We start from the raw sequence: 72,089 nt of genomic DNA, 5'->3' as shown, positions 1-72,089 counted from the left end.
ATCGGGACTGGCGACTGCTGTTATGGCAACAGGAGACACAATGGTCTCCTGCTCTGCCATTACGGAAGCCGATTAGGCCCCGCCGGGAGGCGAAGCCTAGTCGGCTTGCTGTCAGTGAATGACTGACAGATCTAATACATTGCACTACATAGGTAGTGCAATGTATTAGAAAAAAAAAAATCTGACCGTTGGACCTTCAAGTCCCATAGTGGGACATGAAGAAAAGTGTAAAAAAAGTATAAAAAAGTGTAAAAAAAGTGCAAAAAATAAAAGTTTGAAAACAATAAAAGTTTCAAGTAATCAAATAAAACACAATCACCCTTTTACTCTTATCAAGTCCTTTATTATTGAAAAATAATAATAAACCATATGTATTTGGTATCGCCACGACCGTAATGACCTGAGGTATCAAAATATTATATTATTTATTGCACGCGGTGAACAGCGTAAAAAAAAAACGTAAAAAACTTTACCAGAGTTTCTGTTTTTTGGTCACTTTGCCCTACAAATATTAGAATTAAAAGTGATCAAAAAGTCGCACGTATCCAAAAATGGTACCTATAAAAACTATAGCTCGTCCCGCAAAAAACAAGCCCTCATACAGCTCCATCGACAAAAAAATTAAAACGATATGGTTCTCACAACTTGGCGACAGAAAAAATACATTATTTTTACAAAAGTAATTTTATTGTGCAAAAAGTTGTAAAACATAAAAAAGTTCTATATATTAGGTATCGCCGGATTCATACTGGCCAGCAGAATAAAGTTAACATGTAGTTTATAACGCATGGTGAATGCTGTATAAAAAAAAAAAACGAAAAAAGCTGTGCCAGAATTGCGTTTTTTTGTTTACCTGGCATCCCAAAAAATAGGATAAAAGGTGATCAAAAAGTCACATGTACCCCAAAATGGTACCAATAATAACTACAGCTCGTCCCGCAACAAACCAGCCCTCATACCGCTACGTCTATGAAAAATAAAATTAGTTATGGCTCCAATAAGTCAGGAAATAAAAAAATATGCAGTTGTGCCCGAGGGGAACATTTCTTCTGTTTGAAGAGGCGATTTATCAAGGACCTAAAATTAGGGAACCAGGAAAGGGAGGGCCCAAACATATCTGCTGGAAGCGACGGTGCCCGTATTATACCAGGACAACACTTCCCAGCAAAATTCCCCAAACTACAAAGGTGAGGAGTGTGGACCAAAAGGGGGATAAGAAATGACACCATTTATCAGTGCGACACTGGCCTGTGCGGAAAGGATTGCTTCACAGCGTAACACACATCTATGGATTATTATTATTTTTTTATACCACCTGACTATGCCCCTTATATACTCCGCCCCGCTTACATGTACCCCCACACTATAAATGGATACACCAGCAATACTCAAACAAATATAGTACCAAGCAAAATCCGCTCTCCAAAAGCCAAATGGTGCTCCCTCGGCTCTGAACCCTACAGCGTGCCCAAACAGCAGTTTCCTTCAACATATATGGCATCGTCATACCCGGGAGAACCCTTTTAATAATTTTTGGGGTGTGTGTCTCCAGCGTTATAAGCTTGGCATGACATATTTGCCACTGAATGGCATATCTAGGGAAAAATATAAATTTTTAATTTGCACCATCCGCAGCGCATTCATTTATGGAAAAGACCTGTGGGGTGAAAATGCTCACTACACCCTTTAATAAATGCCTTGAGGGGTGCAGTTTCCATAATGGGGTCTCTTCTCAGGGGTTTCTTTTTATTATTTCACATCTGAGCCTCTGCAGTTGTGAACCAATACTTTGTAAATCGCCAAATTAGGCCTCCACTCCGCATGGTACTCTTCACTCCTGAGCCCTGTCATATGTCCAGGCAAAAGATTAGGGCCACATGTAGGGTGTTTCTAAAACCGGGAAACACCGCATAATAATTAGAGAGCTGTCTTGTTATGGTGGCACAAGCCGGGCACCACATATTGGCATATCTATGGAAAAAAATCCCATTTTCACTCTGCAACATCGAGTGAACACTAATTTCTACAAAACACCTGCAGGGTTAAAATGCTTACTACACCCCTTGGTAAATGCATTGAGGGATGTAGTTTCCAAAATGGGGTCACTTCTGGGGGGTTTCCACTGTTTTGGGCCCACAGGCGCCCAGAAACCAATCCAGCAACATCTGCACTCCAAATGGCGGTCCTTCCCTTCTGAGCCCTGCCGTTTGCCCAAACAGCAGTTTATGACCACATATGGGGTATTGCCGTACTCGGGAGAAATTGCTTTACAAATGTTGGGTTCTTTTTTTCCTTTATTTGTTGAGAAAATGAAAAAATTTTCGCTAAAGCTACGTCTTATTGAAGAAAAAGGACTGTTTTTATTTTCACTGCCTAATTCTAATAAATTCTATGAAACATCTGTGGGGTCAAAATGCTCACTACACCCCTAGATGAATTCCTCAAGAGGTGTAGTTTCCTAAATGGAGTCCCTTTTTGGGCGTTTTCATTGTTTTGTCCCCTCAGGGGCTTTGCAAATGTGACATGGCCTCCGCAAACCATTCCTGCTAAATGTGATCTCAAAAAGCCAAATAGTGCTCTTTCCCTTCTAAGCCCTGCCGTGTGTCCAAACAGCCGTTTATTACCACATGTGGGGTATTGTTTTACTCGGGAGAAATTGCTTTACAAATTTTGTGGTGCTTTTTCTCCTTCAGTCCTTCTGGAAATGAGAAAAAATTAGCTAAACCTAGATTTTTTTTGAAAAAATGTTGATTATTATTTTCAGGGCCTACTTCCAATAATTTCTGCAAAAAAACTGTGGGGTCAAATCGCTCACTATACCCCTAGATAATTTCCTCAATGGGTGTAGTCTCCAAAATAGGGTCACTTGTGGGGGGTTTCCACTGTTTTGTCCCCTCAGGGGCTTCGTAAATGTGACATGGCCTCCGCAAACCATTCCTGCTAAATGTGGACTCCAAAAGATAAATGGCACTCCATCACTTCTAAGCCCTGCCGTGTGTCCAAACAGCCGTTTATTACCACATGTGGGGTATTGTTTTACTCGGGAGAAATTGCTTTACACATTTTACGGTGCTTTTTCTCCTTCAGTCCTTGTGGAAATGAGAAAAAATTAGCTAAACCTACATTTTCTTTGAAAAAATTTAGATTATCATTTTCGCAGCCTACTTCCAATAATTTATGCAAAAAACCTGTGGGGTCAAAACGCTCACTATACCCCTAGATAATTTCCTCAATGGGTGTAGTTTCCTAAATGGGATCACTTGTGGGGGGCTTCCACTGTTTTGTCCCCTCAGGGGCTTTGTAAATGTGACGGCCTCTCAAACCATTCCTGCTAAATTTGAGCTCCAAAAGCCAAATGGCGCTCTTTAGCTTCTAAGCCCTGCCGTGTGTCCAAATATCCATTTATTACCACATGTTGGGTATTGTTTTACTCGGGAGAAATTGCTTTACAAATTTTGCAGTGCTTTTTCTCCTTTAGTCCTTGTGGAAATGAGAAAAAAAATCGCTAAACCTACATTTTCTTTGAAGAAATGTTGATTTTAATTTTCACGGCCTACTTCCAATAATTTCTGTAAAAAACCTGTGCAGTCAAAATGCTCACTACACCCCTAGATAATTTCCTTAAGGTGTCTAGTTTCCCAGATGGGGTCACTTTTGGGGGATTTTTACTGTTTTGTCACTGCAAGAGCCGTTCAAACCTGACATGGTGCCTAAAATATATTCTAACAATAATAAGGCCCCAAAATCCACTAGGTGCTCCTTTGCTTCTGAGGCCGGTGCTTCAGTCCAGTAGCACGCTACGGCCACATGTGGGATATTTCCTAAAACTGCAGAAACTGGGCAAGAAATATTGAGTTGCATTTCTCTAGTAAAACCTTCTGTGTTATAAAAAAAATTGTATTAAAAATTTATTTCTGCAAAAAAATATGAAATTTGTAAATTTCACCTCTACTTTGCTTTAATTCCTGTGAAATGTGTAAAGGGTTAAGACATTTTCTAAATGCTGTTTTGAATACTTTGAGGGGTGAAGTTTTTAAAATGGGGTGACTTTTTGGGGGTTTCTAATATGTAAGGCCCTCAAAACCACTTCACAACTGAACTGGCCCCTGTAAAAATAGCCTTTTGAAATTTTCTTGAAAATGTGAGAAATTGCTGCTAAAGTTCTAAGCCTTGTGATGTCATAGAAAAATAAAAGGATGTTCAAAAAACGATGCCAATCTAAAGTAGACATATGGGTGATGTTAATTAGCAACAATTTTGTGTGTTATAACTGCCTGTCTTACAAGCAGATACATTTAAATTGAGAAAAATGCTAATTTTTGCAATTTTTCGCTAATTTTTGGTGTTTTTCACAATTAAATACTGAACATATCGAGCAAATTTTGCCAGTAACTTAAAGTGCAACGTGTCACGAGAAAACAATCTCAGAATCGCTTGGATAGGTGAAAGCATTCCGGAGTTATTACCACATAAATTGACACGTCAGATTTGAAAAATGAGGCTCTGTCAGGAAGGTCAAAAGTGGCTAAAGAGGGAAGGGGTTAAAGAGCTTAGTTCAGTTATTCCTGTCCCCCTATTCATAATATTTAGAGATTCTCTAGTGACTGATATAGTGCCATGGGACTGGCGTAGGGCAAATGTGGTGCCTATTTTGAAAAAGGAATCTAGGTCTTCCCCGGGTAAATATACACCAGTTAGCTAAAAATTCAATTGTGGGAAAAATGTTTGAGGGGTTATTGAGGGACTATATACAGGGTCATGTGACAAAAAAATTGTATTACAAGTGACAGCCAGCACGGATTTACTAAGACTACACACACTACAGTTAAAAAAATGGCCATTAAAAACTGATTAACTGTCAGTTTTTCATGACCATTTTGCATCAGTGTGTCTCTAAATTTTCATCCATTTATAGTCCGTCTGTCGGTTTTTAATGGCCGTTTGTCATCCGTTTGCCATCCGTTTTTCATGGCCGTTAAAAAAAAGGATGGATTTCATTTGTCAGATTTTTTTTTTTTATCCCAACCCCCTTAAAACACCACAGTGCCCATGTAGATAGTGCATCAATGTCCCTGTAGAAAGTGCCACAGTTACCACTGTAGATAATGCCCATGTAGGGCCAGTGCCCACATAGTACCACAGTGCCCACATAGTGCCACAGTGCCCACTGTAGAGAGTGCCACAGTGCCCACATATAAAGTGGCAGTGCCAACATAGTACTACAGTGCCCACTATAGATAGTTCCACAGTGCCCACATATAAAGTGACATAGTGCCCACTGTGACAACTTGGGGTAAGTTAACTCACAAGGTCGCCATCTCCAGGGTAGGATGGTTGGCACACTTTTGAATTTTCACTCCAACACATTGGATTCGGTTTGAAAATGTCCGCAACCAGCTTTATTGTCTTCATACATGAAAAGCAGTTTTAAAAAACAGTTCAAAGTAAACCCTAGGCCGCCCAGCCTCTAACTAAACATATAGCTTCCCTAGCTATCATGGTGAAAGGCCTCATGTCCAGCACATCACAACAAACATGTGTTCTTACCAGAACTTCTGACTCCCACAGGCTGGCAATGCCTGTCTTACTCAGACTGGATGCATTGTGTGAATAGATCACACCTTTCTTAAAGGAGCCTTCACAGCTGGCAGCTAATGAGACACCTAAGGCAGGCCAAACCCTGGACTGTCCTGAAGACGGAGTGAAACTTCTCTTCCATTCCAGCAACCCATGCGTTTTCCATGTTTCTTACATAATAAATAAGAAGAAAGAACACTTTCTCCAGTAAAAATCCTTTTCATTATTACATTCTGAGCCCAAATCCTGGCACTTAGTAGCTGCACTGCTACACCACATATAAAGTGCCAGTGTCCACATAGTGCCACGGTGCCCATTGTAGATAGTGCCGCATTGCCCACATTGTAACACAGTGCCCACATATAAAGTGACATAGTGCCCACATATAAAGTGCAAGTGCCCACATATAAAGTGCAAGTGCCCATTGTAGATAGTGCCATGGAGCCCGCATAGTGGCACAGTGCCCAAGTAGATTGCACGATTGCACCACAGTGTCCCCTGTAGATAGTGCCACAGTGTTCATGTAGATAGCGCCACAGTGTCCCCTGTAGATAGTGCCACACCCCCATATAGGACCACCTCACCTGTAGATGGCACCCCCTGTAGATAGCATGCCCCCATGTAGATAGCACCCCCTCCCCTGTAGATAGCGCCACTGTAGCTCACTGTAGGAGTGGAATCCCTCTGGCCGGGTATTCCTCATAGGTGGAGCCCCTGACGTCTGTTCATATATGTCCAAAAATAGAGTATGGGCAGCACAGCAGAACATAAACCTCTAGGCTATCAGGGTGCCTCCAGGGATCCGACTTGTATATCCCCAAATGTAGATGAAATAGAAATAAGATGCAGCACTCCAAAGTTCGTATCAAAATGGAAAAAGGTATTTATTCACCCATCAGGGCAAAAAGATAGCAACATTTCAGCTGCTCCATGCAGCCTTTGTCAAGCAATAACACAGCTAACATTTCAGTGCATTTAGACAACCCTCATTGGGAGGAGTCGACATCACAAATTAGCATATAGTAAAAAGATTCAAATTTAATAAAAGCATAATCAACTGATCATACCGGTGCATTGTGTCAAGAAAGTGTAGCAACATGTGCATATAAGAATATATCTAAAAATATAAGTGGAACAATGAAACATCCATAAGAATACCATCACTATCCTCCAAACCGTAATTAGAAACTTATGTGGAACAGCTGTAGATTTGCAGGTACATAGAAAACAGTGTATACATATGGTTAATCACTGTCACTCACCCAAAAGCACGGGGATACAACGCAGGTAGGTTTAGTGCGTCACAGTGTTCTACATCCATGGAGTACAACGGCGCATGCACAAATGAAATCACGTGACATACGTATCACATGATCGGCTGTCAGGTCCATGAGTCTCAGCGTCTAACAAGACAGCTGGTAACCATGGTCACAACAGACAGCGCGTGCGCACAGAAGAATCGCAAGGGATACATAAGAAACGAAGAAACAAAGGTATGTCTAAATCTAGCTATTAGTAAGAATACTTTGGCCCAACTCCAAATAGCTCATACAGAGCAAAGAGTCTAATGTATCCGCAAAATCTGGCCACGAAATATCGCACCACAGGATGCTACGTCATATAGGGCTTCGTCAATCCAGATATAAGCAGAGGAAAAATCCCAAAAAACAGACATATATATACACATAAAGAACCTAGCAGAAATGTATCCGGCAGCCTGGGTCAGCGTTCAGTGAGGGGGTCCAATTCAAAGACTGTAAGCAAACCTATAAAAACAAACAAAAAAAATAATATTATGTTTGTTTTTATAGGTTTGCTTACAGTCTTTGAGTTGGACCCCCTCACTGAACACTGACCCAGGCTGCGGGATACAATTGCACTAGGTTCTTTATGTGTATATATATATGTCTGTTTTTTGGGATTTTTCCTCTGCTTATATCTGGATTGATGGAGCCCTATATAACGTAGCATCCTGTGGTGCGATATTTCGTGGCCAGATTTTGTGGATACATTAGACTCTTTGCTCTGTATGAGCTATTTGGAGTTGGGCCAAAGTATTCCTACTAATATTCCTACTTTGTTTCTTCGGTTCTTATGTATCCCTTGCGATGCTTCTATGCGCATGCGCTGTCCGTTTTGACCATGGTTACCAGCTGTCTTGTTAGACGCTGAGACTCATGGACCTGACAGCCGATCATGTGATACGTATGTCACGTGATTTCATTTGTGCATGCGCCGTTGTACTCCATGGATGTAGAACACTGTGACGCACTGAACCTACCTGCGTTGTATCTCCGTGCTTTTGGGTGAGTGACAGTGATTAACCATATGTATACACTGTTTTCTATGTACCTGCAAACCTACAGCTGTTCCACATAAGTTTGTAATTACGGTTTGGAGGATAGTGATGGTATTCTTATGGATGTTTCATTGTTCCACTTATAGTTTTAGATATATTCTTATATGCACATGTTGCTACACTTTCTTGACACGATGCACTGGTATGATCAGTCGATTATGCTTTTATTAAATTGTAATCTTTTTACTATATGCTAAATTGTGATGTTGACTTTTCCCAATGTGGGTTGTATAAATGCACTGAAGTGTTAGTTGTATTATTGCTTGACAAAGGCTGCATGGAGCAGCTGAAACGTTGCTATCGTTTTGCAGTGATGGGTGAATAAATACCTTTTCAATTTTTATACAAACTTTGGATTGCTGCCTCTTCTTTCTATTTCTGTCCATATATGGACAGTGACGTCAGGAGAGCGGAATCCGCTGCCAGATTGGGCTGGGGATTCCGCTCATAGGCAGAGCCCCTGACGTTTCTGTCCATATATGGACAGTGACATCACGAGAGCAGAATCTCCTGCCAGAGCGGACTGGGATTCTGTTCCAGTAGTAACCCCATGGTCTAGCCGCCGGGGATTCCGCTCCTACAGGAAGCTAGAGTGGCGCTATCGACAGGGGATGGGGGGTTTGCTATCTTCAGGCAGGGGGGAGCTATCTACATGGAGGGGTGCTATCTACAAGACAGAAGTCCTCGGCCAGAGATCTTGTGATGCTCTGGCCGGGGATTCCATTGTTGAATGCCCGACATCACTGCCCTGCCAGCTTTCCTGGGCTCAGCATTCAACGTAGCACTGTGTCCGGGGAGTCTTCGGCCAGGATCAACCTGATTTGTTTTTATGAAGAGGTTAGTAGAAGCCTAGACAGTGGGGCCGCTGTGGATATAGTGTTTTTGGACTCTGCATTTGACACTGTCCCTCATAGACATCTAATGGGTAAATTTAAGACTATAGGTTTAAAAGGTATAGTTTGTAATTGGACTTAGAATTGGCTCAAGGACTATATCCAGAAAGTTGTGGTCAATGATTCCTGCTCTGAATGGTCCCCGGTTATAAGTGGTGTACCCCAGGGTTCCGTGCTGGGACCACTTTTATTCAACTTATTTATTAATTATATAGAGGATGGGATTAATAGCACCATTTCTATTTTTGCAGATGACACCAAGCCATGTAGTAATGTTCAATCTATGGAAGATGTTCATAAATTGCAAGCTAATCTGGACACACTAAGTGTTTGGGCATCCACTTGGCAAATGAGATTTAATGTAGATAAATGTAAAGTTATGCACCTGGGTACCAACAATCTGTATGCATCATATATCCTAGGGGGAGCTATACTGGGAGAGTCACTTGTTGAGAAGGATCTGGGTGTACTTGTAGATCATAGACTAAATAACAGCATGCAATGTCAATCACCGGCTTCTAAGACCAGAAAGATATTGTCGTGTATTAAAAGATGCATGGATTCGCGGGACAGGGACATAATATTACCACTTTACAAAATATTAGTGCGGCCTCATCTAGAATATGCAGTTCAGTTCTGGGCTCCAGTTCATTGAAAGGATGCCCTGGAGTTAGAAATAAATACAAAGAAGAGCAACAAAGCTAAAAGGGGCATGGAGAATCTAAGTTATGAGGAAAGATTAAAAGAACTAAACCTATTTAGCCTTGAAAAGAGACGACTAAGGGGGTACAAGAGTACAAGATTAACTTATATAAATAACTGAATGGCACATACAAAACCTGTTCCATGTAAAACGCCTTAAAAAAAAGGGGGCACATACTCTGTCTGGAGAAAAAAAGGTTCAATCTGCAGAGGCGACGAGCTATCTTTGTGTATCTATGGAATAGTCTACCGCAGGAGCTGGTCACAGTAGCTACAGTAGATGGCTTTAAAAAAGGCTTAGATAATTTCCTAGAACTAAAAAATCAGCTCCTTATGTCAATGTGTAGAAATTTTTCCCTTCTCTTTTCACATCCCTTGGTTGAACTTGCTGGATATCTGTCTTTTTTCAACCGTACTAACTATGTAACTATTTAACTATGTCAAGGGCTACATTTCAAACTACCACTGGCGTAGAGGGTTGAGAAAAAAGGGATTGGCTACGGCTCATCTCACATATTCTCTTCAGAGAATTTCTAGATATGGCTCCAAATGTTTAGAAGTCCTTCGTTTATAGGAGTCCAATATTAACTGATATCTTGTCTACCATGACCTTTGCACAATAACTACTTGTTAACACCATCATTAAGTAGCATAGGAATATACACTTAACCTTTTTTTTTTTTAACCTTATCTTCTATAATTTATGTTTATATGATGTTAGGAAAATACAAGATATACTGTAGTTATAGTGGCAATATTCATTATTTCTCATAAAGTGAGACCAAATCCAACTATACATTTAATCATAGTTTTACAAGAATATGACAATATTCAGAAATAAAATCACAGCAGTTTATTACTTAGCATTTAGTTACACAAAACGCATCATGGCCATGCCTTAGACATAAATTACTAACAGTTAGTAGATCAAGATTTCCCACCAGTGGTTCCCTCAATTTATGTTAAATAATAATATTAATATATGTTTAATTATGACAATTGGCCAGTGTATATTTGTGTTCTAGTTATGACTAAAATCCTTACAGCAGCTTTCAATACCAAAATGAGTTCATCACCTAAATTTAATATTATGATGTATAACATATTAAGAACCTTTAAAAATCACCATACAAAACAAGAAGAGACCAGTGGCACTTTCCTAATCCTAAAACGTTTAAGTTATTAAATGCCAATTTTTCAAATTTATATCACACATCTGGATAAGGCTGACCTTCACATGTGCCAGTTTTGTCAATGTATTTGCCGAAACTTTTTATGAAATAAAAAATAAATGAAAGTAAAATATTTACTGTAAAAATAACATAATAAACTGAGGCAAATACAAAGCAGAAACTCACAACAATAAAGGCATATGTGAATACAGCCCAATAGGGCACCTGTCCATGGAATAAAATTGGAATGTGGCTCATGGTTCTGGGAAACTGTTAGCTCAAAAATAACTCGGCTCGATTTTTTTTTTCTCTTATGACTTTATTGCCATGTTCAAACTACCATCAGCTTCCATTCAATTGGGTTCCTGTTGCATTTTGATGCCCATTATTTCCTATAGAAAAACAGAATTCTGATGGACCCATTTAAGATGATGAGATTCATTAAGATCCATTACACAATGAATCTGTCATAACTATCATGGCTCTGGTAGTAACGGAAGCTGTGATGCTAGTTTGAATAGAGTCTTGCACTTTACATTCTTGGTTTGGCAACCAAAATAATTTCTGATGTCCTAAAGCTAAATATTGCAATTTATGTAAACTAATCATGGGATGTCTTCCGCTGGCCAATCCCCAGCATATCTTCATTTGTATTATGTACACATTTTATGGCTAGCTTTGGTTTTTTGTAAATGTCTTGACTGAAGAATTGGCACATCCTTAGATTCAATGAAGAGCCACATTTGTGATGATTATTCTTGTGTCAACCATAGCGACTTGTTGCTTTAGTATAAATACTTTGCTTGTAATTGTTAGATCAGTTAAAAAGTAACATGTTAAGAAATTAAATGGATACATTCCTTGTTGTTCTCCATTTTCTATAACAATTTAACTTATTGTCTGTTTTCTGAGCTTATAAAAAAAATACAAAAAAAGTACCTACAGATGTGTCTGCCTATAGAATAGACATTTTGTGACAGAGTACCATGCAATATATATATATTTTTAAACCTGGTCATCTTGCACCACACATCTCAGGATATGTTGAGATATAAGGAAAGGTAAGGGGGGGACACCTCTGTATATGTGTGTTAATGTTCACTAGATGATGCCACCATAGATCATTATCTTACCCAGCTCTATACAACATCTCTGCTTTGATGCTGCCAGGGCATTCTGTGGGCGGGATTACCATGTAAAAAAACGACAGTTCCCTTGTTTCCTCCATCTTTTTCCACAGACATTGCCTATATTTACACTTGCGTGCATGCTTCTCTATTACAAGGTGTATGATAATGCTCTAATTACTCACTGTCTGCTATTGAAATGAAGCTCTGCACTATATGCTGCCCAGCATGTGAAACGATCCCTCAGAGACAGGAAGGGAGGGAAGATAGAGCAGGTTGTAGTGGCAACAGAAGGCATGTGACGTTCCATGTGTTTAGTGTATGGAGCGTTACACAAGCAGGAGATAAACACCCAGAGTGGTCATGTGACTGCATGTGAGACTCGCTTTCAGAGACATTTCAGCTACAGACAGTACATTAGTTAGTGACTTTTCCTACCGCAGTTAAAGCACATAATTTTTAAAGATTGGAAAAACGCTGTAAAGGATCTGACAGACACAGCTTCTGTGTCGACGCCCGTGGTTAATCAGTCTGCATCTGCTCCTAGGTCTGATAGAGTGACTCGATCTGCTACCACTCAGGCTGGTAGGCTGAGGAGTGAGAGAACCTATCACAGCCTGGCCATACGGAGCTAGCTCCCGCCCTCAGTCTATTTATACCTTCATTTCCTGCTATTCCTTTGCCTGTGATTCTGTCTGGTCTCCTGGCTCTGCTGTTCCTGCTAGTACTATTGACCTCTGCTTCAAATTGACCCTGGCTTTACTGACTACTCTCCTGCTCTGCGTTTGGTACCTCGTACACTCCTGGTTTGACTCGGCTCATTCACTACTCTTGTTGCTCACGGTGTTGCCGTGGGCAGCTGCCCCATTTCCCTTAGCTTCTGTGTACCCTTGTCTGTTTGTCTGTCGTGCACTTATTGAGCGTAGGGACCGTCAACCAAGTTTTACGCCGTCGTCTAGGACGGGTCGTGCAAGTAGGCAGGGACTGAGTGGCGGGTAGATTAGGGCTCACCTGTCTGTCTCCCTACCCCGACATTACAACCGCTTTAACTATAGTATATTATGAAATATATAATATGAAATGTTGTTTAATACATATTAAGGCTCAAAATAAGCATGTTCTTTACAATATGTATAATATTTCCTATGCACAGGCATTTAGAAATTGAGTTGATCTCATATGCATACTATTATAAGCTCTTACAGGCAGGCTCCTTTCTTCGTTTTATTGTTTGTTGACTTTTTTTTATTATTTTTTCTTTTCATATTGTATGTTTACTGCCTCCCTTGATTGTAAATCTTTGTGGAATATGTTGGTGTTATATAAATAAAAATTTTTTTTTAAATACTAAAAACTATATGCATATTTAATAAATGGTATTTCAAATACAAGTAAAAGAAAAATAAGGCATAATCATTTAATAACACAATTTGTTATGTGTCTAATTTTTTACAAGCTGATTTTAAACTAACTACCTGTCTTATACTACACCATCAATAACTGTACAGCACACAATGTGAAAGATTTAGAAATTTTTGAGCTGTGAATGCTGTAACTGGCATAAACCTGCAACCTAAAGATTCTTAAGGATTGGATTTTTAAGACAGACAAAAAGCTCTAGGCCAGGTCTGACTTGTTGGATATGTGCTCCTCTTTGAAAGACAAATTCCTTAGTCTTAAAGACAATGACTAATATATACCCCACCAATTTCACTAACAAGCCAAGCCCCAACTACTTCCCTGTAATGTCCCTTTTAAAAGATTTAATTCAGAAGTGTAAGACCTTGATGTTAGAATTTTAGACCTTCATAATCCATGTGCCCTAAATAGTGGAATTAAAGGTAACAGACTTTTTTGTTTAATACAATCCAGTAAAGCTATATTATATAGCTTGCTGGATTACAGGAATTCTTTCTCCAACAAAGTCCATCTATTTTATCAAAACTTATTCAGGTCCTTCAAGAGATGTATTTGCAGCCTTTGGCAGCAAATGTATTTTCTAGAAACATGTCCCTCCTTTAAGGAGTCATTCTGCTATCTGATTTATAAATAACTACATTTTCAAGTTTCATTTATTATTTGACATCTATTGAGTTTGAACATCCTAATCATGAATTGTTACACTATATTTTATTAGCACCTACATTGAGCCTAATATCAAACATCCCACGGAGCTGAAATGTAGGTGTATCGTTTTAGAAAATAAATTGAAGTTCTTTAAACATTGGGTTATTTATTCCCTGCATGAATGAAAATGTATAAAATAAACAGCCATGTTTTTTAGATAAACATATAAGCAACAATGCATCCTGTTGAGTACTAAACATTGCTGTTTAGAATTAGCGCATCTAAGACAGTGTCTACAAGAAGCAGCTGTGACCAGTGTCATCACATTCTCATCTATCATATGTCCTGAGATTTCACCTCACATTCCACCCTTTTACCACAGCTAGCAAAAAAGCTACTGGTAAAAGAAAGATTATCTTTCTTTTATTAGTTGTAACAGGGTGATATTTTGTCTGTGACTGGTGTCCTTTTTGGCATAATGTTATATTACCACTGTTCCACCATTAAATCAATCATTCTGTTGATACTTAAGTCTGGAGAGTCAAAAATGTCAGTAGAGAAAATACTAGAACCAACAGGACTATTAGGACCAAAATTGGAAGAAGATCCTGATGTTAGTGCTTCTAGCCAGTCTGCTGGATCAAAAGCAGCATTAGACGAAGAAGATGAAGATGATGATGGAGACATACTATTGTCCTGGTGATCTGGTGAAGATGGCATTTCAATTTGATCTGGAGAAAAGACAGCTGAAAGACTATCCTGACCAGATAGGAAATCGTAATTTTCAGACACAGGAAAGTCTAGCATTCCAGAACTGGATATAATTGAGGGTGGTTGAACATCCATGCAACACTGAATCTGTTTCACAAAATTACCATTTTGCGCTGCAGGTAATGAATTTTGATGATTGATGACAGAATGTATGTTTTCCATTGAGATGGTATCAACGTGCATTAATTCATCTACAAAATAAAAAAGAATTGTATGGGACATAAGATAAGGATTATACATGTACACATTTTTAGGATGTTAACCTCTTTAGCACATCTCAACATAAAAAGTTTTAACTCTTTAAATATATACTGTAGGTAATAACCTATTTAATTGATACCTCTTTATCAGGACATGTTCACATGTAGTAGATTCCTTTCGAAAATTTCCATGGCTGGAACCCCCTTAGCACATCTGAATGGGGTTGTTTCTGTAGCATGTGCATGGCATACTAGATGTGTATTAGGCTGGGTTCACACGTGGCGGAATTTCACTTAAATTCCGCTGCGGACACTCCGCAGCGTTAATCCGCAGCGGAGCCGTTTCTGCATTGACTTCCACTTCTATTTAGAAGTGTTCGTTTAGACGATGCGTAACATTCCGCTGCGGAGCATAGGCTGCGGAGCGGAATTTGGTGTCCGCAGCATGCTCTGTCTGTTGCGGAGCAGTGGCGGACTCATGGCGGAATTTCTCCATTGACTTCAATGGAGATTCTAAGTTCCGCAATGAAGTCCGCAGCTGTCATGCACATGTTATGTGTGCTGCGGATACGTCTTGCTTTTTTAACTTGACATTTCTTCATTCTGGCTGGACCTATGTATTTCTAGGTCTACAGCCAGACTGAGGAAGTCAATGGGGCTCCCGTAATGACGGGAGCGTTGCTAGGAGACGTCTGTAAATAGTCACTGTCCAGGGTGCTGAAAGAGTTAAGCGATCAGCAGTAACTGTTTCTGCACCCTGGATAGTGACTACCGATCCCAATATACAGCAACCTGTCAAAAAATATAAGTTCATACTTACCGAGAACTCCCTGCTTCTGTCTCCAGTCCGGCCTCCCAGGATGACGTTTCAGTCTAAGTGACGGCTGCAGCCAATCACAGGCCAAGCACAGGCTGCAGCGGTCACATGGACTGGCGCGTCAGCCAGGGAGGTCGGGCTGGATGCCGAAAGAGGGACGCGTCACCAAGACAACGGCCGGTAAGTATGAAATTCGTTTACTTTCACTAGGGAAAGTGCTGTCCCTTCTCTCTATCCTGCACTGAATAGGGAGAAGGGAAGCACTTTTCCCGCAGTCCGCAGCAGCTAGTCCGCATCAATTTACTGCACATTTTGTGCAGATCCGCAGCAGAATCTGCAACGCAGATTCTGTGCGGCATTGATGCGGACAGTTGCGGAGGAAATCCGCCACGTGTGGTCATGCCCTTATATTGCTGGAGACGGGTCGTTGATACAGAATTTGTTATTTATTTGTCATATTTTGCATCATGGAGGATGTCTTGCCTTTTGCAACATTACAGGATAAAAGGTTTAACTGGAAAGACTTGAGCTGCTTAAACATATTTGTTAAAATTGCTGATTTTCAACAGGATCAACAGGCAATCTAAAGTGTATGGGGGCCTCCCGATGGAGCATGTTAGGAGAAAGGAGGATCCGCATGTGGGATGACCATTTGTTCCCATGGGAGATAAGTTGGTGTCAGAGTTGTTTATTCCTGTTTGTTGGGTGAAACAGTTGTCGGGAAACAAATGTTTGGCTCACAGCTATTGCAAGTGTATATCATTATGTCAGCTTTAACTCTTTTTTAACTTTACTATTTCAGTGTTACTATGTAATTTTATAACAATTTTAACTTAAACTTTCAAAAGTGCAAATGTATTTATTGTTGTACACATGTGGCATTACAATTTTATATTGTAGATATACTGTATCATTGGATGGCAATGAGTTAATTCAGTGTTTGGACTATAAGGCTGGGTTCACACGGCCATGTTACGTCCGTAATGTACGGAACGTATTTCGGCCGGAAAACCCGGACCGAATACAGTGCAGGGAGCCGATTACAGTACGGGACAGTAGTTCCACGCAGAGGCAGGGACTCCTAGCATCGTACACCACTATGATGCTAGGAGCCCGGCTCCCTGCACTGTGTTCGGTCCGGGTCTTCCGGCCGAAATACGTTCCGTACCTTACGGACGTAACATGGTCGTGTGAACCCAGCCTCAGACGAAACATGAGTTTCTAATGAAGTACCACATGAACATCTCAAAAGAGATTTCCTTGCATTGATTTCTGCAAGGCAAAACTGCTAATCACTGATCTTCTGCATTCCTATATTCAAACTTTATGAATTGCCTGCATTCAATATAATTATACTTAAAGTGGTGTATAGCAAATGCCAAGAAATATGTTAAATGTTAAATTGCTTCATTTATTTTCTATATGTAATAATTATAAATACCAACCTGTGCGTAATAGTGTCTCGTCTTCTAATATGTCATCAATTGACTGAGAAACGGCCATCTAGAGACAAACAAATAATGTATTTCAAGTTTGTTACATAACTCTGGAATATTTCTGACTTACCTAAATGTACATTGATCAATATACCTGTGCTTTCTGTATGGCCTCTTGAAGCTCTTCCTCAAAGGACCGAGGCTTCTGTACAGGACTTTCTGGACTTGCTGTGATCTGCATGGGAAGCTCAAAGTCCTTGCCAATTACCTCACTGGGGGAAGTCTGCAACAACTGGGGAATAAAGATCTTAAAAGCTTTAACCAGTTCAGGACCGGGCTATTTTGAGCCTTCAGAACCAGACACCGTTTAGCCCTTTTAAGCACGTGTTAGTTAAATGGCTATAACTTTTTTATTTGTTGGGCTAACTACGTGATTTTTGCAATGTTTTTTCTGTAGACAATGCAGGTTTATTTTTTATCATTTTTATACACATCCTTTTTGCAATTTTAGAATCTTTGTTCTTAAAGTTTGAAAATAATAGTGAAAAAAAGAAGCTTTTTTACGTTCGAGCTATTTTTTTGGGTAATAAAATAGTTTTACCCTAAAATAGACCTTTTATTTGTGATAGTCATTGTCTAGCGTAAATTTTAATACATTATATGTCTATATTAGGGTAATTGGGTCCGGGCTAGAGTTACGACAATGATTGGCGGGAGGGGAACGTTTTTTTAGGATGGGTGTTTTATGTGTATTTATTATTCATTTTTTTTTGCACTTTAATTTACTTTTATTTTTTTATTACTATGGTCTTTCCTTCAAAGGTCAAAAAAGACCTTTGGGGCACTTTATATAATTTTTTTCTTTCTTTTACACCATGTTTTTCCACTGTAATTGGGGTTGCACAGCAGCCCCAGTTACAGGGGAAATCAGCCCTCTCATAGTGACGATTGTCACTAATAGGGCTGTGCTGGGTCTAGTAAGACCCAGCAGCAGTCTGCCAGTAACGGCATCCGGCGATCATGTGACCAGTCACATGAACACCGGGAGCAATAGAGACAGCGGCCGCTGCCTCTATTCCTATACACAGCGTTCATTGAGCGCTGTGTACAAGTGATAAGAGAAGACAGAAGCAGCGAAAGCTGCTTCTATCTTCTCCTCAGGGTCCCCGGCAGTCACTGACAGCCGGAGACCTGACATTCAGCTGCCCGATCGCTCAGGCAGCAAGTTAAAATCTGAGCTGTAAAAGGTATATGGCTCGGGTTATAAGGACCCTGACCGCTGGCCGTAAAAACACAGCCTGCGGTCGGGACCCAGTTAAAGGGTAACTAAACTTTCAAAAAACTTCTGACATGTCCAAGTGACATATCAGAAGTTTTTATCGGTGGGGGCCTGAGCACTGAGACCCCCACCGATCGCTAAAACGAAGCTGCAGAAATGCTTAGGTGAACGCTGAGCCACTAAGTTTCTGATCGGCTATTTTCAGAAAGCTGAGCAATTGGTGTATGTGCTCAATAGAAAGTTCATGAGCCTATACACCAACTGCTCGGCTTTCCGAGAAAAGTCTATCAGACTAAGCGGCTCATCACTCACCCGAGCGCTTCTGACACTTTGTTTTAGCGATCAGTGGGGGTGTCAGTGCTTAGACCCCCACCAATCAAATCCTCTGACATGTCACTATGATATGTCAGAAGTTATTTGAAGGTTTAGTTACCCTTTAACTTTTCCATTAAATACAAATAACTAGTTGCATGCTGGTGCTTTACAATTACTAGAAGGCAACTAAAAAGTCTCCATATTGGAGAGAACACACATCTGGAATAAAATATGCAGTCTGTGGTAATCAGAATTCAGTAAAGGTGTTTATAGGGAAATATTAGGTTGGTATTCTGTCTATAAAGAGGTTATGCTTACAGTTTGAAGAAAAGTTACACTCAAAACTGGTGCATTCAAATTTGATAGCATTTAATCCCAATACAAGCTACACTGCATTGAAAAATACATTAGAAACTATATGGTCTCTTTTGTATTCATTTATATTGCATTTCTATAGCTATGTAAATTAACAATTTACTTACCATATAGCTTTCATTAACTTCTGTGCTCATCAACTGCTCCTGCACAGGTGGTGCTAATTCAGGCCTGTTATTGTTGAGACTATATAGATATTGTGGATCTTCGGTATCTGCTTTAGCACAAGAAATTGTCACAGATTCATCTATTTCTGTTTTAATAGATGTCCTAGTGTTCAACTTCTCATTCTTCCTCCGGTTTTTTAATCGTTTGTGCATTTCTAATTCTACTCGTAGGTCTTCTGCTTGTTTTTGCTCTTGGAGCAATTTCCACGTCAGGTTTTCAATCACCTTCTGCTTCTCAAGGAGAACTTGGTCATCATCAATTCCCTGCATCATCATGTCTTTGTCTTGGATTGTTATTTGTATATCAGAACTCTCTGTAAGATTGCAAGTTGTTTGAGATGTCTCATGTAGACCCTCAGCAGAAGATGGTGATAGGGAATTCTGAAACATGCAAAGTGCGGTGGGTGTAGTGTCACGTGTTGATTGTTTTTGGAGAGAAGACAGTTCAATGACTGGAGTTATCAAGCCCGCACTTTGAATGGGGGCTGGAATGGTCTTCGTACGTGGGAGTTGGTAAAGCCTAAGGCGTTCCAGTAAAGCTGGTTTTGTTCCTGATACAGGTAGCCCTCTTTTGCGTAGATGTTGGCGCAATTCTGAAACCTTACAAAATTAGTGATATCATAAAGTTTTAGGAATGAATCAGGTTTACATTGCGAAGTACAATAAGGTAATAAGTACATGTAAAATAAATACATTTTATCCTTAATTCTTAAGTTTTCTTTTACCATCAACTTCCTATGAAAACATTTGTCATTAGATACTTGTACTTTAAAGCGAGACATCTGTAATTTGCTGAAAAACAGTTACTAGTTGACACTGAGAGTGTCTGCTATATGGCTCCCTGAACCAGAGTTTAGGGGCTGTATACGTTTGTTCTCTGGATATCATAGCATAAAGGAAGAAAATTATTTAAGCTTCACACAAAATATGATTTACATAAGATCTTATTATGTGATATGTATTGAATACAACTAGAGAATAATGTTTCCACACTTACTGTGAGATCATCCAAGTTTGTTGGCAACATCTCTGATTTCAGAAAATGGTTTGTTGGTGAATTGGGCACTGGGGCCATGGCTGTACCAGATGTAGATGAAAGATTTATGGCGGGTGCACCAGCTTGTGTAGCTCCTGTAAAGCTAATCACCTGATCTGCTGAGATACTAAAAGAGATTTATTTATGAATTAATTTGATTCTACTCTATACGGGAAATTGCTGTAGATACACATTCTAATTTAGCATGTGCTTATTTAGATTATGAAATACCTTGTTGTCAGAGGGTGAACAGTTTGAACACAAAAAGTTTGGTTTTGCTGCTGGTTAAGAATCTGCAACTGGAGGAAAATTTGTTGCTGTTGCAGCAAACGAGAATAGGCTGCATCCATTGCAACTGGAGACCTGTCTGCCTTCTGATCTGGTGGAATGTATTGATGATACTTCAGTTTCTTCACCTTGGGCTTAGAATCTTTGATTTTTTTTTGTCTTTGGCTCTTTCCCATGTCAGATGACTTAGTCGGAACCTTAATGAACCAAAACAAAATTGTCATTATGGTGTAATGCCGGAATGTAAGTAGTTTTTTTTTAAATCTTGTAACTAATTACAATCTGAAGTTTTTCTATTAAAACATAAAGGAGGGTTAAGAGATATTGTAGGACCAAGCAGTGAAAGCACATCACCCAATTCAACATCAACTGGAAATACCCATCATGAGTTATATAACTATTTAACAATGCTTTAATGACCAGGCCATTTTTAATTTTTTCATTTTAATTTTCCCTCTTCGCACTTCCTAGAGCCATAACATTTAAAACTTTTTTATTTTCCCATTGACAATTTCTTATGACTGGACACCCCCTTTAATAGGAGTACAAAGCTGGCAGACCTGGATGCCTTCATTAAGCCCCAAACTAACAGCACCCAGCGATTGTGTAGCTGGGGAGTGGCGAGCTGTAGGAGGGGGCTGCCCCCTTCTTTCTAACAGTTTACATGCTGTGGTCACTATTGTCCCCAGCATCTTAGTGGTTAAACAGCTGGGATTGGAGTTATCTTCGCTCCTAGCAGTTAGACCATGGTGTCAGCTGTAATATACAGGTGACACACATAATGTGTGGAGCGAGCTTAGCCCGTGAGCCCGCTCCATACAACCATCCTCCCCCTACGACGTACAAACAGCGGTTGTAACTGGGTTAATGAGAGACAATAATTTGGCTCAGAACTGCACATTGTGACTCTCTAAAGATGATAAAAGGTTTTAAGAGTTATCGTAGTACCTGAAACACATGTATAAAAGTGTTATATTTATGCTACAATTTGACTTGTTAATAGGGCCCTAACAAATTGGGCCTGTTAAAAGAAAAGCATTGTCATTTAGTTGTAATGTACTGTATACTAAGCCTTTCATGGATTGCAGACCAGTACTGTAGTTTGCATGGTTATCTAACACATGGTTATCTAACACATGTAGAAGGAGATGTTGATACCATGTGGTCTTTTTTTAGGATAGATGAGTAGTTTTAAATGTAAAAGACAAGTTCACAATAAGTCTGCTTAATTTCCAAAACTTGAATAATGAACAAGGCTTTTAGTCTAATGCCAGATAGAAAGTAGATGTTTTTGTTTTATTTGAATGGGAGAAGGTTGTAATACTGTGAACTGCCGCTACAAGTCTGTTGTCGATTCCCAGTACGAGCAGATAAGGAATGAAGGGGAAGTAGCGTTTGTACAAGCGTGGCGGCCCCTTCAGAGCATCTGATCGGCGGGGGTGCGGTAGTCCGACTGGATGCCCCCTTTAATAGGAGCACAAAGGTGGCAGACCTGGGGGCCTTCATTAAGCCCCAAACCAACTGCACCACACGATCGTGTAGCATGGGGGGGTCGAAGGGCTGTTGGAGCGGGTTGCCCCCTTCTTTCTAACAGCTTAGATGGCATGGTAATTATTGATCGTGGCATAGAAGTAGCTAAACAGATGGCATCGGAGTTATCCTCGATTCCAGCAGTTAGACGAGGGTGTCAGTTGTAATATACAGGTGAAACACGTAGCGTATGGTGCGTGCACAGTCTTTGAGCCTTGTGAGCCTACTCCATACAACCACCTTCCCCATAGGCCGTACAAACACAGTGGGCAGTCGTAAATGAATTAATGAGAACTGTGCTGTAATACATTGGCTCAGAGCTAGACATTGTGACTCTCTAAAGTTGATAACAGGTTTTCACAGTTATCGTGGTACCTGCAACATGTATAAAAACTGTTATATTTATGCTACAATTTGACTTGTTAATAGGTTATGCCTTTGAGACCCTAATAAATTGGGCCTGTTAAAAAGAAAGGATAGTTATTTATTGAAATGTACTGTATACTAACCATTTCATGGATTGCAGAGTAGTACTGTAGGTTGTATGGTTATCTAACACATGTAGGAGGAGGTGTTGATACTGAGTCTTTTTATTTAGGATGTATGAGTAGTTTTGGAGAGTTTTAAATGTAAAGGAGAATTTCATAATAAGTCTCCTTCATTTCAAAAACTTGAATAATGAACAAGGCTTCTAGTTTAATGCGAGATAGAAAGTAGATTCTTTCTTTGAAATCGTCATGTCCGCGGTCGCTAACCGCCGGCTTCCCCCTCTTACCGGCAGCCGCGACCGCAGGACTATGCATCTTCGCCAGCTTCTCCCTTCCCAGGGACGCCGATGCACTCTGCTCTCTCCTCCTCCCCCAGCCTGTGCCCATGGGGTGTGCGCGTGCTTGTCCCAGTTCTTAAAGGGCCAGCGCGCACACCAGTAAAAGAGTCCCCAGCCTATCCCTAAATATTCTGGACTATTTAAGGAACTCTGCCCACTATCCCAGTGCCTGAGCAATGTTGTTACTAACCCAGTGTTAGTCTGTGAAGGTTCCGTATCCTGTTTCCTAAATCATGTGTCGGTGACTAGTTCTGTATCCTGAGTCCTGTATTTTGTATCGTGTGTACTGTGTCCGTGACGGGTCCTGTATCCTGAGTCTTATGTCTGTGACCAGTCCTGTATCCTGAGTCCTGTGTCTGTGACCAGTCCTGTATCCTGAGTCCAGTAATCCGACACCAGCCTTCTTCCAGTAATCCAGCTGCAGGCTGCTCACAGTAATCCGGCACCAGAATGCTTCCAGTAATCCGACTCCAGCCTGCTTCCAGTAATCCGGCACCAGCCTGCTACAAGTAATCTGGCACCAGCTTGTATCAGCTACCTGCAATCTGACTGTGTCTAGGTACCACCAAGGAACCATCTACCAATGACTGAATTATACCTGTCTGGCTAGCAGCTACTTCATTGCGGCAGAGTAGCTCAGTGATTTCACAACCCCATTGGATGTTACAGTTTGCTTAGGCCATGAGTCCCGCTGGCAAACTTAAGACTGCTGTTCAAGTCATGCAAGACGATAGGCGAGACCTCTGATTATGCCAAGATCAGCTTTTGCAGGCAGTTAACACCTTCGCCAATTGCCTGGACATTGCTCCTGTTCCTTTCCCAGTAGCTCCACAAGCTTTTGCTCCTTCCACTCCTCAGCCAGCCGTAGCCCCAGTCAGCTCCGGAGCCGGAATCTCCTTGCCAATTCCACCCCATTACGATGGAGAAGCGAAAAAATTTTAGACTTTCTCAACCAATGCAAAATACATTTCAAGTTACATGCTCATATATTTCCGTCAAATCAGTCCAGAGTAGCCTTCATTGTTTGCCTGTTGTCTGGTAAGGCCCTAGCATGGGCGAATCCTCTCTGGGAAAGTGAGGGACCAGAGTCTTCCAATCTGCAGCTTTTTATAGTCACTTTCGCAGAGTGTTTGAGGAACCTGGCCGTACTTCTTCAGCCGCTGCTTCACTTCTGTCACTACGTCAAGCAAATTCGACTGTTTGAGAATATGCCATCCAATTCTGTGCCCTCACAGCAGGGCTTGCTTGGAATAATGAGGCCCTGGTGACAATGTTCTGGCAAGGATTAGTCAGTAGGAATAAAGATGAGCTGGCAGGTCATAATCTTCCTCCTACTCTGGATGCCCTGATTCTATTGGCTACCTGCATAGACCTGAGGTACGGAAATGCACTCAAGAAGCCCTCCAAGAGAAAAAGTCTCCTAGACTGGCGCCTAACTTTCAAAGACCCCTGCTACCTTCTTCCGCCACTACCTTCGAAGAGCCTATGCAGGTTAACCAGCTCAGACTATGGGACCAAGAGCAGCAAACAGACATTCTGCTAACCTGTGTATGTACTGTGGGAGAAAAGGTCATTTTGTGCTTCAGTATCCTCAGAAGTCGGGAAACTCCAGTACCTAGGGTTGATAAGAGAGACTACATTAGGTGAACTAAAACCTTCTGCAAAACTCTCTCCTAGACTCTCGATTACAGTGTCTATTTTCACGGGTGAAGCATCCCATTCTGTCTCAGCCTGTCTGGATTCTGGAGCAGCAGGGAACTTCATACACCAGGCCTTAGTAGACCATCTCCAATTACCCACGACTCCTCTAAACAAACCTCTGGCTGTGGTTTCAGTGAATAGATATCCATTGCCAGACCCAATTCTCTCCATCACTGATCCATTGAGATTACAAGTGGGGGCACTACACTCAGAACAAATAGTCTTCTATGTTTTACCTGAGGCTATTAACCCAGTCCTGCTTGGCGGACCCTGGCTTTGCAAGCATGCTCCCATCCTGGAATTGTGGAGACATTCTTCAATGGGGGCCCCGCCGCCAACACAATGGTCTGCCTGTGGTTCTTCATGCCCGACCTCCAGTGTCTCAGTCGCTCCCTGGCCTACCTCCACAATATGCCTGCTATACAGACGTATTCAGTAAGAAGGAAGCTGAGACCTTGCCTCCGCATCATCCATACGACTGTCCAATCGAGTTGCTTCCTGGGACTTTACCTCCTCATGGACGGGTATATCCTCTCTCTCTGCCCGAGACTGAAGCTATGTCTGCATATGTTAAGGAAAGCCTTGAGAGGGGGCTTATTAGGAAGTCAACTTCTCCAGCCGTATCTGGATTTTCCTTTGTAGATAAAAAAAGATGGGTGCCTCTGGCCTTGCATAGACTAACGTGGTCTGAATAAGATCACTGTCAAAAACAAGTAGTTTGAGTCAAGACTTTCACAATGCTGGATCTATGTGTGGCTTATAACTTGATTAGCATCCGTAAAGGTCATGAGTTAAAAACCACATTCAACACCAGAGATGATCACTACGAGTATCTCGTGATGCCCTTCGGATTATGTAATGCTCCACCTGTTTTCCAGGAATTTGTGAACGACATATTCCGAGATCTATTGTATGTCTTTGTGGTGGTGTATCTGTACGATATCTTGATCTACTCACCTGATCTGACGATACGCAAGAAGCATGTTCACCAAGTCCTGTCGCAGTTAAGGGGGAACAACCTCTACACCAAAATTGGAAAAGTGCGTGTTCGCAAAGAAATTCTTGCCCTTCCTGGGCTATATAATTTCCGATCATGGACTCCAAATAGATCCTGAATAAGTAAAGTCGGTCCTGGATTGACCTTGTCCCCAAGGTCTCCGTGCTATACAGAGGTTCCTAGGAGTTGCAAATTTCTATTGTCAGTTTATCCCTAATTTCTCATCGCTGACTACTTCCAACTCTGCCTTCTCCAAAAATGGGACAAACACAAAAAGTTGGACCCCTGAAGCAGAATCTGCATTCATTAAGCTTAAAAGCTCCTTTACTTGGCCTCCGTTCTTCATCATCCAGATGTTTCACAGTAGTTCTCATTGGAGGTAGATGCGTCTTCCACTGAAGCACTTCTATTTCAGAGAAACTCTAAAGGAAAATCTATTCCCTGTGGCTTCTACTCTAAACTCTTCTTTGTAGCAGAAAGGAACTACTCCATTGGAGACCGTGAGCTTTTGGCCATCAAAGTGACCCTCGAGGAGTGGAGGCATTTATTAGAAGGTTCTGCACATCCAGTAGTCATCTATACTTATCACAAAAATCTCACCTACTTACAGTCGGCACAAAGTTTAAATCCAAGTCAGGCCAGGTGGTCGCTTTTCTTTGCGAGGTTTAATTTTCAAGTTAATTTTCGTCCAGTGGAAAAAAACATCAGAGCAGACGCTCCATCCGGCTCGATTGAGACTAGCAACCATGAAGAGGATCTACAGCACATCATTGAACCCTCACACATACTAGCTCTTACTCCTCTGCATATCGAAGACATTCCTCCAGGGAAAACCCTGCAGACAGGAAAAATATTCTCTCCTGGGATCACAACTCCAAGTTGGCAGGCCATTCTGGCATTCGAAAAACCCGGGATTTCATCACCCGCCACTATTAATGGCCCACGCTACCCAAGGATGTCCAAGACTTTGTTTCCACCTGTACACCGGTACCAAGTGTGCCCAAAACAAAATTGCTTACTCCAAGCCTGTGGGCCTACTCAAACCTCTGCCGGTCCCTGATAGTCCCTGGCAGCATATTGCAATTGATTTTATTACAAATCTTCCTCACTCTGATGGCTGCACTACTGTCTGGGTCGTTTTAGATAATTTTTCTTAGATGTCACATTTCATTCCTCTGTCTGGTCTTCCTTTTCATTCAGCATGTTTTTCGTCTGCACGGATTGCCTCTCCACATTGCCTCTGATCGGGGCGTACAGTTGACATTACAGAAATATCTCCTCAGACATGAGTACACTATGTTACAACAATTTTTCACGTCTTATCCTACAGATCTATATTGTTGTTCAATTCATATATATAGGTGTATTTTTTTATCTTCACAGTCAAATATATTTTCCACAGAGGAAAGGTCAACTAAAGCAATTGCTTTTACAGATGGGTCCACTCCAGGGCCGGCCTTAGGATAGATGGCGCCCTGTGCCAAATTATCTTTCGGCGCCCCACCCCATGATAAAAAAATTGCCCCATAAAAACAGTATAATGCCCCCCACAGTACAATTCCCTATATACTGCCCACACAGTATAATGCCCCTTTAGTGCCCCCATACAGTATAATAATAATATAATATATTATAACCCTTTCAAGGACACAGTATTTTGTCCTCTAATTGTGCCCACACAGTATTATGCCCGCTAAGTGCCACACACAGTAGTACCCCTACACAATATAATGTCCGCTTAGTGGCCCCCACACAGTACAATGCCCCCCTCCTCTGGCTGCCACACACAGCCCCCCCTTGTAAATAGTGCACTCCCGTAGATTGTGCCATACAGCCTCCCTGTAGATAGTGCCATACATCCCCCACCTCCCCCTTGTAGATCGTGCCATACATCCCCCACCTCCCCCTTGTAGATCGTGCCATACAGCCCCCACCTCCCCCTTGTATACAGTGCCCCCAAACAAACATTTTTTACTCACCTAGGCCCCGTTCCCACGACGAACTGAGCTGCTCCACGACTGGATCCTTGCGTAGGCTGGCGTGATCCTGTAGCCTAGTACAGAGTTTCTGTAATGGCAGGGGGTAGGGAGACGGACAAGTGAGCCCTAATCTACCCGCCACTCTGTCCCTGCCTACTTGCAACGACCCGCCCTAGGCGACGGGGTACAACTGGGCGGCGGTCCCTGCGCTCAGTAAGTGCACGACAAACACGACAAACATACAAGGAACAGAAGCAAGGAAAAGGGGCCGTTGCCCACGGCAACACCGTGAGCAACCAGAGTGGTGAACGAGCCGAGTCAAGCCAGGAGTGTGCGAGGTACAAAACGAAAAGCAGAAGAGTAGTCGGTAAGCCAGGGTCTGTATGGAGCAGGATCAAAAATAGCAGGAGCTGTAGCTGGGCCAGGAAACCACAAGGAAAGAAACACAAGCAATAACAAGCACCGAGGGACAGGAAGTGCAGGCTTAAATAGACCGAGGGCGGGAGCTAGCTGAGTCTGGCCAGGTTACGATAGGCTCTCCCACTCCTAAGCCTGCCAGCCTGAATGGTGGAAGCAGGAGTCAGTCTCAGGGATGTATTCTCAGGTGCTGACTGATTAGTTCTGGGAGTTAACCCCGATGTGCCTGGCAGATCCTTTACAGTACCCCCCCTTTTATGAGGGGCCACCGGACCCTTTCTAAGTGGACCTGGCTTACTGGGGAAACGCAGGTGGAACCTCCTGACCAATACCCCAGCGTGAACATCCCGGGCGGGTACCCAAGTCCTCTCCTCGGGCCCGTATCCTCTCCAATGGACCAGGTACTGGAGGGAGCCTTGGACCATCTTGCTGTCCACAATCCTGGCCACCTCGAATTCCACCCCCTCCGGGGTGAGGATGGGAACAGGAGGTCTCCTCGAGGGAGCCAAGGACGGGGAGCAGCGTTTGAGGAGGGAGGCATGAAACACGTCGTGTATCCGAAAAGACGGGGGTAACTCCAGCCGGAAGGAGACAGGATTGAGGACCTCAATGACCTTATACGGCCCAATAAACCGGGGAGCAAACTTCTTGGACGGAACCTTGAGACGCAAGTTCCTAGACGACAACCACACCAGATCCCCGACCATAAACAGGGGGTTAGCAGAACGTTTTTTTATCAGCCTGAGTTTTTTGTACGCTCTGGGACACCTCTAGCTTCTTCTGAACCTGGGCCCAGACTGTGCACAGTTCCCGATGAACGACCTCTACCTCAGGATTGTTGGAACTACCAGGTGAAACGGAGGAGAACCCAAAATTACAAAAAACCCAAAAACATTACATTAACATTACATTACATTACATTACATTAAACCCAAAATTACAAAAAAAAGGAGAGACCCCTGACGAGTTACTGACCCGGTTATTAAGGGAAAATTCGGCGAGGGGAATGAAAGAGACCCAATCAAATTGACAGTCAGAGACAAAACACCTTAAGTATTGTTCTAGAGATTGATTAGTCCTCTCCGTTTGGCCATTGGTTTCAGGATGGAAGGCAGAGGAGAAGGACAGATCAATCCCCAACTTCATACAGAAGGCTCTCCAAAACAATTAAACAAATTGTACCCCTCTGTCCGAAACAATATTGACAGGGACCCCATGGAGACGCAGGATGTGTTTGACAAACAAGGTAGCCAACGTTTTGGCGTTGGGTAGTTTCTTGAGGGGCACAAAGTGGCACATCTTACTGAAGCGGTCCACCACCACCCACACCACCGACTTGCCTTGGGATGGAGGCAAATCGGTGATAAAATCCATGGAGATATGTGTCCAAGGTCTCTGGGGAATGGGCAACGAACGCAGTAAGCCCGCTGGTCGGGACCTGGGAGTCTTGGACCTAGCACAAACCTCACAAGCGGCGACGTAGGCCTTAACGTCTTTAGGCAACCCAGGCCACCAATAATTTCTGGTAATGAGGTGTTTGGTACCCAGGATGCCTGGATGGCCAGATAGTGCGGAGTCATGATTTTCCCTAAGTACCCTTAGCCGGAATTGCAGGGGAACAAACAGCTTGTTCTCAGGAAGGTTCCCGGGAGCTGCACCTTGATCAGCAGCAATTTCAGAGACTAAATCAGAATCGATCGAGGAAATGATTATACCTGGAGGCAAAATACAAGCAGGATCTTCCTCCGAAGGAGGGCTGGCCATGAAGCTACACGACAGTGCATCAGCCTTAATATTTTTAGACCCAGCCCTATAGGTAACCAAAAAATTGAATCTGGTAAAAAATAACGCCCATCGAGCTTGTCTCGGGTTTAGCCTCCGGGCAGATTCTAGGAAAACCAGATTCTTGTGGTCGGTAAGGACCGTTACCTGGTGCCTAGCCCCCTCCAGGAAGTGGCGCCACTCTTCAAATGCCCATTTAATGGCTAAGAGTTCGCGGTTGCCAATATCATAGTTACTTTCAGTTGGCGAAAACTTCCTGGAGAAGTAGGCACAGGGGCGGAGATGGGTGAGGGACCTGGTACCCTGGGACAAGACAGCCCCCACTCCCACCTCAGATGCGTCAACTTCCACGATAAATGGCTCCATTTGGTTGGGCTGAACCAACACCGGGGCCGAGACAAAGCACTTCTTAAGGACCTCAAAAGCCTGGACAGCCTCAGGAGGCCAGTGGAGGAGATCAGCACCTTTGCGAGTGAGGTCCGTAAGGGGCTTAGCGATGACCGAGAAGTTAGCAATAAATCTCCTGTAATAATTAGCGAACCCCAAAAAACACTGTAACGCCTTCAGGGAGGCAGGTTGGACCCATTCCGCCACAGCCTGAACCTTGGCGGGGTCCATGCGGAATTCATGAGGAGTGAGGATTTGACCCAAAAATGGAATCTCCTGTACCCCAAACACACATTTTTCGGTTTTGGCAAACAGTTTATTTTCCCGAAGGACCTGGAGCACCTTCCTGACATGCTCCACGTGGGAGGACCAGTCCTTGGAAAACACCAGTATGTCATCAAGGTACACTACCAGAAAAATCCCCAGGTAATTTCTCAAAATCTCATTTATGAAATTCTGGAAGACCGCAGGGGCATTACACAACCCAAAGGGCATGACAAGGTATTCGAAATGGCCTTCGGGCGTGTTAAACGCAGTCTTCCACTCATCCCCCTCTTTGATGCGAATAAGGTTATACGCCCCCCGTAGATCCAATTTAGAAAACCATTGGGCCCCCTGAACCTGATTAAAGAGATCAGGAATCAAAGGAAGGGGATACTGGTTCCTTACCGTGACCTTATTCAGGCTACGGTAGTCAATGCATGGCCTAAGACCACCATCCTTCTTCCCCACGAAGAAGAAGCCAGCACCTACCGGAGAAGAAGAGGGACGAATGTAACCCTTGGCCAGGGATTCCTGGATATACACTCTCATAGCTTCACGTTCGGGACAAGAAAGATTAAATATCCTACCCTTAGGAAGCTTAGCTCCTGGTACCAATTCGATAGCGCAATCGTATTCTCTATGAGGAGGTAACACTTCGGAGGCCTCCCTAGAGAAAACATCAGCGAAGTCCTGAACAAACTCGGGTAGCGTATTCGCCTCCTTAGGGGGAGAAATAGAATTAACAGAAAAACATGACGTACAACATTCATTACCCCATTTGGTTAGCTCCCCAGTATTCCAGTCAAACGTAGGATTATGCAACTGCAACCAGGGAAGACCTAGAACCAAATCGTACGATAATCCCTGCATCAACGGTACAGAGCATTGCTCCAAATGCATGGAGCCAACAAGGAGTTCAAAAACAGGGGTATGCTGTGTAAAATAACCATTAGCAAGAGGAGTGGCGTCGATACCCACTACCGGGACAGGTTTAGGCAAATCAATAAGAGGCATAGCAAGGGACATAGCAAATTCCACAGACATGATATTAGTAGAGGACCCTGAATCCACGAAAGCACTGCCGGTAGCAGACCTACCACCAAAAGAGACCTGAAAGGGAAGCAAGATCTTAGTACGTTTCATATTTACGGGAAATACCTGTGCGCCCAAGTGACCTCCCCGATGATCACTTAGACGCGGAAGTTCTCTGGCTGCAACCTTACGCTTAGGACAGTTGTTCACTTGATGCTTGTCGTCCCCACAGTAGAAGCAGAGACCATTCTTCCTGCGGAATTCTCTACGTTGTTGGGGGGACACGGAGGCCCCGAGTTGCATAGGTATCTCTGAATCTTTCGGGGAGGAACGAAGCAACGGAGCTTCGGGAGGCATCATGGGGGAGTCGGAGGAGAAAACACATAAACGTTCACGCTATCGTTCCCTGAGACGTCGGTCAAGTCGTATCGCTAAAGCCATAACCTGGTCTAGGGAGTCAGAAGAGGGATAGCTAACTAGCAGGTCTTTCAGGGCATTCGACAGACCCAACCTAAACTGGCACCTTAAGGCAGGGTCATTCCACCGAGAAGCTACGCACCACTTCCGAAAGTCAGAGCAATACTCCTCAACAGGTCTCTTACCCTGACTTAAGGTCACCAGCTGACTCTCGGCAAAGGCAGTCCTGTCAGTCTCGTCATAAATAAGTCCGAGAGCAGAAAAGAAACAATCAACGGAGGAAAGTTCAGGGGCGTCAGGAGCCAAGGAGAAGGCCCACTCTTGGGGCCCTTCCTGGAGCCGGGACATAATTATACCCACCCGCTGGCTCTCAGAACCTGAGGAATGAGGCTTTAAACGAAAGTAAAGCCTACAACTCTCCCGAAAGGAGAGAAAAGTCCTCCGGTCCCCTGAGAACCGGTCGGGCAACTTGAGGTGGGGTTCAAGAGGTGCGGTGAGGGGAACTACCAGGGTAGCATCAGGCTGGTTGACCCTCTGAGCCAGGGCCTGGACCTGTAGGGAGAGACCCTGCATTTGCTGAGCCAGGGTCTCACGGGGATCCATAGTGGTGTCAGGGACCAGGGGTAGACTAGGTATGGGCTTGTTATTATGTAATGGCAGGGGGTAGGGAGACGGACAAGTGAGCCCTAATCTACCCGCCACTCTGTCCCTGCCTACTTGCAACGACCCGCCCTAGGCGACGGGGTACAACTGGGCGGCGGTCCCTGCGCTCAGTAAGTGCACGACAAACACGACAAACATACAAGGAACACAAGCAAGGAAAAGGGGCCGTTGCCCACGGCAACACCGTGAGCAACCAGAGTGGTGAACGAGCCGAGTCAAGCCAGGAGTGTGCGAGGTACAAAACGAAAAGCAGAAGAGTAGTCGGTAAGCCAGGGTCTGTATGGAGCAGGATCAAAAATAGCAGGAGCTGTAGCTGGGCCAGGAAACCACAAGGAAAGAAACACAAGCAATAACAAGCACCGAGGGACAGGAAGTGCAGGCTTAAATAGACCGAGGGCGGGAGCTAGCTGAGTCTGGCCAGGTTACGATAGGCTCTCCCACTCCTAAGCCTGCCAGCCTGAATGGTGGAAGCAGGAGTCAGTCTCAGGGATGTATTCTCAGGTGCTGACTGATTAGTTCTGGGAGTTAACCCCGCTGTGCTTGGCAGATCCTTTACAGTTTCCCAACCTTTTCGGACTCGAGGCACCACTCGAAAAAACAAATTTCCTCAGGGCACCCCTACCACAAATTGTTTTGAGAAAGACAAAAAACAGCTAAAAACAAGCACTACACTTGTAGGGTATGTTCACAAAGCGGTTTTTGTAAGGCAAAAAAAATGTGCCTCAAAATTCCTTGAGGAATTGTTAGCGTTGATTGACATTTTTTTGTGTTTTTTTAAGCTGTTGAAGAGAAAGCAAAAGATGCAGGAAAAAAAGCTCTATCTTCTGCCTCCTATCCATTTCAATTGGAGCTCAGAGGTGGAAACCACTTGAACACCATCAGCCCCCACTCACAGTAAAATAACATCAGCCGCCCACTCACAGTAAAATGACCATCAGCCCCCCACTCACAGTAAAATGACCATCAGCCCGCCACTCACAGTAAAATGACCATCAGCCCCCCACTCACAGATTCCCATTGTAGGTAGTGCCACAAAGCCCCCAGTAGATGGTACTACACAGCCCCCTGTAGGTAGCGCCACACAGCCCCCTGTAGGTAGTGCCACACAGCCCCCTTGTAGATAGTGCCATACAGTCCCTTGTAGGTAGTGCCACACAGCCCCCTTGTAGGTAGTGCCACACAGCCCCCTGTAGGTAGTGCCACACAGCCCCCTGTATGTAGTGTCACATAGCCCCCTTGTAGGTAGTGCCAAACAGTCCACTGTCGGTAGTGCCACACAGCGCCCTGTAGGTAGTGCCACTCCACACAGCCCCCTGGTGTGTAGTGCCACACAGCCCCCTGGTGTGTAGTGCCACACAGCCTCCTGGTGGGTAGTGTCACACAGCCTCCGTGTCGTCTGTGGCCATTTATGGACAGTGATGTTACTGGTTTCTGGAGTGGAATCCCCGTTCACAGAGTCGGCAACGTTGTGGATTGGGATTCCGCTTCAGGAGTTGCCCCTGATGTCATTGTCATTGTCCTTCAGGGAGCTACAGTGGCGCTGGTAGAAAGCAGAGCAGGGAGATACCACCCTGCTCATTTATTGTGGCGTCACAGAGGCTAGCAGCACCACCGGCCATGAGGGGGCCCGGCATGGGCAACCTCATGCACGCTGTCGCCGATAGCAGCCACTATGGCTGGTACAGTGGCAGCGACGCCACTGAGTGAAGAAGCACCCGGGTGGAAAGGCGGCTGCTGAGTCGCCAGGCCCGGGCTAATCTAAAACAAGCAGGGGAAGGTAGCCAGCACAACGCCCCCTTCCACCTGCTGGAGTGATGCACCCTGTGCAAAGGCACACGTCGCACACCCCTAGGGCTGGCCCTGAGTACAAATAATATAGTATATGTTACCTGCAGTCCTATGTAACACCCCAGATAACACACAGTGTGATTACTCTCTGATTACAGATAATGTATTAGTGTTACCTGCAGTCCTATGTAACACCAAAGATAACACACAGTGGCACGTGCCATATTGTTGGAATGCACATCCGCCATAAATACACGGATAGCGTTAAGAGGTTAAAGTGGTTGTCCGGGTTTAAACTTTTTATGTAGGAGCAGGAGAGGAGGGCATCAAATTAAAAAGCAGCCCATACTTACCTCTCTCCTCCCAGACATTCCTGCGCTGAGGACTTCTGTCATCTCTGTTCTGTGTGTACTGTGGTGGTGTACTGTCTACATGATGTCACCCTTTGTATACAAACAGAGAACAGAAGTGATGGGAGTCGCCAATGCAGATACGTCTGAGAGGAGAGAGGTAATTATAAGTTTTTTTTATTTTAACAACTCCTTTAAAGGCTATGTAAACCTTTGAATTGTATTTTTTTATTAAAAATTATTTGAGATACAGCTGCTCTGTATTCTGTATACAGAGCAGCTGGATCATGCGCTGAGACCTGTATCCGTCAGATCAGAAGCACTGACGGGTTCAGTGATAGCGGGTCCTGCGTGTGCCAGTATCTCTGTGTCTCTAACACTCAGGACCCGCTGACCTGACAGATTCAAGTCTCAGCGCTAGATACACCTTCTTTGGATACAGGATACAAAGCAGCTGTAGCTCAAAAAGTAAAAATAATTTAATAAAATGTAATTACAATGTTTCAGCAAACTCACAGATACAAATTTTTATTAAAAAAAAAGAAAAATATATTTTAAAGGTGTACATAGCTTTTAACGTAATCTGAACAGGGTTAAAAATGGCAAAAAACTGTGAATGTGCACTATGAAAACACTGAATTCTGTGCCCATTTGACATTTATTAACACTTTAGTTTTGTTCAGTTCCACCCTGGTGCCGATTTGCCACTTATTGCCCATTTAGCGTCCTTCTGTTTGGTGGCCCCTTGATGCCCATTTGCCATTTACTGCCCCTTTAGCACCTTATGTCACTGAAGAACAATAAAGGGGGAAGAAAATGGCAAATGGGCATCAACGGGGGAACTGAACAAAAGGACACAAAAGGGGCAATAAGTGGCAAACGGGCCCCGAGGAGGCAATGAATCCTCTGCCCACTTGCTATTATTGCCCTTTTTAGACCCCGATCAGTGCCCCCATTCATTTAATGCCCACACTCAGTGACTGACCTGCTGGGCTTCTCACAAACACTGCCCACTGGTGCTGCTGGAGCTGGAGCCACCCTGGAGAAAAATATTTCTTCGGTGTCCCCACCAGCCCAGGAAACGCATAGGCAGATAGCGCGGTGTCTCCTCCCTGTCTTGCGTCCTGAATGATGTCATCATGCCTGTCTCGTCATTCAGGACACAGATCAGGAAGAGTGATACATCATGTGATCACAACGACCAATCACTGCAGAGGAAGTGACTTCAATATGCATGAATGGTCATCACAGCGGACGGCAATTCACCCATAGAGGGGATTTTTGGCAGCTGCGCGGGGCAGGCAGCTTTGAGGTCGGTGCAGTTAGTGAGTGGTACCTGACCCACTGGCATCCCGAGTAGTGACCACGGCGCGGTGAATGCACACCCGCTGGCGCCCCCCTTACAAAGATATTTTCAAAGCTGGTCATTTCGCACTACACATCTCAGGATATGTTGATGAAAATGTAAGTAAAGAAACATTTAAACAACTTTTTATTAATTTAAAAACTCTTTTATACATATATCTCATAGAATAATTATCAGCATTTAGCCCTTTAATCCTTTTCTAAAAACAAATAAAACCAAAATGTATGGTATCCTGCCTTACATGCACATGTTCTTTGTGCTTTCTATAAAATATCTGCATGAGAAAATACCTTAGGAACTCCGGATGAGGATGGTGCTGTATGATGAATGACTGACCTATTGGTTACCAATGGGTCAGCTTCAACAATAGCTCCTGCAATTGGTTTGCTCACCTCAATTATTTGAGGAAGATCCAGCTAGAATATAAAAACAGATACAGTATTGATAAACATTACTTTGCTTTTTAAAGAGGAGTTTGATGATGAATTACATATAAAAAGATCACATTCTCATTTATTTTACTCAAATTATAAAATGAAGCTTTTTAACATCAGAATAAGCATAATGCACTTTAGCAAGTATTTTTTTTTTTTTTACTTCATACAACATTTTTATACTTTAGTGTTTATATTGTAACTCATATTCATAGTACCATTTGTTTTCTGTTTCAAAGTACAGTCATACCTGAAATGCATTACTTGTAGGTGTTGGGGACAAGCTTACTGAAAGACCAGGAGAAGGAGCAAAGAGAGGTGAAGAAGAAGTGGATGAAGAAGAGGAGCTAGTGATGTCATCATCAAAGGAAAAAGTATCAGAAGATGAAGAGATCTGGATCTGGTCTATAGAGCAAAAATATGTATTATCTAGGTTAAATTCAGCTGGAGTTGCCTTTGTTTTTGTTATTATGAAAATTATATCTATTCGTATTGATGTTCAAGCTAAAATTATACAATCACATTGTCAGTTCAAATATCTCCAGATGTTAAGCTGGTCATGTTCATTGGATAAATATCAACCATTTTTAAGTACCCAATCATTTGTTTTCCTAAAAGTTAAAGGGACTTTGCCATTTCATAAAATGATTACATATTTCTAATATATGAAATCACGTTCTGATTTCTGGGACCTGCACTGATCCTGAGAATGTAGGGGCCACAGCGTTGGTTTAGTGCTGCATCCCCATTACAGTTCTTTCCTGCACAGTGACGCTCCTGCCCATTAGCTGTGCAGCATGGCCTTATTAAATTTCTGGGATTGTATAAAATCGAGCACCTAGTCAAGCCTTTACAAATACTTGTGAAAGAATGGACCATTTTAAAGAGCTCGCTAAATTCGAGCATAGTACTGTAATAATATGCCACCGTTACAACAGTCAGTTTGTGGAATTTCTTCCCTCCTAGATAGTCCATGATCAATGGTGAGTGGTAATATTGCAAAGTTTAAGCTTTTAGAAACCACAGCAACTCAGCCATGAAGTGGCAGACCACTTAAAGTTACAGGGCGGGGTCGCCGAGTACTGAGGCGCATAGTACATAAAAGTTCCCAACCTCCTGAGGCATTAACATCTGCACAAAAACTATGTCCCGGGAGCTCCATTGCTTGGGTTTCCATGGAGTAGACTGACTGGACTATGGAGCAGTGGAAATGTGTTCTGTGGAGTGACGAATCATGATTCTCTATCTGCCCATCTGATGGACAAGTCTAGGATTGGCAAATGCCAGGACAGCGTCACTTGCCTGACTGCATTGTGTCAACTGTAAAGTTTGGTGGAGGATAGATAATGCTATTGGGTTGTTTTTAAAGGGTTAATCTAGGCCCCTTAGTTCCAGTGAAGGGAAGGCTGTTTTATCTTCCAGCATGACTGTGCACCAGTGCAAAAAGCAAGGTCCATAAAGGAAAAGTAAGGTGAGTTGGTGTGGAAGAACTTGACTGGCTCGCACTAAGACATAAGCTGACTTAAAACCCTTTTGAATACCTTTTGGATTAACTAGAACGGAGATTGTGAGCGAGGTCCTCTCATCCAACATCAGGGTCTGACCCCACAAATGCTCTTCTGGATGAAAGGGCAAAAATTCCAACTGACATACCAAAATATTGTAGAAAGACTTGCCACAAGAGCTGAAAGCTGTTATAGCTGCAATGGAGTGACCAACTCCATATTAATGTATATGAATTTAGAATAGGATGTCATAAAATCTCCTCTAGTTGTAATATGTAGGTGTCCCTTTACCAGCTATACCAACTTCAGTATCATTACCAACTACATTGCAAAAGAACCAGTGGGATAAACAGTTCAACGGCCAATTAGCTAAATATGATCCTATTTAGTTAACAATATAAGTGGACCAATTGAGCAAGATCGCTGCCCTCAGATTAAGGTAGGGCTTTATACTGAAATAATTTTAATAATTCTAATAAATAGTAGGACAACATTCCTCACCTTTTACTCTATTCTTCATCCCATTTGCCAGTGGCAAGATGTTTTTCTTTACAAGTTCTAAAGGTCCAGGTCGGTGTAATATCTTTTCATTCAAATCTTCAGCCAAGCGAGCTTTTTTCTCTTTAAGTTCATCAGATTCAACTACACCATCTATAACATAGTATATAGCATACATTTAATGTGGATTAATTTTAATTATCTATTCTTTGTAAAGGGAAAATGGGGAGGGGAAAAAAAGAGAAAACGTAACGGTGCTCCTTTAAGGTAATAACGTCGGGGTACAGTTAAAATGAACTTTATGTCGAGGGCAGTTATCTATGATAACTCACCTTTTTGAGTTGTGCAGGTTCATTTTGCAGGTGCAGGTTTGATGCGTGATGAGTCTTTGAAACTATGGTCTACAGTGTGCTAGACCTTGGAGTTTATAACGGGTTTGGTTTGGCAAAGCTCACCAGTCATCAAAACAGATCCAGTGGAAACAGAAAAAGGACTCCTTTTGGGCACCCCTGTGTTCACAATGATCCAGTGTGTTTTTTTTTTTTGTTTTTTTTTGGATAGGTGACAAAAAGGTTCATAATTCATGGGAAACAAACTTTGTTTAAAAAGGTTCTTTATTTTCTATTCAGCAATGCAATAGAAAATAAAGAACATTTTTAAACATAGTTTCTTTCCTGTGAATTACAAACCTTTTTCCACCTATCCAAAAAAGCAACACTGGATCATTATGAACACAGGAGCGCCCAAAACGAGTCCTTTTTCTGTTTTCACTGGATTTGAATGAGCTAGTAAATTATAAAACAATCAAAAGAAAAGCCAATGTTCACCATAATTATAATGCAGAAAAGCAATCTTTGGAAGGATCCTCTATCAATGAGAGACTATTTGAAGTACAGTAGTACTTTGTAGTACGTTTGTTTAGGCAATCTGTGCCTCGGTATACTTTAAATCTTTAATTTTGCATCTGCTTGCCCACAGCATACAGACCGGTATCTCTGTCCTTGGGCACAGAGTTGCAGGGAAAAATATTTTGTAAAAAATCCACGATCCCTCTAATAGTAGGATAAAGGAAGCCTCATGCCTGCTTGACTACAATTGAAAACTAGAAGATTTAGATTATACTGATATCAACAATTGGCCTTTTGTTAGAAAAAAAATTTGACAATTTTAAAATAAATCAAGATTTAAAAAGTGTGGGCACCACTTAATAAATAATACAAGTTGTTTAAATTTTCCAGGCAAAACTTAAAAGAAGAGTAAATTTAATTGAGAAAATATTTATTTTTGCAAATTCTCACTTGTTTGAGGAACAACAATGGATTCGAAAACTTTTGTAAGCTGTGTGCTCTGCCTTGCATGTTACATTTCAGAGACCAGTAAACATCACATCACACAACGACCTCCCAAGTGTGACAAAAATAAAACCAACCTTCAGAAAAAGGCATCTTCATAGCAGCCACTTTGTGTAGTTTGTTCTGAGTCTTGCACTTAATGAAATCCTCTGACTGTAAAGAAAATGAAGTGTAATTCTATGAGTTAATGAATGTAAAGGTTTTATCTATAAATAACACTGGCCACAAACTGGAAAATTGGTCCCCGTTCCATTCAGTATCCCAATATTTTTCACTTTTGGGAAAAGGGTCATGCGCTTAAAGATATTTGCAGTGATAGGAATTGATTTCTATTTTGTAAAAAAAATGTATTCCATTGTAGCAAATATAATTACAATGAAATGTTGTACATGCAGTGTCTGACTGGGGTTCCTTCGGCCGACCATCGAAAAATGATCCTGAGGATCCACCCTCCACCTATACAGAACCTGCACATTTCTATTTTTAAAGGCTATGTAAACCTTAGAAAGTTTTTATTTTTAACCTCTAGGCGCACCAGGACGCAACTGCACATCCTTGTGGAAAGTTTCCTTGCGTACCAGGACATACATTTACCGTGTCTTTCCTGGTGCACACTGTCGGTGACAGCTGACACTACACTGTTGCCTGACTGTCAGCATCACAACAACAGTTAGAATATATTACACTACATAGGTAGTGTACTGTATTATAGTAGCGATCAGTGCTGCAGGTCTTCAAGTCACCTAGTGAAACAAAAAAAAGTCAAAAAAAAAATTTATTCTGAAAGTGTAAAAATAAAAGTTTAAAAAAGAAAATGAAAAAGCAAAAAATGGAACAGTCTTCAAAGGGTTAATTAATTTCTAATGAAAAATCATCTATGACTACATGTGGTGTATTGCCGTACTTGGGACAAATTGCTTTACAAATGTTGGGCGACTATTTCTACTTTATCCCTTTTACAAATTCAACATTTTAGTGGAAAACATGTTGATATTAATTTTCACGGCAATAATTCTAATAAATTCTGGAAAAGATCTGTAGAGTCTAAATGCTCACTATACCACTAGCTAGATTCCTTAATGGAGTCACTTTTGGGGGGTTTCCACTGTTTTTGTCCCTCCAGGAATTTTGCAAATGTGACATGGCCTTCACAAACCATTCTAAATTTGAGCTCCAAAAGCCAAACAGCGCTCCTTCCCTTCTAAGCTCTGGCGTGGGTCCAAACAGCAGTTTATTACCACATATGGGGTACTGATGTAATAAGGAGAAATTGCTTTACAAACTTTCAGGTTATTTTTCTCCTTTATTCCTTGTGAAAGATTGTAGATTTGCATTTTCATGGCTTAATTCCACTAAATAATGCAAAAAAACCTGTGGGGTAAAAATGATAACTATACCCCTATAAAACTTGCTTGAGTGGTGTCGTTTCCAAAATGGGGTTACTTTTGGGGGGTTTCCACTGTTTTGTTCCCTCCAGGGCGATGCAAACACGACATGGCACCAAATACCATTCCAGCAAAATCTGTGCTTCAAAATATAAATGCCGCTCCTTTACTTTTGATCCCTGCCGTGGGTCCAAACAGCCGTTTATTACCACATATGGGGTATTTCCATAATCAGGAGAAATTGCTTTACAAACGTTGGGGTACTTTTTCTCCTTTATTCCTTGTAAAAATTTTACATTTCTATGTTTTTTCCGAAAATTTTCATTTTCACAGACTAATTCCAAATAATGTAGCAAATAAACTGTGTGGTTAAATTGTGGAGTTAATATACCCCTAGATAATTTCGTTGAGGGGTGTAGTTTCCAAAATTGGGTCACTTTTGGGGGGTTTCACTGTTTTGGCACCACCAGACCTCTTCAAACCTGACACGATGCCTAAAATATATCCTAAAAAAATGGAGGCCCCAATATCCACTGGGTGCTCCTTTGCTTTTGAGGCCTGTGTTTCAGTTCTAAGCACACTAGGGCCATATGTGGGATATTTCTTAAAACTGCGGAATCTGGGCAATATATTGAGTTGCGTTTCTTTGGTAAAACCTTCTGTATTACAGAAAAAATTTATTAGAAATTAATTTTGGCAAAAAAAAATTACATTTGTAAATGTCACCTCTACACCTCTGCTTTAATTCCTGTAAAAACGCTTAAAGGTTTAAGAGACTTTCTGAATGCTGTTTTGAATACTTTGAAGGATGCAGTTTTTACAATGGGGTGATTTATGGTGACTTTCTAATATATAAGGCCCTCAAAGTCACTTCAGATCTGAACTGGTTCCTGAAAAAATAGCTTTTTGACATTTTATTGAAAATGTGAGAAATTGCTGCTAAAGTTCTAAGCCTTGTAACGTCCTAGCAAAATAAAGGGACGTTCAAAAAATGATGCCAACAAAAGTAGACCTATGGGAAATGTTAACTAGTAACTATATTGTGGTATTACTATTTTTTTTTACAAGCACATACGGAAAAAGCTCTTTCTGCAAATTTTCTCTAAATTTTGGTGTTTTTCACAAATAAATATTGAATTTCACGACAAAATGTTTTAACTAACATAGAGTACAATATGTCACGAGAAAACGCTTAGATAGGTAAAAGCATTCCAAAGTTATTATCACATAAATTAATACGTCAGATTTGAAAAAAATCTGCTGTGTCCACAAGGCCAAAACAGGCCATGTCCTGACGGGGTTCAGGGCTACACCGTGCATGAGGCGAGATGATATCTCACCTCAGGTGGCGGCCTGTTGCCTCTCTGAGTGCGCGTCAGTGCCACTGAAACCAGCCGCTGCCACCCCCTCCTGCACTAATTGTACTTGCGTCTATAGAACGCAAGTACAATTTGATCTGTAAGTGCTGAATGGCCGGGCATAAACCATTCAGCACCTTACAATGCTGATTGGCAGGGCAGAATGACATGCCTCACCAATCAGCGAGTTTCGACGACACGCGCCGCTTCCATTGATGGAAGGCGCTGATTTGCGAGGCAAGTCATTCTGCCCTGCCAATCACCACCTTTCAACGATGTAAGCGGCACAATGACATCATCGTGTTGCTTGCATCATTCAGCCCCAACAGACCTGCACAGAAGAGAGCAGGCCTGCATTGACACAGGACGGCGCAGAAACGGGATCAAGGTGAGTATGTAAAGTTGTTTTTTTCTTAAAAGGTGTGCATCACATTATCTACTGGAGTGGAGGGCTATATATTGAGCACAATCTATAGAGAGAGCTTTATATAGGGAGCTATATACAGTGGGGGGCTATAAGTAGAGAACTATATACAGGGGGGCTATGTGATGCACTATACAGGGGGGCAATATGCGGGGCACTATATACAGGGGGCTATATGTAGGGCAATATCTACAGGGGACTATATGTAGGGCACTATCAACAGGGGCATCTATGTAGGGCACTATCTAAAGGGGGCTCTATGTAGGGCACTATCTATGGGGGCACTGTCTATAGGGGGATCCATGGGAGGCACTATCTACTGGGGACTCTATGGGGGCACTATCTATAGGGAGCACAGTGTATGGTGCTATTATAATCAGGGACAGTGTATGGTGCTATTATAATTAGATGTGCAGTGTATGCCACTATTTTATTTATATTTAGGGCGTAGTGTGTGGTAACATGAGAATTTTATCTTCGTTTGTAGGTGCAGAAATGTTTGAAAAGTGAGAAGCTGAAGAAATCTGAACGGCTAACTGCAGAAATGGATCGTGGCCGGGAGAAGTCGTCATAGAGGTCTGGACTGGATGGAGAAGAAAAAAAAAGAACAACTAGAATCTGAGATGTAACCAGTGAGTCACTTAATATAAAAGTTTATTCTGTCTCTGATCAGTACTGTAGTCACTGTATGATTTGCTGTGAGATGATTTTTTACAGCAACTCCCAGCATATCCTTATTGTTCGGGCCATGCTTGGAGCTGTAGTTTTATGCCATACAAACCTATACGGCAGGGGTTGCACTAAATTGAGCTGTATTTGTGTTGTATTTATGTACTGCCCTTTGCTCTGGTGCTGTATAGATTTTTTTCATAAGTTATTTTATTATTGTTGTTTTTAAAATTGGTTGTATATATATATATATATATATATATATATATATATATACTGTATATATAAGCAATTTAAAACATTTGTATGTTAAGAAGATTGACAGCTATTTAATATTTAAACGCATGTATGGTACACGCCTATATGCCCAAGAGGAAGCCGGAAGGGCGAAACACAGGGTCGGGTTGCATTATTTGGCGTGTTACAAGAGCTTATTTTATGCTTTTATCTATATCTGTTTTTGTAAGTATGGAATAAACTCGTGGAATTTGTAGTTTCCCAAAGGTAGTGCACTATCTCCTTTTTTCTCCCTTGCTGGAGATCTAGAACATCAAGTACGAGGATATACACAGCAAGCAGTTGCATTTCTGCAGTTGCATTTTTGTGTGGAACCACAAGTACCAGCGAGACACACACACACCGGTGGAAATTCGGATCGTTCTTTCTGCATGCTAGCTGGGGGAAGGTCAAACCCTTGATAAACATTTCAGGCTTCACATCCACAACCGTCTGAGCGGTAAAAAACTATCAATTTGTCTCTGTTTTTTGTTCTGTTGAGGATTTCCTCTCTTTTTAACCTGCTCCGGTTGTTCATCTCCTTGTTGAGATATTTCAGTGAGTAGGGAGCTGAGTTGCATATTTGGTTGTATATATGTACTGAGCTTTGTTCTGGTGTTGTATATATGTACTGAGCTTGATTCTGGTGCTGTATTTATGTACTGAGCTTGGTTCTGGGGCTGTATATATGTACTGAGCTTGGTTCAGGGGCTGTATATATGTACTGAGCTTGGTTCTGGTGTTGTATATATGTACTGAGCTCGGTTCTTCTGTTGTATATATGTACTGAGCTTTGTTCTGGTGTTGTATATATGTACTGAGCTCGGTTCTGGTGCTGTATATATGTATTGAGCTTGGTTCTGGAGCCTTATATGTCAGAGCTTGGTTCTGGAGCTGTAATTATATAGAATATATTTATAATAACAAAATTGCAGGGCAGATGGAATTGTTTTCAATTCATTGTATATTTCATGGGAACCTGTCAGGTAATTTTAACCCCTTGAACTGCCATCATGCGGTAATACATGATCTGACAATATTTCCAAACATTCCCTTGTATTTTTTTTTCAGATCCAGCAAAATCTATAAAATCGACTTTTAAAATGACGCACACTATATGCTATTTACTCATTAAAGGGTCATGGGTCTATCCTGAAGAGTCACATAGTTTGCCTCCAAATCCAACTTTCCATGCTTGATTGACATCCCCCTGGCTGTTATACATCACTACTAGTCTACTCCAACTTTCTCGGATGTGCCATTGCCTTGTACTACTTGGGCATGCACCGTGCAGAGAGGTGTACTCTGCCCGGCTGCACCGCGCATGCTAGTACAAGTCAACGGTGTATCCGCAAGAGTTGGAGGAGGCTGTTAGTCTTGTAGAACAGCCAGGGGGATGTCAATAAAAATCTGGGGGCGCCATTTTAATTTTCACCTCAGGCAGCAGAAAAGCTAGAATTGGCCCTGAAGGGGTTAAATAAAAATGTCAGCCAGTGCGTTTTTTGTTCAACTTGCTTTATCGTTCGCTAAATCCTGCACCCGTCCGGTCCACGGGACTACCGGGTTCAGTGAAAGCAGGTCCTGCCTTTAATTGTATTAAATGCATTATCAACTTTGTTGTGAGCATTGTTCACACAGGACACATGATCAATAGTGTCAAATAGGTTATTTGTAAATCAACCTATAAGAAATAGACTTTAGTGGACAGTAAGTGGCTTCAAAATCTGCTTGCACTGTCTTTTGCCCATTTGGGGCCCATAAAAATAGCCTGGGTTCACTAGTCATAATTGGTGCACATATGTCTCGCCTGATAGCTGGAAAAACTATATGATTGCAGTGTATTATAAAGGACAGCCTTGAAAACTGTAAAAAAAATTTCTTTAAAGAGGCTCTGTCACCAGATTTTGCAACCCCTATCTGCTATTGCAGCAGATCGGCGCTGCAATGTAGATTACAGTAACGTTTTTATTTAAAAAAAACGAGCATTTTTGGCCAAGTTATGACCATTTTTGTAGTTATGCAAATGAGGCTTGCAAAAGTCCAAGTGGGTGTGTTTAAAAGTAAAAGTCCAAGTGGGTGTGTATTAGGTGCGTACATCGGGGCGTTTTTAATACTTTCACTAGCTGGGCGCTCTGATGAGAAGTAACATCCTCTTCTCTTCAGAACGCCCAGCTTGTGACAGTGCAGATCTGTGACGTCACTCACAGGTCCTGCATCGTGACGGCCACATCGGCACCAGAGGCTACAGTTGATTCTGCAGCAGCAACAGCGTTTGCAGGTAAGTCGATCTTACCTGCAAACGCTGATGCTGCTGCAGAATCAACTGTAGCCTCTGCTGCCGATGTGGCCGTCACGATGCAGGACCTGTGAGTGACGTCACAGATCTGCACTGTCAGAAGCTGGGCGTTCTGAAGAGAAGAGGATGTTACTTCTCTTCACAGCGCCCAGCTAGTAAAAGTATTAAAAACGCCCCGATGTACGCACCTAATACACGCCCACTTGGACTTTTACTTTTAAACACACCCACTTGGACTTTTGCAAGCCTCATTTGCATAATTACAAAAATGGTCATAACTTGGCCAAAAATGCTCGTTTTTTTAAAATAAAAACGTTACTGTAATCTACATTGCAGCGCCTATCTGCTGCAATAGCAGATAGGGGTTGCAAAATCTGGTGACAGAGCCTCTTTAATTAATTTTAACTGTAGAAAAAAATAATATAGGCAAGCCCAATTATTTTTAATCTCCCAATTATTGACCTTGTGGATGGGATTGATAGCAAGGTGACAGTTTTTGCTGATGATACAAAAATGTGTACGATACTTAAAACCCTACTTTACTATAAAATATTACAGTAAGCCCTAGATATGCTGGCAGCATGGGTAAAAACATGGCAGATGAAATTTAATGTCGATAAATGTAAAGTAATGCACCTAGGACACAAAATAGTACTAATGAATATATATTAAATGGAATTGAACTAGGGATAAAGGAACAAGAGTAAGACCTGGGTATTCTGGTTACACATAATATGATTTTAAGGTGTATAAAAAACCTGTGATTCAAATGTAATATTACCCCTCTATAAATCCCTTGTGAGGCCACATGTTGCATATGGAATTCAGTTTTGGGCTTTAAGTTGTAAAAATAATATAGGAGCACTGGAGAGGGTTCAAAAGCGGGCGACTAGATTATTAAATGGGATGGGAGGTGTCGCTTACAATGAAAGACTAGAGAAAATGGGCTGTTCAGCTTGAAAAAAAGATGCCTTTATAGCCGCAGGCGAAAAGTGCCGTGAAAAACACGGCAAATGTTCTGTCGGCAGGTCAAAATCTGCCACAAAAAGTTCCTGAAGGAATTTTGAGGCAGATTTTTCCGCCTGCAAAAAAAAACTCAGTGTGAACAGGGTCTTAGGGGTAATCTTATTAACATGTAAAAATATATGTGTGGTCAATACAAAGAACTAGCTCATGATCTGTTCCTTCCAAGAACTCTACAAAGGACCTGGCTACATCTATTGCGTGTGGAAGAAAGACGTTTCAGACATATTAAAGGGTTCTTTACAGTTAGGGCATGACCACACATGGCGGAATTCCTCCGCAACTGTCCGCATCAATGCCGCACCTAATCCGGGTTGCGGATTACGGCTGCGGATCTGCACAAAATGTGCAGAAAATTGATGCGGACTGGCCGCTGCGGACTGCAGGAAAAGTGCTTCCCTTCTCCCTATCAGTGCAGGATAGAGAGAAGGGACAGCACTTTCCCTAGTGAAAGTAAAAGAAATTCATACTTACCGCCCGTTGTCTTGATGACGCGTCCCTCCTTCGGCATCCAGCCCGACCTCCCTGGATGACGCGCCAGTCCATGTGACCGCTGCAGCCTGTGCTTGGCCTGTGATTGGCTGCAGCCGTCACTTCCACTGAAACGTCATCCTGGGAGGCCGGACTGGAGACAGAAACAGGGAGTTCTCGGTAAGTATGAACTTATATGTTTTTTTACAGATACATGTATATTGGGATCGGTAGTCACTGTCCCGGGTGCAGAAACAGTTACTGCCGATCGCTTAACTCTTTCAGCACCCTGGACAGTGACTATTTACTGACGTCTCCTAGCAACGCTCCCGTCATTACGGGAGCCCCATTGACTTCCTCAGTCTGGCTGTAGACCTAGAAATACATAGGTCCAGCCAGAATGAAGAAATGTCATGTTAAAAAACCAATACGCTCCGCACCACACATAACATGTGCATGACAGCTGCGGACTTCATTGCGGAACTTAGAATCTCCATTGAAGTCAATGGAGAAATTCCGCCATGAGTCCGCAACCAGTCCGCCACTGCTCCGCAACAGACAGAGCATGCTGCGGACACCACATTCCGCTCCGCAGCCTATGCTCCGCAGCGGAATTGTACGCATCGTGTAAACGAACACTGCGAAATTAAAGTGAAAGTCAATGGAGAAACGGCTCCGCTGCGGATTAACGCTGCGGAGTGTCCGCAGCGGAATTTAAGTGAAAATCCGCCATGTGTGAACCCGCCCTTAGAGTGGTCAAGCTATGGAATGCCCTTCCCCAAGACATAGTAATGGCAGATACTATGTCAGCATTTAACCCCTACTGACGAATGACGTATACTTACATCATAGGTGGGTAGGGGAAGTATGGAGCGGAATCACAAGCTGAGTCCACTCCATACAACCCGGGTGTCAACTGTGTGTTGCACTCGCTCAAGCGCGATCTCGCTAGTTTAACCCCTTAGTTGCCACTGTCAATAGTAACCGTGGCATTTAAGCATTAGAAAGAGGGGATGACCAGCAGCTCAGGGGCCTAATGAAGGTCCCCAGGTTTGTCATCTTTGTACACCTATTAATTAGGAGAGTGTCAAAATCATGATGTGCTGCAATACATTAGTATTGCAGTATTTAGTGCAAGTGATCCAACAATTGCTGGTTCCTCTAGTTTTTTTAATGCTCAATACAAAATATTAAAAGTTAAATAAATAACTTTTTCCCATTTTTTTCTCCCTGAAGTAATGTTTAAAGAAATAAAAATGAACATAACTGGTATCGCTGGTTCAAGTCCCCTTGGGGACTAATAAATATAAGAGTAAAGTTAAGCATTTATTATATACAAAACTTTATTAAAAGTTTAAAAAAAATACCTTTTTCCATTTTACCCCTAAAGCATTTAAAAAAAATAAAAAATAAACATAATTGGTATTGTCGCATCCGTAAAAGTCTGAACTGTTACAATATAACATTATTTATCCCGCACAGTGAACGCTGTAAAAAAATGTAAACCGTCAGAATCGCTGTTTTTTGGTTACCTCATCTCCCACAAAAATGGAATAAAAACGTACTAAAATGGCACCAAAAAAATGGTACCGTACATGCAAAAATAAGCCCTCATACTGCTCAATCAATAGAAAAATGTAAACGTTATGGCCCTCAGAAAGTGGCAACAAAATAAATTGTAATTTTTACAATGAGTTTTTTTCCTGTAAAAGTACATAGTAAAATATAAAACAACTGTACATGAATCTGGTGTTGCCGTATTCGTATTGACCCACAGAATAAAGTTAACATGTAATTTTAATTGCACAGTGAACGCTGTAAAAATTAAGCATAACAAACAATGGAGAGTTGCTGTTTTTTTTCCCATTCCAACCCACAAAGAATTTTCTTTACATTATGTGGTACAAAGAATGGTGCCAAAAAAAATTACAACATATTCTGCAAAAATCAAGTCTTTATTCGGCTATATCGATGGAAAAATAAAAAAGTTATGGCTTTTGGAAGGTGGGAGGGAAAAAACGAAAATGAAAAATGGCTGCGGTGGAAAGGGGTTAAAAAAAGGCTAGATGTTTATTTACTGTCGAATTACATTGAGGGTTAGAATTAATCTAACAACGAATGACATGTAATGTATTGAGAAAGGTTGGGCTTGATGGACCTGTGTATTTTTTTCAACCTACGGTATGTAACTATGAAACAATCATTAATAAATGGTATTAATTATCATTATCTACTTGTGGGTTTTATAAATACATTGTATTTATTAGTAATGAAATGTATCTCATTCTATATATCTTCTAGCATATATGGCCTTTCTTCTAACATATTAGAAAAAAAAAATCATAAAAGTCATAAGAATGTATGGATTGTCTTCTATTTAGCATTTTTCACTGTTATAATACTAGGGCACAAGTTGCAGAAGCATATTTTTTTAAATGTTTCTTAGTAAATGGATTATCGTAATCAGTTATGCATCCCTTGGCTAAGTTCACATTTCGTTTTTACTGTGCTGTATGTCTGACTGCACGTTTTGACATGAAAAAACTGTGTCAAAACGTGTACCACAGTGTGAACATTGATTTCTATCGGCATGACGGATGGCCTAATGGTGTAGTTTGTGCATACATTTTGGTGTTCTTACGTTCTATCCTTTTTTTTTTTTCCATGTCCTGGAAAGCGTAGTCTACTACGATTTTCAGTATTCTTCCAAAACGTATACCACACATATACTATTTTATTTGTATTGAAGTCAATGGTGACATATGGACGACGTATGCAATCTTAAATCCTTTTGCATACATAAAACGTGTATGTTTTTGTCACCATATATGGGAAATCTTGACTTTACAAAGTTTGATTTAGCTCAGGAACCAAAAATAATTATGCGTTTCTAGAAGTAAGAACGGACACAAACGTATAAAAACAACGTCGTATACCACAAACGTGTGCACAAAACAAGATGTGAGCTTAGCCTTATCTGGTTTCACACATGCAGTTTTTGAGCCAAAGACAGTAGTGGATAAAAGAAAAAAGGAAAAGTACAAGGCCCTATGCACACGAACGTGTTTTAGCGTCTGCAATTCATCCTAAAAATGGGGATGAATTGTAGACCCATTCATTTCTATGCAAACGGCCGTGGTGATTTGCGGATGGCCCACGGATGACACTCCGTGACCGTCTGTGCCGTAATCATGGGACATGCACACGGCTACAGCTGTGTGCATGAGGCCTAAGGCTGGGTTCACACAGAGTTTTTTGCAGGAGGAAAATCTGCCTCAAACTTCCGTTTGGAATTTTGAGGCAGATTTTCCTCTGCCTGCACGCCGCGGGCATAAAACACGCTTTGTCTGCCTCCCATTGATGTCAATGGGAGGTCAGAGGTGTAAACGCCCGAAGATAGGGCATGTCCCTTCTTTTTTCCGTCAAAAAAAAAACTTTGCAAAAAACTCAGTGTGAACTCTCCCTAAACGGGGTTTTACACTGGGCGATTATCGTGCAGATGAACGTTCATATAACACTCGTTGCCGATAATTGCCCTGTGTAAAAAGGGCAGCGATCAGCAGATGAATCGATCTTCTGCTGGTCGTATTGTTTTAAAAAAGTAAAATATTATCTTTGTCGGCGGAACGTCTCCCTGTGTAAACAGGGAGATGCGCTGCCAACATGATGATAACGTACGGAGTGACAGGAGCAAACGTTGATCTCGTTGATCGGCGCTTGCTGCACCGGCCGACTATAGGCAGATATAAAAGGCCCTTAAATTAAAGACTTTTATGTATATACATATATATATTCTACCATAGAATCATGTTTGGTTAAAAAACTGCCACACGAACTGCATGTGTGAATCCAGCTTAAAACCCCATTCACATGTAGACTATATTTCTGCTGTGCAATTGCGGGCATGCTGCTGTTTGAAAAATATGCAGCATGCCTATTGTGCTGACGATTTTCCCTGGCAAAAACTGCATGTAATATATGCGCGGCGTCTGAAAATACATCTAAACATACGCTGTTTTGTTGGGGCTTGGACAGATCTCAATGCGGCCTTGCAGTTTCAATACCTAAATGTTTTGATATCTCACGCAGTAAAATACAACATTAAAAATTGGTCCTACCAATTAATATGACAGTGATTCAAATTAAATTAAATACAAGAAATTGTCCTATCATTTTACACAATGTGTCCAACCTTCATGGAACAGACCACAAACTGAAAAAAATGGACACTTACTTTATTTTGTCCCAAAGTTCCATTTTGCTCTGGGAAATGTGTATGTGTCTTATTGACAGCTGGGAGGACAATAAAATATGTTAGTTGTTCCATTAGACATTATATTAAAAACATTATTTGCTGAAAAATAAATACGATACTGTATTTACCGGAAATGTTATTTGATTTTCCCTCACATGTTATTTGTTATCTAAAGATAAAATATGTATGTACAGTAAAAGCTAAAATTATAAAAAAAAACAAAAAAAAAAAACATCATCTTTGGCACCTATATACTGTACTAATGTAATGATCATTTTGCGTGATGGCAATCCAAAGAATATGAACTGCTACCTCAATATAATGTATTTATAATGCTGAAAAATGTAACAAGTATGAACATATTAACATAGAGAAAAGGTTGTTTACTTTTACAGCAGATGTGGAAAGAAAAAAAGGTATACATCCTTTAAAGTGAACCTGACAGTTCTGCTGACATGTCTGTTTTGTTAAATACTTGTATTTTCTATAACAAACAAAAAAAAAACAATGTTGGAGCATCTTTTCTTAGATTTCTGTAATATGCAATTCCTCAGTTGTTCCTCATGGAAAAGTATAAATAAATTTGAATCTGGATGGTACCATTCCCCTTGTCTGTACACACTCTAAGGGCATGACCAGATGTGGCGGAATTGCTTTGGAATTCCGCTGCAGACAGTCCGCAGTGGAAATCCGCAGAGTACGCGTTTCTCCATAGCTTTCCACAGCTTTTTAGTTGGGTTAGTTTACACGTTGCGGACAATTCCGTTGCGGAGCATAGGCTGCGGTGCGGAATTTGGTGTCCGCAGCATACACTGACTGTTGCGGACATGTAGCGGACTTGTTGCGGGGTCATTGCAGAATTTTTCCATTGACTTCAATTTCCTTCCCTTTTAAATTTTTCCTTCCCTTTTAAATTTTTCCTTCCCTTTTAAATTTTTCCTTCCCTTTTCCCTTCCCTTGGTTGAACTTGATGGACATGTGTCTTTTTTCAGCCGTACTAACTATGTAACTATGTAACTATGTAACTATGTAATGGAGAGTCAAAATTACGCAATGAAGTCCGCAGATGTTATGTGTGCTGCGGAGCGTATTGGTTTTACTAACATGATAGTTCTTCATTCTGGCTGGACCTATGTATTTCTAGTTCTACAGCCAGACTGAGGAAGTTAATGGGACTCCCGTAATTACGGGTGACTACGTGTGTGCACCCGTAATTACGGGAGCGTTGCTAGGCGACGTCAGTAAATAGTCACTGTCCATGGTGCTGAAAGAGTTAAGCGATCGGCAGTAACTGTTTCAGCACCCTGGACAGTGACTTCCGATCACAATATACATCAACCTGTAAAAAAAAAAATCGAAGTTCATACTTACCCAGAACTCCCTGCTTCTTCCTCCAGTCCGGCCTCCCGGGATGACGTTTCAGTCCAAGTGACGGCTGCAGCCAATCACAGGCTGCAGCGGTCACATGGACTGCCGCGTCATCCAGGGACTGATAGAGAGAAGGGAAGCCCTCTTCCCCTCAATAAGCAACGGCTAGTCCGCATCAATTTAATGCCCATTTTAGGCAAAGCCGCAACAGAATCTGCAACGCAGATTCTGTGCGGCATTGATGCGGACAGTGTATGCAGAACTCCGCCACGTCTGGACATAGCCTAACAGTGTCCATTCATTGCTGACACTGTGTAGGATAATGCCCTATTGACATGGGGAATAGTAATGCCCAGTTGTCTATTTCTTAACAGGAGGAAAAAAAAAAAGGCACAATGCAGAGTTCTAAGAAAAGATGCTTCCGAATTGTTATTTAATGGGGAATACATAATATAAGTATTTACTAAAAAAAACACACAGAAAAAAACATGTCCTTATTTGCCTATTTAAATTTCAGGATTTAAATTGCATAAATGATAATTGCTGAATATGGTCTTCATTGTCATTTACTGGTATTTAGTTAAAAAAATGAATATATTTATTTAATAATTTCTAACCAGGTCACCAGAAACTTACATGGCATCAGGTTTCGTTCAGACATTTGTTCTTGTGATCGACGATGCTGCATTCGCAGTTGAAGAACTGAAAATAAATATTAATAAACAAGATTAGCTAATAACATTAGAACATATTATGAAGTAGTAGTTCTGTGAGCCTTATTTCCATTCTTTTTTTTTCGTAAAGTCCCTGTAAGTACTTTTTTTTACTTTTTTAATTGTTCACTGTTTTTTGTAACTGGGATAATGGACAGCAAGATTGGAGGTTTTCTTCAGTGCACAGTTTGCCATATGTATGCACGACTGGAGCAGGAGTTTCAGGGTCAATAGCTTTGTGGCAGATGTGGCAATATTGCTCACCTGGAAGCTCATTTTAGTAATTTGGAGGAGAAGAATGCAACACTGAGGGCGATAGACAATCCTGAGCAGAGCATTCTGAGCAAGGAGTTAGTGGGGTAGATCTGGATGGTAGAGAAATGTGCCAGGAGAGCTAAGTTGGGCTAATGTAGTTAGGGGCAGTAAAAAGGATTCCTAAAAGAGTAAGGCAACTCCTGTTTCTGTTATACAAGCAAAATTGCCAAATCGGGGGATGATGTTATGGGTGTCAGTTTCAGAAATGACAGCCCTAACAGCTCTGCTAATACTCGGGGGATGGTAATGCAGACAGGACATTTAGTGGATATTGGAGATTCTATAATCAAAAAGACGGATAGAATAATTTCTCGCCAAAATTACCTCAACTGAGTGATTTGCTGTCTCCCTGGTGCAGGGTTCGGCATATGGTGGAACAGGTAAATAAATTGCTGGAAGGGGCAGGTGATAATCCAGCTGTTGTGGTTCATGTGGGAACCAATGGCAGAATAAATAGTAGGTGGAGGAGCCTTGAGAATAATTTTAAATAACTAGGCTACAAGCTGAAGGGAAGGTCCTCCAAGGTTGTATTCTCTGGAATACTGCCTGTGCCATGTGCAAAACAGGAAAGAAAGCTAAATGCATGGCTTAAAGAGGCTCTGTCACCAGATTTTGCAACCCCTATCTCCTATTGCAGCAGATCGGCGCTGCAATGTAGATAAGAGTAACGTTGTTTGTTTTTTTTCAAAAACGAGCATTTTTGGCCAAGTTATGACCATTTTTATATTTATGCAAATGAGGCTTTCTTAAGTACAACTGGGCATGTTTAAAGTTATGTACAACTGGGCGTGTGTTGTGTATGTACATCTGGGCGTTTTTACTTCTTTTACTAGCTGGGCGTTGTGAATAGAAGTGTATGATGCTGACGAATCAGCATCATCCACTTCTCTTCGTTAACACCCAGCTTCTGGCAGTGCACAGACACACAGCGTGTTCTCGAGAGATCACGCTGTGATGTCACTTCCTGCCCCAGGTCCTGCATCGTGTCGGACGAGCGAGGACACATCGACAAAATGTTGGTGTAATCTGTAGACCCCCGAATATAACTGAGGAGATGGAAGGTCAGCTATATAAACAGATGGAGCGGGCTGCACAGGGGGGGTACTGTAGTGATAATGGGAAACTTTAAAGAGGCTCTGTCACCACATTATAAGTAGCCTATATTGTACATCATTTGATCGGCACTGTAATGTAGATTACAGCAGTGTTTTTAATTTAGAAAAACGATCATTTTTGACAGAGTTATGACCTATTTTAGATTTATGCTAATGATTTTCTCAATGGACAACTGGGCGTGTTTTACTATATGACCAAGTGGACGTTGTACAGAGGAGTGTATGACACTGACGAATCAGCAAAACACACTATAACGCTACTCATGTGTCATGACAATGAATATACATTACCTCCAGCCAGGACGTCATGTGTATTCATTCTCCTGACCACTTCTGTAGCATCTGTGTGATTTACAGCACAGCACAGCGAGATCTCACTGTAAATGACAGTTTACAGCGTAATCGCGTGAGACTAAAGCTAATATAGGTCATATCTCCGTCAAAAATGATCATTTTTCTAAATAAAAACCACTGCTGTAATCTACATTACAGCGCCGATCACATCATATACAATATAGGCCACTTATAATGTGGTGACAGAGCCTCTTTAATTATCGGGATATTAATTGGTGTCATGGTTCGGCTTTAACTGTGAAGGGGAGAAATTTCCTTAACTTGTTGCAGGAAAATTTTATGGCCCAGTTTGTGGAAGACCCGACTAGAGGTGAAGCTCTGTTGGATCTGGTCATTTCTAACAATGCCATAGACTGGGTACAACTAATGTCAAATAACAGTACAAATGAAAAATTGGAGTGCTTAAAATCTACTTTGGGGAATTATATTACAACATTTATACCTATAGGTAACAAGTATAAACGACTAAAATGAAACCACACATGGCTTAAACCTTCTGTAAAAAATTAACAAAATCAACAAAAATCCAAAATAAAAGGCAGGTGGCCAGAGCTAGTAAAACAAATCCCCGAAAATTCTTTAAGTACATAAATGCAAAAGACCAAGGTGAGAACATGTGAGACCCCTAAATAGTGGTAATGGTGAATTGATCACGGGGGATCAAGAAAAGGCAGCGATGCAAAATGGGTTCCTTATCTCTGTATATACAAAAGAATAAAGAGCAGCTGATGTAGCCGGTGCCAGTGCTGTTAATACATCAATTAATATACTGAATTGACTGAATGTAGATATTGTCCAAGCTAAGTTAAATAAAATAAATGTGAACAAGGCTCGGGGACCAGATGGGTTACACCGAATTTGGTTTCGTTATTTCTGTCCCACCGTTCATAATATTCTGAGATTCTTTAGTGGTTGGTATAGTGCCAAGGAACTGGAGCAGGGCAAATGCGATGCCCATTTTCAAAAAGTGTTCTAGGTCTTCCCCGGGTATTTACAGATCAGTAAGCTTAACATCCATCATGGGGAAAATGTTTTAGGGGCTCTTAAGGTACTATATACAGAGGTATCTGACAGAAAGTTGTATTACAAGAGCTAGTCAGAACGGTTTTACTAAAGACAGAAGCTGTCAAACCAACCTGATTTGTTTTTTGAAGAGGTGAGCAGAAGCCTAGACAGAGGGGCCGCTGTGGATATAGTGTTTTTGGACTTTACAAAGGCATTTGACACTGTCCCTCATAGACGTCTAATGGGTAAATTAAGGACTATAGGTTTAGAAAGTATAGTTTGTAATTGGATTGAGAATTGGCTCAAGGACTGTATCCAGAGAGTTGTGGTCAATGATTCCTACTCTGAATGGTCCCCGGTTATAAGTGGTGTACCCCAGGGTTCAGTGCTTTGACCACTATTATTTAACTTATTTATAAATGATAGAGGATGGGATTAATAGCACTATTTCTATTTTTGTAGATGACATTAAGCTATATAGATAATAGCTATATAGATAATAGCTAAGGAAGATGTTCATAAATTACAAGCAGATTTGGACAAACTGAGTGTTTGGGCATCCACTTGGAAAATTCAATGTGGATAAATGTAATGTTATGCATCTGGGTAACACATAGCCTTGAAAAGTGATGACTAAGAGGAAAATTATTAAATTGTATAAATATATGAATGGTCCATACAAAAAATATGGTAAAATCAACTCAAAAGACATGGGGGCACTCCCTCTGTCTGGAGAAAAAAAAGGTTCAATCTGCAGAGGCAACATGCCTTTTTTACTGTGAGAACTGTGAATCGGTGGAATAGCCTACCGCAGGAGCTGGTCACAATAGCTACAATAGATGGCTTTAAAAAAGGCTTAGATAATTTCTTAGAACAAAAAAATATCAGCTCCTATGTCAATGTGTAGAATTCTTGTTTGAATATTGATCCTGTCTGATCGCCACTTGGGATCAGGAGGGATTTTTTTCCTTTTTAGGACAGATTGGTTAATGTCTTATGGTATTGTTTTTTCTTTAACCTTATTCTGGATCAATAGTGATAAAACAAAGTTCTAGAGTTTACCCTTATACCTTTTCTTTCTCCCATCGCTTGGTTCATCTTGATGGACATATATCTTTTTTCAACTGTACCCATGTAACCATGTAACAATGTAAGTTCTCTTTTATTGGTGCAATGTTGAACTGTATGTATGTTCCATTGAAATTTATTCTGTAGCAGTAAAAGTTTAAGTCAGTGTGATTGGAACATAGAAATCATGATTGATCAAAACTGCAGTTTCACACATTTTCTTTCAATTTAAAAATTTGCAAAGTAAAAGTCCTTTTAGACCAGCCAAATTCGGCTGTAACAACGAGCGCCGATCAACAAGACAGCTTGTTTATTGGCGCTCATTTGCTCCTTTCACAAGGAGTTATGATCAATAATGTATAGGGACGAGCGATCGTTACTATGATCGCTCATCCTCAAGCATTACCATCAGGTCGGCAGCGACAGGGCCAAACTGCCAGATGGGGTGGTGTCCCAACAGGCCGATCTCCGATTCCCCCCAAGCACCACAGCATTATTTTAATGACACATACTGGGGGAAATATATTAAGACTGGCGTGTCAAACCCCAGTTTTAAAGTAATTTACGTTGGCGGAAGATGCGCCAAATATATTAAGAGGTGCATACCTCCTAATATATTTAGCACATCTTTGGCTGTCTATGCAACAAAAATGCAAATTTACATCTGCTACAAGAAGGTCTAGATTTTTTGTATAATTTAAGATAGTTTTTGTCTAAATTATGATAATTCTGTCGTTCTGGTGGAGGCCACTCCCCCTTTTGCTAAAACCCGCTCCTCTTTTCAAAAGTAGCAAGGAAAGTAAAGAGTCACAAATTGTAGCACAACTATGATGTATGCCAAAATGTTGGACTTTTTTACACCAGAAAACTGGCATATATCTGTTGGAATTACGGGCGAAAAACCGCAGCAAACAGTTTTCACCCAGAATGTCGGCTGCGGAAAACTGACATCATCCAGGCCGGCCTCCTGGGATGACGTTTCATCCCATGGGACCGCTGCTATAGCCTGTGATTGGCTGCAGAGGTCACATGGGATGAAACGTCATCTCTGGAGGCCGTCCTGAAGGAAGAAACACAGGCTGCTGGGTAAGTATGAGAATTTTTTTTTTTTCTAAGTTGCATTTTTTGCATCAACTTCTATTTGTTTTACCTCACCTTTGAATTCAATAGGGAAAACCCACAACAAATAAGCAAATAAAATTGACATGCTGCGGAATAAAATTCTGCGCCGCATGTCAATTTCCAAGAGATTTTTCCGCTCAGTATTTACGCAGCGTGTGGATGAGATTTGTTCTTTCTCATCCACTTTGCTGCTACTGTGTGATGCTGCGGATTTTCCGCAACTCATTCCATTGCGGAAAATCTGCAGTATTTACGCAACCTGTGAACTGACCTTTATTGTTACTTCCAGTGGATACAATTATGTCCATGGTCAGGTGATGGACACACAGGTGCTGGGATCATTAGAAGACACAGCTCTGAAACATATACTTTAACTGTAATGAGCCGTGCACCTGTGTGTCATCACATGACCATGGACAGAGTTTTATTCACTTGAAGTGAACAATGAAAGTATCTACTGAATAACAACAAGCAGAGATCTTGAAAACCGTGAGGAATTAATACAGAAGTATATTGAAAATTGTTATAATTCTTATGATACGAAAAATAACATTAAGGCCCTATTCACATGATTTATTTTGCTCCCTGTAGAAGCGGAATCCCTAATCCCCAGCCACAGCATTGACAAAGCTCCAGGAGAAGACCCTGGCTTCTATATATATGGACAGTGACGTCTGGAACTTCTCCTAGGGCGGTTCCCTACTCCTGAAGTGGAAACCCCGGCACTGTGGCCGGGGATTCCGTTCCAGGAGAAGTCCTCGATATATATAGACAGTGAAGTCAGGGACTTCTCCAGGAGCGGTCCCCTACTCCTGAAGCGGAATCCCCGGCGCTGCTGCCGGTGATTCAGACCCAGGAGATGTCCCTGAAATCACTGTCCATATATGGACAGTGACGTCAAGGACTTCTCCTGGAGCGCTCCCCTAGAGTGATGCTATCTACAGGAAGGGGGTGCCATCTACAGGGAGGTGCCATCTACGGGGGTGCTACGTACAAGGAGGTTGTGTGGCACTACCTACAGAGGGGCTGTGTGGCACTACTTACAGGGGGGCTGTGTGGTACTACCTACAGGGCGGCTGTGTGGTAGTATCAACAGGGGGGCTGTGGCAGTATCTACAGGGGGCTGTGTGTGTCATTATCTACAAAGGGAAGTGTGTGGCATTATCGACAGAGACCAGTGTGTAGCATTATCTACAGAGGCCAGTGTGTGGAATTATCTACAGAGGGCAGTGTGTGGAATTATCTACAGAGGGCAGTGTGTGGCATTATGTACAGAGGGCAGTGTGTGTGGCATTATTTCCGGAGGGCAGTGTGGGGCATTATCTACAGAGGCAAGTGTGTGGCAAAAAATGACAAATGATATTAATCAGTTTTTAAAACGAACAGGGAAAAAATGGATGCAAAATGGGTCAAAATCATCTGTTAAAAATGGAAACACGGCCCGGAACAGAAATGGAACGGATGCAAAATGGATGAAAAAAGGCAGAGAAAAATCGGCCGTTTTTATCGGCCGACACTCGGACCCTGTTGTGTGAATACAGTCTAATTTGCTGAAACCAGACAACCCCTTTAAAGGACTGAGTTGTAATACCAGGTACAGTCGTGGCTACATGATATATACTGTAGCCATGTTGCACTCACCACCTTCTCATAACCTACAAGCGCACAAATAGTTTTTGTCCACAGACTGCCCAAAAAATCAGCCGAAAATCTTTCAGAAATCGACCTTCAGTGGTGTTTTTTAATCCGCAGCATGTCAATTTATGCTTCGGAATCGCTGCTTTTCTGTTGCGGATGTAGATGTTGCGATTTTTGCACGGGAAAAGCTGCGATTCCGCAGCAAAAATCGCAACTCAGAAAAAAAAGTTTATACTATGTGTTCTCTATATTTCTCCGTCCAGGCCAGCCTCCTGGGATAACGTTTCATCTCATGTAACTGCTGCAGCCAATCACAGGTGATGCTTTGCCATGACTATGGAGACTGGGGTAAGTACAGTATATGTCTTTTTTTTTTTTAATTGCTGAAAACTGTGGACATTCCACTTGAAAAATTGCACCACAATTTGTTATATTTTTCGGCCAGAATTCCGTGCAGGTTCCAAGACGGACGCGCTATTTACTTTTATGCAGCGTATCCGCCCTGCGTAAACATGGCCATATACTTCACATTCACCACACAGCAAGTGGGCCTGTGTGCTTTCAAGTGTTAGGGCTGATTTTCAGCTCTTGTCCGGCCCTGCAGGGAGATGTGCTGTGGTTTCATTTACCTGACCTCTCTGGAGACCACCTACTACATGTAAAAAGTAGTCATGCTTGACAACTTTGAGAAGAGACATCCGCAAACTGCAGCTGAAGGTCAACTGAGTAATTTGGCAAGAGAGATGTCAGTGGAAACAAGGATAAGACAAGCTGATTTTTAACATGCCCAAACTCTTGCTCCCCAAAAGATACATAATCCCATAGGTGTCTGGCAGCATTTTACCCTCCTCTCGCTATGGCAGTAACCATGCATGCAGTATATTATTGTTATATTATGTAGAATGTTCATCTTTTATAATGTCAAAGGGTTGTTTCATGTAGACAACCTCTGTTCATATGCCCAATTAGGGTATAGGAACCCCCTCTCTGAGTCAGACCGTCGAGCCACTCTGTAACAGCTGCTCCCTCTGTGGCAAACCTGTCCATCCATTAATTTAATAAACAGCAATTCATTTGAAGGGCCTGCATGTTATATTACATTTGCCCTGCAGCGAGCACTGCTGGGGAATTATCTGGCCAGACGCTAATAGAGCTGATCGCCAGGGGTTCAGAAAATATGAATCCAAAGCAATCAGATGATCATTGTCCTGGCTTCCAGTTAATTAGAGAGACAATCCTTTTAAAGTGTACAATTGTCAGTCACCAGTTATTTTTATTTCTAGAGTTGCACAGAAAAATAATATTCTCTTTTGAAGTTTTATTTCAATAATTTTTATTTTGTACAAAACTCTATATCCACTTTTCACTATTCCATAAACCTGTCTTCTCCTATCTTTTTAATGAAAGTAGGCAATTTTGAAATTGTCATAAAGAACATGATAGTGAGATTAAAAAAATAATTCTTATTTCATTTCTACTTCATAATGTATATATATATATATATATATATATATATATATATATATATATATATACACACATACTGCACAGGTTCTTGGACTCCCCACATGTGTGTTAAATTTCATGGCAGCATATTTCTTTAGTTCTGGGATGTTATGGAAGACCAAGGAGACATACTAAGACTGGGTCATGTTCTATTTCCAGCAGTTTCATGTCCCACGCAGTTGTCCCTGGCCAGCGTTTGTGCTGAGCAGCTGAATGATTTTTAGTGACGGGGACTTCTATTTATTCCAGTAATTTGATCAGACACCCGCTCCCTTTTCTCTTTTACTCCTCGCCAAAACACAGAATGAAAACGAAATAATACTCTGTATCACTTCACAAATAATGATGCCTGTGCAATTTAGGCAGGTGAAACACGTCCACAATTTTATCCAGTTTTTGTTTTGTATTTCTATTTGCTTTGAATTTAGGTTCATGAAAACACTTTGAAAAAACAGGATTTTTGGTTTTATAAATACATTAATTAATTCAGATTTTTGGATTTTTGGAAGTTGCCTTATTATTAAATATTATTAATATTATTATTATTATTAGTATTATTAGTATTATTATTATCAGCATTATTTTAGCTTCCTGTGCATGCTACAGTTCATATGCTGTGAAAAGTAAAGACTGTGACTCATTGTTGAGTAGAACTGTAGAAAAAAATAAATGTAGTGTACACAAATTTAGATTGGGAATTGTTTTTTTAATAAGACATGTTATACTTTAGTAACCTGGAATAACCCTAGTACTCAGGTTAGGAGGTAATAGTCGCACCTGGGACACCAGTATTATAAATAGCACATGATAGTTGTGAAGTCCTGTTACAGATTTTGCATTGTGGCCTGGGCATTGGGGCCAAACTTATAGGCACTTTAAAATATTTGTTTTAGGTATGCCATATATAGAAACCGAATATGCATTTTTAGGCATGTAGAGTGTGTATATACTGTATGAATACCATGTATTCATAGTATACAGATATATATATATCTAGATAGATAGATAGACAGACAGACAGACAGACAGACACACAGACGATGATAGATAGATAGATAGATAGATAGATAGATAGATAGATAGATAGATAGATAGATAGATAGATAGATAGATAGATAGATAGATAGATAGATAGATAGATAGATAGATAGATAGATAGATAGATAGATAGATAGATAGATAGATAGATAGATAGATAGATAGATAGATAGATAGATAGATAGATAGATAGATAGATAGATAGATAGATAGATAGATTTATATAACTATATGTATATGTATATATAGATAGATATATATCTATCCATATATATGTATAATTTTTGCCCCATGTTTGATTGTAAAATTGCCCATTCACAGCAGGGTAGACACACATTTTATAGAAAACTTAGACTAGGTTCATGCCACATTTTACATGTTCAGGTATACGTAGGGAAATTCATAAGTAGGGAAATTTTTAAGCGGCAGGGGATGCAGTGGCGTCACTAGCACCGGAGGGGGCCCTGGTGCTAGCGACAGCCACATTCACTTGTGTCTGCGTCCTCAGGACGCAGATACAAACGAATACTATAGTCTGCAGGCCACGTTAGGCCTGCAGCCTATAAGGTGCTGGGAAGACTCCCTGCGCAGGCCGGCGTGAGGACGTCACTGCATCACGCTGGGCTGTGCAACGCTTTGTCCGTTGTGGGAACGGGGCAAGGTAAGTAGTACAATATTATTTTTTGGGGGGCTATGTGGCAGTATACAAAGGGGGATTGGATATACACGGGGGGGGCTGTGTGGCACTATATGCAAGGGAGGGCAGCTGTGTGGCAGTATATACAAGGGGAGCTGTGGGGCATTATTTACAAGAGGGGGGCCTGTGTGGCGCCATCTACAAGGGGCTATATACAAGGGGATGTGTGGCACTATTTACAGGGGGGCTGTGTGTGGCTCTATCTACAGGGGGATGTGTGATGCTATCTACAGGGAGCTGCGTGTGATGCTGTCTACGGGGGGCTGCGTGTGATGCTCTCTACAGGGGGCTGTGTGTGATGCTGTCTACAGGGGCTGTGTGTGATGCTGACTACAGGGGTCCGTGTGGCGCTATCTACAGGGGGCTGTGTGTGACGCTATCTACAGGGGACATATGACGCTATATACAGGGGGATTGTGTTTGGTGCTATCTACAGGGGGTGTGGTACTATCTACAGTGTGTGTGGCACTATCTACAGGGGGTGGCCCTACCTACAGGGGGTGTGTGGCACTATCTACATTGGGTGTGTGGCACTATCTACAGGGGCTGTGTGTGATGCTATCTACAGGGGTCTGTGTGTGGCGCTATCTACAAGGGGCTGTGTGTGACACTATCTACAGTGGGCTGTGTGTGGCACTATCTACAGTGGGCTGTGTGGGGCACTATCTACAGGGGGACTGTGTGTGGCGCTATCTACAGGGGGCTGTATGTAGTGCAATCTACAGGGGGATGTGTGTGGCGCTATCTACAGAGGGATGTGTGTGATGCTATTTACAAGGGCTGTGTGTGATGCTGTCTAAAGGGGGCTGTGTGTGGTGCTGTCTACAGGGGTCCATGTGGCGCTATCTACAGGGGGCTGTGTGTGACGCTATCTACAGGGGACGTATGACGCTATATACAGGGGGGATTGTGTTTGGTGCTATCTACAGGGGGTGTGGTACTATCTACAGGGTGTGTGGCACTATCTACAGGGGGTGGCCCTACCTACAGGGGGTGTGTGGCACTATCTACAGTGGGTGTGTGGCACTATCTACAGGGGCTGTGTGTGATGCTATCTACAGGGGTCTGTGTGTGGCGCTATCTACAAGGGGCTGTGTGTGACACTATCTACAGTGGGCTGTGTGTGGCACTATCTACAGTGGGCTGTGTGGGGCACTATCTACAGGGGGACTGTGTGTGGCGCTATCTACAGGGGGCTGTATGTAGTGCAATCTACAGGGGGATGTGTGTGGCGCTATCTACAAAGGGATGTGTGTGATGCTATTTACAAGGGCTGTGTGTGATGCTGTCTAAAGGGGGCTGTGTGTGGTGCTGTCTACAGGGGGCTGTGTGTGGCACTATCTTAAGGGGAGGTGGCGCTATCTAAAGAGTGGTGTGTGTGTGTGTTTGGCGCTATCTACAGGGGTGTGTGGCACTATCTACAGGGGTGTGTGGCACTATCTACAGGGGCTGTGTGTGGTACTATCTACAGGGGCTGTGTGTGATGCTATCTACAGGGGCCTGTTTGTGGCGCTATCTACAGGGGTCTGTTTGTGGCACTATCTATAGTGGGCTGTGTGTGGCACTATCTAGAGGGAGGCTGTGTGTGGCGCTATCTACAGGGAATGTGTGTGTGGAGCTATCTACAGGAGGTAGGTGGCACTATCTACAGTGGGTGTGTGGCACTATCTACAGTGGGTGTGTGGCACTATCTACAGGGGCTGTGTGTGGCACTATCTACAGGGGGGCTGTGTGTCGCACTAACTACAGGGGGCTGTATGTGGTGCAATATACAGGGGGATGTGTGTGGTGCTATCTACAGAGGGATGTGTGTGGCACTATCTAAAAAGGGTGTGTGTGTGTGTGTGTGGCGCTATTTACAGGGTGGGTGTGACACTCTCTACAGTGGGTGTGTGGCACTATCTACTGGGGTGTGTGGCACTATCTACTGGGGTGTGTGGCACTATATACAGTGGGTGTGTGGCACTACCTACAATGGGTGTGTGGCACTACCTACAGGGGCTGTGTGTGGCACTATCTACAGGGGCTGTGTGTGAGATGCTGTCTAAAGGGGGCTGTGTGTGGTGCTGTCTACAGAGGGCTGTGTATGTGATGCTCTCTACACGGTGTGATGCTATCTACAGGGGCTGTGTGTAGTGCTATCTACAGGGGGCTGTGTGTGGTACTATCTACAGAGGGCTGTGTATGTGATGCTCTCTACACGGTGTGATGCTATCTACAGGGGCTGTGTGTAGTGCTATCTACAGGGGGCTGTGTGTGGTACTATCTACAGGGGCTGTGTGTGGCACTATCTACAGGGGCTGTGTGTGGTGCTATCTACAAAGGGGTGTGTGTGGCGCTATCTACAGGGGGTGCATGACACTATCTACAGGGGGTGTGTGGCACTATCTACTGGGGTGTGTGGCACTATCTACAGTGGATGTGTGGCACTATCTACAGGGGTGGCTGTGTGTAATGCTATCTACAGGGGTCTGTTTGTGGCACTATCTACAGTAGGCTGTAAAAAACAGAGATGATCCAGCGATAATGATATCAAAAATGGGAAAAAACTTGGTTTCCACTTTATTGAAATACAAGCTATTGGAGCTTGAAATAGAACATCAGGAGGAAAAAACAAGTAGGCTGTGTGTGGCCCTATCTAAAAGGAGGCTGTGTGCGGCGCTATCTAGAGGGGGATGTGTGTGGCGCTATCTACAGGAGGTGTGTGGCACTATCTACAGGGGCTGTGTGGCACTATCTACAGGGGCTGTGTGGCACTATCTACAGTGGGTGTGTGGCACTACCTACAGTGGGTGTGTGGCACTACCTACCGGGGCTGTGTGTGGCACTATCTACAGGGGCTGTGTGTGAGATACTGTCTAAAGGGGGCTGTGTGTGGTGCTGTCTACAGAGGGCTGTGTATGTGATGCTGTCTACAGGGTGTGATGCTATCTACAGGGGCTGTATGTGGTGCTATCTACAGGGGGCTGTGTGTGGCACTATCTACAGGGGCTGTGTGTGGCACTATCTACAGTGGCTGTGTGTAAGATGCTCTCTAAAGGGGTCTGTGTGTGGTGCTGTTTACAGAGTGCTGTGTGTGTGATGCTGTCTACAGGGTGTGATGCTATCTACAGGGGGCTGTGTGTGGCGCTATCTACAGGGGAGCTGTGTGTGGCACTATCTACAGGGGGCTGTGTGTGGCACTATCTACAGGGTGTGTGTGTGTGTGTGGTGCTATCTACAAAGGGGTGTGTGTGGTGCTATCTACAGGGGGAGTGTGGCACTATCTACAGTGGGTGTGTGGCACTACCTACAGGGGCTGTGTGTAGCACTATCTACAGGGGCTGTGTGTGATGCTATCTACAGGGGTCTGCTTGTGGCGCTATCTACAGGGGGCTGTTTGTGGCACTATCTACAGTGGACTGTGTGTGGCACTATCTAGAGGGAGGCTGTGTGTGACGCTATCTACAGGGGCTCTGTGTGAGATGCTGTCTAAAGGGTGGTGATGCTGTGTGTGGTGCTGTTTACAGAGTGCTGTGTGTGTGTGATGCTGTCTACAGGGTGTGATGCTATCTATAGGGGGCTGTGTATGGCACTATCTACAGGGGGCTGTGTGTGGCACTATCTACAGGGGGCTGTGTGTGGAACTATCTACAGGGGGGGTGTGGCGCTATCTACAAAGGGGCGTGTGTGTGTGTGTGTGGGTGTGGCGCTATCTACAGGGGGTGTGTGGCACTATCTACAGGGGGTGTAGCACTATCTACAGGGGGTGTGTGACACACTATCTACAGGGGGTGTGTGGCACTATCTACAGTGGGTGTGTGGCACTACCTACAGGGGCTGTGTGTGTCACTATCTACAGGGGCTGTGTGTAATGCTATCTACAGGGGTCTGTTTGTGATGCTATCTACAGGGGGCTGTTTGTGGCACTATCTACAGTGGGCTGTGTGTGGCACTATCTAGAGGGAGGCTGTGTGTGGCGCTATCTACAGGGGCTGTGTTGCACTATCTACAGTGGGTGTGTGGCACTATCTACAGTGGATGTGTGGCACTATCTACAGGGGCTGTGTGTGGCACTATCTACAGGGGGGCTGTGTGTCACGCTAACTACAAGGGGCTGTATGTGGTGCAATCTACAGAGGGATGTGTGTGATGCTATATACAGGGGCTGTATGTGAGATGCTGTCTAAAGGGGGCTGTGTGGGGTGCTGTCTACAGAGGGCTGTGTGTGATGCTGTCTACAGAGGTCCGTGTGGCGCTCTCCACATGGGCTGTGTGTGATGCTATCTACAGGGGGCTGTGTGTGACGCTATCTACAGAGGGCTGTGTGTGGCACTATCTACAGGGTGTGTGTGTGAGTGTGTGTGTGTGTGTGTGTGTGTGTGTGGCGCTATCTACAGGGGGTGTGTGGCACTATCTACAGGGGTGTGGCACTATCTACAGGGGTGTGTGGCACTATCTACATTGGGGGTTTGGCACTATCTACAGGGGATGCGTGTGATGATATCTACAGGTGTTTGTTTGTGGCATTATCTACAGTGGACTGTGTGTGGCACTATCTAGAGGGAGGCTGTGTGTGGCACTATCTACAGGGGGTGTGTGGCGCTATCTACAGGGGGTGTGTGGCACTATTTACAGTGCGTGTGTGGCTCTATCTACAGGGGCTGTGTGTGATGCTATCTACAGGAGGCTGTATGTGGTGCTATCTACAGGGGGCTGTGTGCGGCACGCTATCTACAGGAGAATGTGTGTGTTGCGATCTACAGGGCCTGTGTGTGATGCTATCTACTGGGGGCTGTGTGTGGCGCTATCCACAGGGGGCTGTTTGTGATGATCTAGAGGGCAATGTGTGTGGGGCTATCTACAGGATATGTGTGAGGCGCTGTCTACAGGGGGTGTGTGTAATATCCAAAAAAGAAAACGTGAAGCAGCACTCAAATAAAGTGAATTTATTCATCCAACATGGAACCGCAACGTTTCACCTCCTCTATGAAGGCATTTTCAAGGGGGTTTGTCATGTTGTCTACAGGGGTATGTGTGTAGCGCTATCTACAGGGGGATATGTGTGATGCTATCTACAGGGGGTATGTGTGGCGCTTTCTACAGGGGGCTGTGTGTAATGCTGTCTACAGGGGGCTGTGTGTGGCACTATCTACAGGGATGTGTGTGGTGCTATCTATAGGGCTGTGTGTGGCGCTCTCTATAGGGGAATGTGTGTGGCGCTCTCTACATGGGATGTGTGTGGCGCTGCCTACAGGGGGATGTGTGTGATGCGGTCTACATGGTGATGTGTGTGGCGATATCTACAGGGGGTTCTATTTGATGTTATTTACAGGGAGACGTGTTTGGCGCTATCTACAGGGGGATGTGTGTGGCGCTATCTAAAGGGGGTGTGTGTGATGCTGTCTACAGGGCGATGTGTGTGGTGCTATCTACTGGGGGATATGTGTGATGCCATCTACAGGGGTATGTATGGCGCTTTCTACAGGGACTGTGTGTGAGGCTGTCTACAGGGGGCTCTGTGTGGCACTATCTACAGGGGGATGTGTGTTGCGCTCTCTACAGGGGGATGTGTGTGGCGCTATCTTTAGGGCTATGTGTGGTGCTCACTACAGGGGGATATGTGTGGCGCTCTCTACAGGGAGATGTGTGTGGCGCTCCCGCTAGGGTGATGTGTGTGGCACTATCTATAGGGCTTTGTGTGGTGCTCTCTACAAGGGGGCTGTGTGTGATGCTATCTACAGGGGGTCTGTGTGGCGCTATCTATAGGTAGGGCTGTGTGTGGCACTATCTACAGGGGGCTGTGTGTGGCACTATCTACAGGGGACTGTGTGGCGCTATCTACAGGGGGCCGTGTGTGATTCTATCTACAGGGGTGTGTGTGTGTGGCGCTCTCTACAGGGGGCTGTGTGTAGCACTGCCTACAGGGGATGTTTGTGACGCTCTCTACAGGTTGATATGTGTGAGGCGCTATCTATAGGGCTGTGTGTGGCGCTCTCTACAGGGGCATGTGTTTGGCGCTCTGTACAGGGGGGATGTGCGTGGCGCTCCCTACAGGGGGGCTGTGTGTGATGCTATCTTCAGGGGGTCTGTGAAGCGCTATCTATAGGGGCAGTGGTGGTTGAGAGGGATTCATTCATTGTTGCCTATAATTGGTGTTTATAACTGTCTATTTTAATGCTGTGCCTGTAATATCATAGTATGTAAAAAAAAAAATATATTAAAACTAATTTAAAATAAGTTTTCTTATTCTCTTATTTAGTATGCTATATTAGCGTTTACTGGGGGTAGTACTTTTGCTCCCTAATTGCTCCTCTCAGGAGCTGCCAAGTCTTAGAGGGAACATTGCACATAAGCTATCATTAGCCTAAAAAAAGAGTTCCCTTTTGGCATATATTTGCTTTGCTTCAATTGTATTGAAACTACGCTTTTCAATACAACTATATTAAATACCATTGTATTCATTTAACAAATAATCTCCAGGTTTAGGGTCTATTTACAAGGTGCGATTTTGATGCCGAGTTTGCCGCACGGCTGAAAACCGCACCAGCGGCAAATCGATGTAAAAACGCACGCATTATTTAGTGCGTTTTTAAGCCGTGTGGCAAAATCGCGTGAATATACCTTAACAGAGAGTGTAGAATTCACTGCTTTATTTAAATATCTTTGTTAGTTTTCCCTAGAGTATGTACTTATTTTATCACTGATTGCGATCTTTTAGGGATATAGTGTTTATTCAAATATCGATATTACTGTATATTGGTTAGTAAATAATCTCTGCATGTATTGATAGATGATGCAGATGGGATAATATTTGTTACTAGTGCATTATGCACTTATATTGTCACTATCACCTCGGTAATATAATGGTCAAGATATATGTACAGAGTCTGCCTATTATTGCTCTAGTCTCTATATAGTTGTGATATCTGGTGTGGTATTATTTTATATTGTTTTTGTTATTTTTATTTATTTATGTTTGTATTTTTATTTTTATTTTATATATTTTTTGTGTAAACTATTTTTAATAAATATGATATTTTATTATTTCATTATCCACATCAAATATGTTTAGGCACTTTCGTTTCCAAATGTCACCCCCTCGTTTATAAGTTCGTTTTCAAGTTCACAGTGCATAGAGGAATTGTACCCCGTGCACTGTCATTTATAACCTGGGATCTGAGCAAATGTATTCATTCAGCAACCCCAGATAGCCGTGCTGCATTTATTGCAGGTGAATTGATATTTGCTGTATAGCACGGTCGGTGGTGTGATTTCCAGCTGGTTGTGCTGAAATACTCTCTGTCTAAAAGGAGTTTCCTACAGCACACTTGATAGTGCAGTTGCCGTAGGAGCCCTAATAAGGGCTATTAGCTCGTACCAGTTACCAAGTATAAAGCCCTACGCGTTTCATTACTAAGGGTAATTCATCAGGGGCCTGCAGATTTACACTGTCTGATAGTTAAAGCGAACAATGTCTAAGAGGCATCTATTCATGGCTAATGTGGGTCCAGATTGCTGAGCCGTAACTTTTTAACTTTTTCGTCAATAAAGCTGTGGGAGGTCTTGTTTTTTGCGGGACGGGTTGTAGTTTTTATTGGTACTATTTTGGGGTAAATGCGACTTTTTGATCACTTTTTATTCTATATCTTGGGAGGGGTGGTGACCAAAAAATAGCAATGCTGACATAGTTTTCCGTTTATTTTGTTTGCGGCGTTCACCTTGCAGAAAAAATAACATTATAGTTTCATAGTTCGGGTCGTTACGAACACGGTGATACCAAATACGTGTACTTTTTTTTAACATTTTCATTTTTTCCCTATAATAAATTACTTATTATAGGAAAACAAAAACTTTTATTTTTATACTTTTCTAAAACATTTTTATTACATTTTTACACTTTATTTTTTGGTTTAGTAACTTTTTTTTTACTTTTTACACTTCATTTTTTTTACCTGCAGCTCTGATCGCTGCTAGAATACATTACACTACCTAGGTAGTGTAATGTATTCCAACTGCCAGACGTCACAGTCACTCTGACAGCAAGAGGCTGGTTCTCATAGGCTTCCATACATGGCAGACCCGGAGGCAGTTGCCTGGCCTCTGGATGCCATCACAAGCATCAGCAGCCCCTACAATTGCATG

The 72,089-nt window shown here is 42.3% G+C and overlaps 1 protein-coding gene across 1 annotated transcript; it reads right to left on the bottom strand.

Annotated features, from left to right (window-relative positions):
- Positions 1 to 14,176: 14,176 nt before the first annotated feature.
- Positions 14,177 to 58,030, bottom strand: LOC142662607 (myocardin-like). Its single transcript, XM_075840819.1, has 13 exons — positions 57,967 to 58,030; positions 54,031 to 54,096; positions 52,006 to 52,064; positions 39,947 to 40,022; positions 38,521 to 38,670; positions 36,765 to 36,919; positions 36,371 to 36,496; positions 20,525 to 20,778; positions 20,255 to 20,420; positions 19,198 to 19,857; positions 17,276 to 17,413; positions 17,131 to 17,188; positions 14,177 to 14,859 (listed from the first exon to the last, which is right to left on the bottom strand). Exons 1-13 carry the CDS (start codon positions 58,028 to 58,030, stop codon positions 14,384 to 14,386), a joined length of 2,448 nt encoding a protein of 815 aa, XP_075696934.1. The 3' UTR covers positions 14,177 to 14,383.
- Positions 58,031 to 72,089: the final 14,059 nt, after the last annotated feature.

This window comes from Rhinoderma darwinii, chromosome 10 (assembly GCF_050947455.1).
Source record: "Rhinoderma darwinii isolate aRhiDar2 chromosome 10, aRhiDar2.hap1, whole genome shotgun sequence".
In the NCBI taxonomy this organism is placed as follows: domain Eukaryota; kingdom Metazoa; phylum Chordata; class Amphibia; order Anura; family Rhinodermatidae; genus Rhinoderma; species Rhinoderma darwinii.
Note: the sequence above shows the minus strand (reverse complement) of the source record. Positions and strands in the feature narration are given on the sequence as shown.

Excerpts from the sequence above, each read along its gene's own strand:
- LOC142662607 (XM_075840819.1), bottom strand. The coding sequence starts at position 58,030 with ATGGGTACAGTTGAAAAAAGATATATGTCCATCAAGATGAACCAAGCG. Across the intron at positions 19,858-20,254 it reads CAAACTTGGATGATCTCACA|GTTTCAGAATTGCGCCAACA; the intron begins GTAAGTGTGGAA and ends TAATTTTGTAAG. Across the intron at positions 14,860-17,130 it reads CGAGACACTATTACGCACAG|ATGAATTAATGCACGTTGAT; the intron begins GTTGGTATTTAT and ends TTTATTTTGTAG.